Source organism: Macaca mulatta, chromosome 13, assembly GCF_049350105.2.
Source record: "Macaca mulatta isolate MMU2019108-1 chromosome 13, T2T-MMU8v2.0, whole genome shotgun sequence".
Classification (NCBI taxonomy): domain Eukaryota; kingdom Metazoa; phylum Chordata; class Mammalia; order Primates; family Cercopithecidae; genus Macaca; species Macaca mulatta.
In genome coordinates, this window is record NC_133418.1 from 14392008 (window position 1) to 14464096 (window position 72089).

The 72089-nt window shown below is 44.2% G+C and overlaps 1 pseudogene; it reads left to right on the forward strand.

The window, feature by feature from the left end:
• The first annotated feature begins 9783 nt into the window (after positions 1-9783).
• LOC100425003 (protein ILRUN-like) lies at positions 9784-33689 on the forward strand (annotated as a pseudogene).
• The last annotated feature ends 38400 nt before the right edge of the window (positions 33690-72089 follow it).

Genomic DNA, 72089 nt, shown 5'->3' on the forward strand with positions numbered 1-72089 from the left:
ATTTACACCCACATCTTCTCTCTTCTTAAAACTCTGCCTATCAGTTCATGACTCCATCTCTTACAGAGAAAACAGAAGCAAGGAGAGAATAGCCTACTTTTCCATTTACAAGTCTGCCAAAGTATCTATGGCCCTATTCCCTCTTGCCTGCTTAAGGGATCTACTCCTGCAATTACTCCCCTTCTTTCGTGAAAAATGCAGTTTACTTTTCTGCTGAATTATTACCCTAAGCATTGAAATAGGCTGCAGTAGACTGGGCTTGGTAGCTCACGCCTGTAATCCCAGCACTTTGGGAGGCCGAGGTGGGTGGATCATAAGGTCAAAAGATCGAGACCATCCTGGCCAACATGGTGAAACCCCAACATGGTGAAACCCCGTCTCTACTAAAAATACAAAAATTAACTGGGCTTGGTGGCGCGTGCCTGTAGTCCCAGCTACTTGGGAGGCTGAGGCAGGAGAATCTCTTGAACCCAGGAGGTGGAGGTTGCAGTGAGCCGAGATTGTGCCACGGCACTCCAGCCTGGTGACATAGTGAGACTCCATCTCAATAAATAAATAAATAAATAAATAAATAAATGCTGCAATAAGAAGTAGGAAAAAAATCTCCTTCCTAGATGCCATGTCTCCCTCAACTATGGACTATTTCTCTGCTCACCTTCAAAACAATCATGCCAGGCAATATTAGTCTATATTCACGGTCTCATTTCCTTCTGATTCTCCTGTAGCACACTGTGGTCAGGCTGTGAAGCCCCTCTTGTCAAATCCACAGTGGCTCTCAGTTCTCATTTCATTTGATCTCTCAGCAAGCGCTTGACATAGTTTATCAACGGCTTTGTTCTTATCATTCTTTTTCCTTGGCTTCTTGGATGCCATACTCTCCCGGTCTTCCTTTCCTTTCTTTGGCCGCCTTTTCTAAGGGTCTTGCTGGCTCCTCCTCTTCCCCATGACTTCTCCATGGTGCAGTGCCCTGGTTCCCTTCTCTGCACTTTCCTGGTCTCATCCAGTCCTGTGAACACATGGAACACCATTTATGTTCTGATGATGCTCAAGTGTGTATCGCTAGCCCTGACTCTGTGTCCCTGGGTGGTTTCTGAATAATCTTGACCAGATGATGTGATGGAAGCCTTCTAAACCTGCAATGGTTTTGCAGCACATCCAGAATTCAATCAGACTCCTGCCTTTCCTATTCTCTGCTCTAGCTGCACATGTTTCTTTGTTCCCTCCAACAAACCAGGACCCTTCTAGTTCTCCCTACTGAGCATTTTCTTTCCATAGATATTCACTCTCTCACTTTATTTAGATCTTGTCTCTTGTGTCACCTTATTAGAAGGCTTCCCTAACTACCCTGCCTAAAATACTAATCAAATAGAGTTTAGAGAACTCTCTAAACTCCCTTCACAATCTGTCCCCTAACTCTGCCTCAGTTTTCTTCATTGCACATGCACCTCTCATTATATGATGCATCTTATTTGCTTGTTACTTATCTATCTCCTGCTCTAGAAAGCACATGCCACGAGGTCAGTGATTTTGTCTTTTTCATCCTCATCTATTCGTGTACCTAGAATAGTGTCGAGCACATGAGTGAAGGCATGGATGTTCCAGGCATTAGCGATCTTGCCTCTCCCTAAAGAACTGTTGCAATTTTAAATCTGCACATTTGGCAGGAAGCGCTGCCTTGCTTTATGGTGTATGTGTTTGTCTCTATGTTTTCTTTGCCAGGTCAGTGTCAGAAAGCACAAGTCGGGGACTGTGCTTCATGCCCTGTCATGCTCTGCATCAGTAAGTGTTCAGTATGTGGATGTTAATGTAGTTGTGGCTTAGGTTTTCCTTCTGATGTAAGCATTTCTTTTTTTATTTTTTGAGACAGTCTCACTGTGCCACCCAGGCTGGAGTGCAGGGGTGCAATCTCGGCTCACTGCAACCTCCACCTCCTGGGTTCAAGCGATTCTCCTGCCTCAGCCTCCCGAGTAGCTGGGATTACAGGCATGGGCCACCATGCCTGGCTAATTTTTTGTATTTTTAGTAGAGATGGGGTTTCACCGTGTTAGCCAGGATGTGTGTTGTTGACTACGCCTGACCAATTCTTTCTTTTTTTTGAGACGGAGTCTCACTCTGTCTCCCAGGCTGGAGTGCCGTGGTGAGATGTCGGCTCACTGCAATCTCCGCCTCCTGGGTTCATGGGATTCTCCCGCTTCAGTCTCCTGAGTAGCTGGAATTACAGGCACCTGCCACCAAGTCCAGCTAATGTTTTGTATTTTTAGTAGAGATGGAGCTTTGCCATGTTGGCCAGGATGGTCTTGAACTCCTGACCTCAAGTGATCCGCCTGCTTTGGCCTCCCGAAGTGCTGGGATTGCAGGTGTGAGCCACTGTGCCCGGCTGAGTCCTCAATAATTCTTAAGAGTGGAAAGAGGTCCTGAGACTGAGGCATTTGAGAACTGCTGTGGTAGAGGCAGTGAGGGTGGGAATAGGACATGGTTGTGTCTCATCCTCCTGGGGGATGACAATTTAGAGGAGACCTGCTAATTTGGACGACAGTCACTATGGACAGGAATGAACAGACTTGGAGAGTTCTACACTTTCTGACTGGTCCAAGAAACACTAGATGCTGTGAGTCAAATGGGCCAGAGTGCTGTTTCTCTCTTCACATACTTTAGGTTACCAAAACAACATAAATGCACATTTTTGAGTATTTCACTGTAGAATGGAGAGAAGCTTCCATCTGGTATCTCACGTCCTCTTCTCCTGCCTTCCCTGATTATCAAATGTACTTACTTCTTTGTGCTTCATATACAGTGTGACTCAAAACTTCACACGCTGGAGCACCTGGATCGTTTTGGTGCCTTTAGCCCTCTCTCTCTGTTGGAATGTGGGCTTCTGCAGAGCAGGCGCTATGCCCAGCCCCCTGGATCCAGGCAGAGCCACCCTGGCATCCGGTCTGGTGCAGAGGGGGCCTTCAGAGCATGTTTGATGACTGAATGAGTAAATATAGAAAGGTAATGCTATTTAGGGTAAAGATGAGACTGTTTGGTGAGTCTGTTACTTAATCCCTTATGCTGCATACTCTTTCCTCCCACTCAGAGGCAGCTGTTTGAGGAGCACAGATCTCCGTCTTCTACAAGCCGAGAAGCAAATGGGAATCGTTGATGAAGCCCTGGTCTGGGGTTAGAAGGCCAGGCGTCCAGTCCAACCTCGCCTCTAACTAGCTGTGTGCCATCAGCGCTGTAAGTGCCTCCCGATCATTACCTACAGATAGACACTCAGATGGACGTGTGTCTTCCGGATGCAGAAACAGTCACATGGACAAACACCTTGACCCCCGGCTTATTGGAAATGCTCAAGCACCATGGTGATGAATTTGATGTGAGAAAGCCTCTTATTTTTCACACCAGAGGCAGGACAATTTTAAAAGACCATTCACTGTGGTCCTGTATTCTTTAGGTGATATTGAGTAATCATTGAGAAGCAAAACAAGATACTGAGAGGGACTGAGAAACTATAGTATGTCTCACCTTGCCCTCAATCAATGAGATTCATGCATTCATTCCTCAAATATGTATTGCTCACTATGTACCCATGTACTGGGATTGGTGGGGCACTTGGGTGATCATGGGGTGATCAGGTTATGCGGGGTCCTCGCCCTTTCTGGGTCTCAGTTCCCTTGTTTCTAAAATTAAAACTCAGAAAAGATGTTCCTTAAGAGCCTTTCCAGATTGGAACGTCTGTGATTTTCATCAGCCACGGAAACAGTCCCTTGCTTCTTGTTTATGTATGTATTAAAATCTTGGGGCCGGGCGTGGTGGCTCAAGCCTGTAATCCCAGCACTTTGGGAGGCCGATACGGGCGGATCACAAGGTCAGGAGATCGAGACCATCCTGGCTAACACGGTGAAACCCCGTCTCTACTAAAAAATACAAAAACTAGCCGGGCAAGGTGGCGGACGCCTGTAGTCCCAGCTACTCGGGAGGCTGAGGCAGGAGAATGGCGTGACCCCGGGAGGCGGAGCTTGCAGTGAGCTGAGATCCGGCCACTGCACTCCAGTCTGGGCGACACAGGGAGACTCTGTCTCAACAAAAAAAAAAAAAAAAAAAAAAAAAAAAAAAATCTTGGGTAACAGAAGTTAACCATTTTTTGAGATTTAACCACATTTAAGCCCTTCAAAACTTCATGCTTTCCCAGAAGATGAATCATGAGATACTCCAGTGATGGTGGAAAAAGAACAAATGTCTTGGGAAATTGGAAGATCTCTCTGTCTGTGCACAAGTCTCTTTCACTCAGCATTAAACCATCTCTAAATACGAAACATCAAATCTTCTCCCATCCCGGAAACTCATCCGTGTCTCCACATGTGGCTTCCTTTTTGAGGGACTGATTAATTTTTCATGCCTGTAATTCCCTGACTTAGCCCCATGCAAGGACATGACTACTGAAGGCCTGTCATAAATCTAATTTTTTTTTTTTTGAGACGGAGTCTCGCTCTGTCGCCCAGGCTGGAGTGCAGTGGCGCGATCTGCACTCACTGCAAGCTCCGCGCCCCAGGTTCATGCCATTCTCCTGCCTCAGCCTCCCGTGTAGCTGGGACTACAGGTGGCTGCCACCACGCCTGGCTAATTTTTTGTATTTTTAGTAGAGACGGGGTTTCACCATGTTAGCCAGGATGGTCTCGATCTCCTGACCTCGTGATCCACCCATCTCGGTCTCCCTAAGTGCTGGGATTACAGGCGTGAGCCACCGAATTAGATTCGGTGAGCCACCGAATCTAATTAATTACTTTTTTTACAAGTTCTACTATAATATGAGCATCTCTGATGCTATGGATGGGGCTGCTTGCCAGTTCTGATGGTAAAGCACAGGACACTCTGTCCTCTTCAGGGCCCTTTCCTCCCCTTTTTTCTTCCACAGCTTTGCCATGTTCTACCCTTCTTAGCACGGTGATATAATCCAAGGTCACCTATTCCTGAAACAGCATAGAGACTTATGAAGCAGGAAAAGATAGCAAAGGGCTCCTGATTTGATACATCTCAGGAAAGAATCCAGTTTCAAAAAATGAGTTTAGTTTCACCTTAAAAGAAAAAGAAATGTTTAATATAAGGAAAGCTGATTCCCAGGGTTTGACTCAAGTCTGTTAGCTACAGGAACCCAGGCTTCACAGTCTCAGGAGGAAGGAGAGCTCTAGAGATCTGAGCGGCTTCACTCTGTTTTGAAAGGAAGATGCAAACCCCTAAGGCCGGCACATGTCAAGATAAATTTTCTCTGCTTTGAAAAGAGAAACAGTTTCTCTTTTCAGTGAACGTTTGATACTCTTGAGGCCCCAATTCCCTTTGTTCAACGCCAACATTTTCTTGTATTAATCTTATTTTCTCTCTCATATTTAGATTATAAGTCCCTTGTTCTTAGCCCAGGACATAGTACAGAGAAAGCCCTTAAATGGAGAATGGATGTCTGGCTCTGTTCTCTAATACGGGATCCTATGTTATGCTGGCAGGAAATGCCTGTTTTTACAGCGTGCAATTTAGGCATATTTATTCTCCTACTGGTAGTTTCTAGGGATTAACTAGAGACCAAAACCACCTACTCAAGTCAAAGGGCCTGACAGTCATGTCTTGAAACTCTGACACTGCCCAATGTGGGGACCAATAGCCTTTCATGGAAATATTTCCTCTTCACCCACTTATCAAAGATTTATTAATGGCTGACTGTGGGCAAGGAACTCTACGGGGTTCCAGGGATATAATGTTAGGTAAGCCATAGTCCTTCTCAAATGAAGTGGGGATGATAAATTAGAGTTACCTGCTTTAAAAAAAAAAGTATGCTGAATTGTGTTTTTATTTCAGATAAGCTAGGAATAATTTTTTTTTAGTATATTTATAGTATAAGCATGCTCCTTGCAATATGTGGGCCATACTTATACTATAAAATTATTCCTAGTCTGTCTGAAATTCAAATGTAACTGGGTAGCCTATATTTTATTCCTGTGCTACTGTGGCACCCACTGGTGTAGTCCTTGGTCCTATGAACAGAACGTTGTTTGAGTTTGGGAGAGAGAATCTAATTCTGCCTAAGCAAGGCAGGGCAAATTTCTCAGTGGTATTGGAACAGTAGGGATTAGCTCATTTAATCTCTTGCAATTGTTGTCACTATTATGCCTTTTCTTTTTCTTTTTCTTTTTTTTTTCTTGAGATGGAGTCTTGCTCTGTCACCAGGCAGGAGTGCAGTGGTGTGATCTCAGCTCACTGCAACCTCTGCCTCCGGGATTCAAGTGATTCCCCTGCCTCAGCCTCCTGAATAGCTGAGACTACAGGCATGCGCCACCATGCCCAGCTAATTCTTGTCTTTTTAGTAGAGACAGGGTTTCACCATGTTGGTGAGGATGGTCTTGATCTTTTGACCTCGTGATCCACCCACTTCGGCCTCCCAAAGTGCTAGGATTACAGGCATAAGCCACTGCACCTGGCCTATGCCATTTTTAAGCTGGGAAAACTGAGAGCCAGAGGTTAAGTAGCTTGCCTGAGGTCAGTTAGCTAGTAAGTGTCTGTGCTGGCATTTAAACCCAAGCAGACCTAGCTTTTAGCACACATGTAACCACTATGCTATCCTTATATTGCTACTTCTAATTATTTACGTGATTTGCTGTACAAACCATTTTCATATTTCTTGGCTTAAGTCTTTCAAGTGATCCACGCAGGGACTGAGAAACTCAGTAATGAATGCCACTTTGCCTTCAGTCAATGCAATTTATGTATTCATTCAGCACATGTTTATTAAGCACTCTGTTTTATGACTGTATTGTCAGATTTGGTATTATGTTTTCTTTGGTATAAATTGGGACACATAGATTAGGTAAATTGCCTTTAATATCAAATATGTCATCTGGACCAGCCCTGGAACTCCTAGACCACCTCCTGTGTCCATGACAGAACCCAGTTCTGCTTCGTGGGTATCTATGTCTCATTCAATAAAATGAGGAAAAATGGAAATAAATTCATACTATGATATGATGATCTTATCATCCCTGCCAAGTATAGAAATACCATCCTTTGAGGTCTTTAAAAACAAAAATGACCTTGCTATTGGAAGAACGTGTTGTAGTATGTGGACCTCACCCTCGAGTGACCATCAGAGTCCCCCAGGGGCTTGTGGAACACAGACAGCCCGCCCCACCCCCGAGCTTCTGATGCAGCAGGTCTGGGGTGACCCTGAACATTTGCATTTCTAGCTAGTTCCCAGGAGATGCTAATGCTGCTGGTCCAGGGACCACCTGTGGGGAACCTCTGGCACAGCAAAGGGAAGGGTGAAATCAGAAAACCTGGGGTCAGTGTCCAGCTTCCAGCCTTGAACAAGGCCAAGTTATAGAGCCTGATGGAGTCTGTTTCTGCATCCAGTTAGGCTCCTGGAGCCCTTCTGAGAATGAAATGGCATAAGGTAAAAAATACTTATTTTCTTGCTCTTCTCCTTTGGAGATACTACAATTGTGCTTCAGGGACACACACAGCATCGTGGATTGCCTGTCTTGATTGCTTCTGCCGGTCTCAGCTGAGAAAAGACTCCCGACTAATGGATGACGCGGGGAGTGCAGGAATTTTGTTTAGCCTGATGCTCAGCCCAGAGACGCCGGTGGTGAGGTGAGATGCTCCTGGGCCGTAGGATTACACTCTTGTCTTTACTTGGTTTTCCCGGAAGCAGACCCCGAGACAAGCTGCAGTTTGTTTAGGAGGCGATCCCAGAACACGCTGGCAGGAGAGCGGGAAGGGAAGCCAGGAGGGAAGAGAGGCATCAAGAACTCCTCCATCAGGCCGGTTATCACAGTGGGCATGGTGGCCTGTTCCCTCTGGGGGGGCTCTGGTTTCTTTTGGAGGCTTCCCCGGGGATCTTTATCTGTCACTCCTGCTGCCTGAGAAAGCCCTCAGGTGGGAGGTAGTGTAGCTAACGCAGACAGCAGCAGGGCCTGGGGTCCAGAGGGGCCCATGGCAACCGCCTCCATCCGCGGGCCTCTCGCCAAAGCTCTAAGGCACCCACTGTTAGTGGCCATATGCCACGCGCTTCACGTGTGCCAGGCAGAGATGAGCTCAAGAGCCGCTGGTCTCCACTGCGGGTGGCGAGGTGGCTGGAATAGCGCACTTCATTCCTTCCGTGTCGAACTCGGCACCTCTCACATTCTCTGCCTCCCGAGGACTCTGCTTGTTCCTTATCACAACATGCTTGCTCTTGCACCCACGGCGGTGTCCCCAGCGCGCCTTACCACGATCTCGGCAGAGATCTCCTGCGGGGCGTCCGGGCCTCGGGAGGGCATCGCGCATCTTCCGCAGGACCCTCCCGGACTAGCGCAGTGGGCTGGCATCGCTTCCCGAGGTTTGGCCCTAAGTTTTATGGCTTAATGAGGCACGTAAATTGTCTTCATCACGACGGCGATTGCTTTCACTTGGCAGGAGACCTACATCAAACTGCACCTTTGGGATTCCGCTTCCTATGTCGGAGGCAATCACCATTATCTACATTTTACGAAATAAGAAGCACAAGCTCAGAGGGGTTCAGAGTTTAAACATGTGTCTACTGGTTAAATGGTCAGGTTAGGATGACCATCGAGCATTCGAGTTTAAGGATTTATGAAACCACACGGGCAGCGCGGGAGTGTGATCTGTGCGCCGTGGTCCCCACGGAGGCAGTGAGAACGCGCCTGGCCAGCTGCGGGCTCTGGATCCAGCGGTCACGGTTTCGCTGAGAGGGAGCCTCCCAGGGCTGCTCCGGCCCAGGGCAAGGCGTTGCAGGGGTGATGGGACAGCCCTGCTTTTGGGAGGTGCGGCACTCTGCCAAGGGCCACCCCTGGTAGCCCGGCCCAGCCTCCTTGGGAGCATACAGCCGTCTAGGATGCTTCTAGGCATCCTTTCCCTCCGCTCCACTCAGGGTCTGTGGTGTTTCACAGGGAGTCTCTAAATGGCCCTAATGACCTAAAGACCGCACCTCCTGGTCTCCACATCCTTGAGTGGGCCCCTCCTACTTTTTACCCATGTCAATCTGTGCGATTGTGAATAAATTATCTGTGTGAATGGAACATAGAAGCAATGATTCGTGACTTTTGAGATGAGGTTATAAAGGACTACAGCCTCCATGTTGAGCTGTCTGTCTCTGTCACTCTCTCTCTCACCTCTTTCTCTTCTCTTTCTCTTTCTTCCTGTCTGTGTCTCAGATCACTTGCTTCGGGGCAGGCAAGTGGCCTGAAGTGCACTCAAGCCGCTCTGTGGAGATGCTCACACAGTAAGGAACTAAATAAGGCCCTCAGTGCCATTGGGACCAGCCAGCAATCACATGAATGAGTTTGGAAGGGATCCAGGAGCCTCCAAATGGCTGCAGCCCCAGTCTATATAGCTTGACTGCAAACTATAATTACTGTTTTTTTTTTTTTTTTTTTTTTAGCAATTTTATGTTTCTATATGAGTAGAATTGGGTTTTGCGTTGTGATATAATCTGAACATCTTTTTTGTTTAATAGGTGAATGAACTTGATAAGTGTTTAATAGGTGAATTAACTTGATAATTAACTTGATAAGGTGAATTAACTTGATAAGGTATTTGCTTTTGGAGAGGCGAGAGGCAGTGGAGCTGGGGGGGTGGGGGTGGGGAGAGTGAGTGGCAGAGTGAGTTTACCCGGGTGAAACTGTGAGAGGCCCGGGGCCTACCTCAAAGGAGCAGGGTCACGACGCTAGCTAGCAGCCAGCCCCCTCCTAGTTCCCCAGCCTGGTGGCAGCTCGGTTGTGAGGCGGCGGGGAAGCAGGTGTCTGGCTCCCTGCCATGGAGGGCATTGACATGGACCTGGACCCCGGGCTGATGCAGAAGTTCAGTTGCCTGAGCACCACCACCAAGGACGTGCTCATCTCCGAGTTCCAGAGGCTGCTTGGCTTCCAGCTTAACCCTGCCAGTTGCGCCTTCTTCCTGGACAGGACCAACTGGAACCTACAAGCAGCAATTGGTGCCTCTTATGACTTTGAGAGCTCAAACATCAGTGTGCCCTCTATGTCCTTTGTCGAAGATGTCACCACAGAGAAAGGGTAGTCAATACCTCCTGATAGTTTGTAAAAACATTGTGGATCCAGAATTCTGGGGCAGAGGCTGGCCTCCAGGGATTTGTCTTCAATATGTCAGGGGAGACCAAGTTGGACACGTGAACACGGTGATGGTGAGATCGCTAGAGCCCCAAGAGATTACAGATGTTATTGTCCAGATGTGCAGCCCTGGCAGAGCAGGAATGTATCAGGGACAGTGACGGATGTGCACTGCTACAGGACTCTACTATGGAGATGGCATCTGGGGGATTCTCAGTGTGGAGGTGGGTGGACTTTTAGGAGTAATGCAGCAGCTGTCATCTTTTGAAACAAAGTTCAACCCACAGCCACATCACAAGGTAGACGGAAACTTCAACCCTTTTGCCTCTTTCCAAAAGAACCAACAATCAGATGAAAACAACTTATAAGACCCTGGGGGTTCCGAGTTCCACTCGATCTGCAAAAACACAGGGACTCCTGCTCCTGGCCAAACTGAGCAAGGTCAGAGCGGACTGTCACAGAACTCTGTAAATCTGTCTCCCAGCGGTCATGCAAACAGCTTATCAGTAGTTACTTACAGTGAGGGCCTCCATGGGCCTTACCCCTTTGGCCAGTCTTTTTTTTTTTTTTTTTTTTTTGAGATGGAGTCTCACTCTGTTGCCCAGGCTGGAGTGTAGTGGCGTGATCTCAGCTCACTGCAACCTTCGCCTCCCGGGTTCAAGCAATTCTCCTGCCTCAGCCTCCCTATAAGTAGTTGGGACTTACAGGCACGCACCATCACGCCCAGCTAATTTTTGTATTTTTAGTCGAGATGTAGCTTCACCATGTTGGCCAGGATGGTCTTGATCTCCTGACCTGGTGATCCACCTGCCTCAGCCTCCCAAAGTGCTGGGATTACAGGCATGAGCCACCGCACCCAGCCCTCTTTGGCCAGTCTTAAATTCGTGTCAGCAAGAAGAAAAATTAACAAAAGACAGAAGTCACGGGTCAGGCCCGTGACTCTGACCCCCTCATCCTGGGAGAAGAGGAAGAAGCAGAACAGACTAGTTTTGAGGAAACAGTATGTATGTAAAAAAAAAAAAAAAAAAAAAAAAAGAGAGAGAGAGATATTTGCTTTTAGTTCTGTCCTTTCATTTGTTGGCTTTTCTACCTTGATAGTTATTCTTTAGGTTGTTCGCTATATTGTTGGTTTTGTCTGTTCTTTTGTGTGTGTGCGTAGTTTTGATTTTCAGTAATGCCTGTGTTTGTGTTGTGGTGTCTAGCCTTATATTTATACCATTATGTAATAACTTTAATCCTCTTTTTCTTTAATGATACCTTATTCCCACCTAAAATATGCAATATAATTACTGTTTTCCCTTCTATCTCTCCTCTACTACCAAATATTAACCAATAGTATCTTTCTTAGTATTTATTTTTGTACTGTTAAATATGCTTAGACTTTTATTACATGATTTGTTGGTTTTAAATAAAATCCTCTGACTCTCAGCTATTGCTTATAAATCCCACAATACATTTCTTTCTCTTCTGTATCGGTGCACATCCACACCCACTTTCCCCCCCCCTTTTCACCCAAGTTTTTGTCATCATGTATAGTATTTACATACTATTTTCTCACTTCAAATTCTGAAGCCTAGAGGTTTCAGCCTTAGTACTAAAGTTAAATATATTTGATATTGATCGCCAGTCCTTTTGCCCACATCTCCCCCATCAGCTCTTGCCTGACTACTGTTCAGTCTTCTGGAAGTGTCTTCAAAAAGGCTCACGGGAATATTGTTTGAGCTTTTTCATGTTTAAAGCAATTCATCTGTAGCTTTTATTTTTGAGAGCAGCTTATATGGGTCGTGGGTCACACTTTCTTCCTCTGAGTATCTTATAGATGTTGTTTTACTATCGTTTAGCATTAAATCTCTTTGTGACCAGACAAATGTATTCCTTTATGGGTCATTTGTGTGTGTGTGTATGTGCGTGTGCCTTTTACTATGACATGCTTCAGTGTTGACCCTTCTGGATTAATATTTTCCTAGCAAACCATGAGCCTCACATAGATGTCAGTTTTCTTTAATTTCAGGAACCTTTCTTGAATTATATATTTACATTGTGTGTGTGTTTCTTTGTGTGTTTTTTAAAGTAATTTCAACTTTTATTTTAGATTCAGGGCATGCTTTGTTACATGGGTATATTGTGTGATGCTGAGACTTGGGGTATAATCAATCTCATCATCATCTAGATAGTGAGTACCCAATAGTATTTTTGTTTTGTTTTGTTTTGTTTTTTTGAGACAAAGTCTTCTCCCCCAGGCTGGAGTGCAATGGCGCGATCTTGATTCACTGCAACCTCTGCCTCCTGGGTTCAAGCGATTCTCCTGCCTCAGCATCCCAAGTAGCTGGGATTACAGGTGTGCGCCATCATGCCCAGCTAATTTTGTATTTTTAGTAGAGATGTTGGCCAGGTTGGTCTCGAACTCCTGACCTCAAGTGATCCACCCATGTTGACCTCCCAAAGTGCTGGGATTACAGGCATGAGCCACTGTGGTGGCCAGTACCCAGTAACTTTCCTTCCTCCTGCCCCCATCTAGTAGTCCCCAGTGTGTATTGTTCCCATGAATATAACTATGCGTTCCCAATGCTTAGCTCCTAGTTATAAGTGAGAACATGTGGTCTTCAGTTCACTTAGGATAATGGCCTCCAGCTGCATCCATGTTACTGCAAAGTATATGATTTTATTCCCTTTTATGGTTGTGTAGCAGTCCATGGTGTATACGTACCACATTTTCTTTATCTCATCTACTGTTGATGGGAACCTAGGTTGATTCCATGGCATTGATATTGTGAATAGTGCTGTGATGAACATACAAGTGCATGTGTCTTTTTGGTAGAACAGTTTATTTTCCTTTGCATATATACTCTGTAATAGGATTGCTGGGTCTAATGGCAGTTCCAAGTTCTTTGAGAAATCTCCAGACACTGCTTTCTACAGTGGCTGCACTAATTTACATTCCCATCAACAGGGTATATGTGTTCCCTTTTCTCCACAGCCTTGCTTGTCAGCATCAACTGTTTTTTGACTTTTTTAATAATAGCATTCTGAGTGGTGTGACATGTTATCTCAATGTGGTTTTGATTTGCATTTCTCTGATAATATAGTGATATTGATTATTTTCTCATATATTTGTTGACTACTTGTATGTCTTCTTTTAAGAAGTGTCTGTTTATATGTTTAATTCACTTTTTAACAGGATTATTTTTCTGCGTGTTGAATTGTTTACGTTCCTTATAGATTTGGATATTAGACCTTTGTCAGATAGTTTGTGAACATTTTTCTCTCATTCTATAGGTTGTCTGTTTACTCTGTTGATAGTTTCTTTTCCTGTGCAGAAGCTCTTTAGTTTAATTAGGTCCCACTGGTCAATTTTTGTTTTTGTTACAATTGTTTTCGAGGACTTAGTGGTAAATTCTTTCCCAAGGCTGATGTCCAGAATGGTGCTTCCTAGGTTTTCTTCTAGGATTCTTATAGTTTAAATAATATATTTATGTCTTTAATCCATCTTTAATTTTTGTATATGGTGAAAGGTACAGGTACAGCTTCATTCTTCTGCATGTGGCTAGCCAGCTATCCCAGCACCATTTATTGAATAGGGAGCCCTTTCCCCACTGCTTGTTTTGTCAATTTTGTCAGAGATCAGATGTGCAGCTTTACTTCCGGGTTGTCTTTTCTGTTCCATTGGTCTATGTCTTTTTGTATCAGTACCATGGTGTTCTGGTTATATAGTTTGAAGTCAGGTAATGTGATGTCTCCAGTTTTGTTCTTTTTGCTTAGGATTGCTTTGGCTACTTGGGCTATTTTTGGTTTCATATGGATAGCATAGTTTTCTCTAGTTCTGTGGAAATGATGCTGGTTGTTTGATAGGAATAGCATTGAATCTGTAGATTGCTTTAGGTAGTATGGCCATTTTAACAGTATCAGTTCTTCCAATCTGTGAGTATGAATGTTTTTCCATTTCTGCGATCTCTTTCAGCAGTGCTTTGTAGTTCTTCTTGTTGAGATATGCTTCAATGTTGACCACTCTGGACTCATTTTTTCCTAGTGAACAATGAGCCTTATACAGATGCCAGTCCTCTTGAAGTTCAGGAACATTTCTTGATTTCAATATTTAACTTTTTTGGTGGTTTATCGTTTTAGTTTTCTTCTTCGGGAAAAATATAAATTTCTTTAGTCATCTTCATGTGTCTTCCAGTTATTTTTCTATGTAATTCGTTTTATTTTTTGACATATTCATTTCATTATATTCTCTGTTCTCGTTTGTAACTATATATATACATTTCTAATGTTTTTTCTTAGAATGTCTGATCTCCTTATGTGTCATCTAATTTTGTGTTTAAATTTGTAATGAGTCTTTTCTTTTACTTCTTTGTGGATATCTTCCCTGAAATTTTGCATTTCTGTTTCTGGTTTTTCTTACTAAAGTTAATTGCTTTGATGCATTTTAAAAATATTTATTCTTTTTTTTATTTTTTGAGATAGAGTCTCGCTCTGTCACCTAGGCTGGAGTGCAGTGGTGTGATCTTGGCTCATTGCAACCTCTGCCTCTCGGGTTCAAGCGGTTCTCCAGTCTCAGCCTCCTGAGTAGCTGGGACTACAGGCATGCGCCACCAGGCTCGGCTAGTTTTTGTATTTTTAGTAGAGACCAGGTTTCACCATCATGGCCAGGTTGGTCATGAACTCCTAACCTCAGGTGATCTGCCCACCTTGGCCTCCCAAAGTGCTGGGATTACAGGCATGAGCCACCATGCTAAGCCTAAAATATTTATTCTTATAATATCTTTATATCAGTGTTATGTAGTTCTTTTGAAAAATTTTATTTTTCCACATATCCATAAAACTGTTGAACTAATTGGCTTTTTATGAGCCAGCTATTTGCAGAGGATCTGTGTGTGTGTGTGTGTGTGTGTGTGTGTGTGGTGTGTGTGTGTAGACGAGTGTTGAGAACTGGAGGAAAAGAAGGGGAAGACCAGGTTGGTTTCCTAAGCTTCACAACTCAAAGGCTCTCTCAGTTCTCCCACCAAAAAGGAAGACCGCTTCAGCAACTATCGATCGGGCATATGATTCTTTCCTCTGCTTCTATGAATCAAACATAGTCTAGCAATGTTTCTTCTACTGGCTGTACTTGCTCCAGTATCCTCAACCATTGCTACAAAGGATGGATACAGTCTTTTCCTGCTAGAGTGAGCCACTTACATCTATAGCATAGCATAGATTTTTAATGGTTCATTCTGAGTCGTGCCTTTGCAGGGTTCATTATCACCTGCTCATTATTTTTCTGTCTTCTTCCACATGACATCTATTTTTGACATTTCTTCCAGATATTTTAGCGTCTGGAAATTATTTCTATTTTTCATTTTTCTTTTGCTTTTGTTTAACTTCCAAGCAGAGAGGAAAAGTATGCAGACGTAAGTAGCTTTGTAGTGGAAGTGCTCACTGACATCTCTTGACTGGTCTTCTTTGTAATTAACAACATAGGTTAGCAAGATGACTGAGTGAGATGAGACTAAGGTACAATTTCTGTTCTACGTTTAATTTCTTTTCTTTTCTTTTCTCTTTTTTTTTTTTTTTTGAGAAAGAGTCTGGCTGTGTTGCCCAGGCTGGAGTGCAGTGGTACAATCTCAGCTTACTGCAACCTCTGCCTCCCGGGTTCAAGCAATTCTCCTGCCTCAGCCTGCTGAGTAGCTGGGACTACAGGCGCATACCACCATGCCTGGCTAATTTTTTGTGTTTTTAGTAGACAGGGTTTCACTGCGTTAGCCAGGATGGTCTCGATCTCTTGACTTCGTGATCCGCCTGCCTTGGCCTCCCAAAGTGCTGGGATTACAGGCGTGAGCCACCACACCTGGCCCTGCGTGTTTAATTTTTTGTGACTAGCTGGTTGGTCAGTGAGACCACTTAGGTAGCAAAAACAAGTAAACTAGTCTGACAAAATTGTTCTAATATGCACAATCTAAAAGTATTTCCACAAAAACAAGTACTTTTATTTACTAATTCAGTTGAACAGCAGCAACAACAATAATAATAAAACACCAGGGCCAATTGACAAAATTACAATCTGGGGATTTCTTTTGAATTTACAACCATAGCCATTCTTCTACATTTTGTCATAATTTCCTATATTCATGAAAGATGACAAAAACCGATTTTAATGCAGTTTATTAATGTCATGAAATATTATTTTAGAGAAATATTAAATCACATCTAGTGCGACTGCTATGGTTGGATGTGTCCCCTTCAAAACTCAAAGGTTGAAACTTACTGGCCAATGTGATAGTATTTAGAGGTGAGGCCTTCAAGAGGTGATTAGGCCATAACGGCTTTTCCTTTGTGAAAAGAATTAAGGTCCTTATAAAAGAGACTTCATGTAACATTCAGCTCTCTTGCCTTCTTGCCTTCAGCCTCCAGAACTTTGAGAAAATAAATTTCTGTTCTTTTCGTTTTTTGATGTTATGACTTTGGATTTCTATTCTTTATGAATTACCCAGTCAGTAGTGTTCTTTTTTTATTTTTTTAAACAGAGACAGAGTCTTACTCTGTTGCCTAGGCTGGAATGCAGCAACGTGATCATAGCTCACTAGAGCCTCAAACTCCTGGTTTCAAGCAATCCTCCCACCTCAGCCTCTCATGGAGCTGGGACTACAGACATACGCCACTGCACCCAGCTAATCTTGTAAGTTGTTGTTGTTGTTTAGTAGAGGTGGAGTCTCACTAAGCTGCCCAGGCTGGTCTCAAACTCCTGGGCTCAAGTGATTCCCTTGCCTTGGCCTCCCAGAGGGTGAGGATTGCAGGCATGAACACTTAGCCTAGGTCTGTGATATTCTGTTATAGCAGCACAAACAGACTAAGACAGAAGCTCCCTAAACATACTTCTATTAAGGCTGTTTTGGCTAATCTTTTGCCATTTTTTTTAAAGTAGTGCAACTTGGCTAAAAACATTGTCAAAGTGCTTTGAGGGTATTAGATTCAAATTCTGTTTGTATGGTTTTATTGTGTTTGGGCCCTAGGAATAAAGCTTACTCAGTAGAAGGATGTTTTCCAGTACAAAGAGTTGAAGTTTGGGCTCCATGGTAGCATGGCAATAGAAAGTTATGGCATTAAATACGGTCCTAGGAGTTGATTTTCGGTTTTCGGCCAAACCCAAAGATCCAGATTATAACTTATGTCTTCATCACTTCTTTGGAAGCTCGTGAGCCCCTCCCACAAATATTTCCACAGTAAATGGAAATCTGTCCTCCGTAATAGCATAATTGTGGTCAGATTTTATGGTATTTGGAAGAGTATTTTTAAAAAATTCTTTGCAAACTAAAAGAGACAGACCTTTGAGTAAATTTTTATGTCTTCTTAGAAGTAGGTATCATCATTCTTGGTCCAGGAATGTAGATATTGTCAACTCTCTGGAGCCCAGATTCTTCATTTTTCAAATGGCAAAGACTAGATGAATTGCTTTTTGATGCCTCTCAAGTTGTTAGCTGAAAGGTGGCTGTAGAGCTATCTCAGAACGCAACAGTTTTGAGGACTAACTTCTGAAAGTCATTGGGTAGGATGACTACCTAAGCCCCATTTGCTTGTGCTTTTTCTTTTGAACACTTACTCAGGGATGAGCAATATTGTGGCTAAACTAGAGGTTATTGGGCAGATATTATTATCTACTCTCAGATAACCCAACTGCTTATGATTACATGATTTTAATTTTATTAATTTAGGTAGTTAAAAAAGATTAAAGTTGTTTCTACTTAAACTATAATTACTCCCACAAGGGATTATGCCTTAAGCTTCTGTTACTGAAGGCTTTTATTATCATTTAGTACTTTAGACTGAAATTATTGGCATTCAATTTTACAAGACTATTGTGGTTCAGAGATTGTGTCTTATAAATATAGGGAGTGCAGTGGGGAGGAATAGGGAGTTGAAAGTCCCTTTTATTTAGTTTTTTTCTTTGAGACAGAGTCTCACTCTGTCGCCCAGGCTGGAGTGCAGTGGCACAATCTCCGCTCACTGCAACCTCCGCCTCCCGGGTTCAAATGATTTTCCTGCCTCAGCCTCCTGAGTAGCTGGGATTATAAGTGCCTGCCACCACGCCTGGCTAATTTTTGTATTTTTAGTAGAAACAGGGTTTTGCCATATTGGCCAGGATGGTCTCGAACTCTTGACCTCATGATCCGCCTGCCTTGGCCTCCCAAAGTGCTGGGATTACAGGCATGAGCCACTGTGCCTGGCCTATAAATATTCCTTACCAAGTTAAGAAAGTTTGTTTTTATTACTAGTTTGCTGATGATTTTTATAAATGATATGTAACATTTGTATAGCCGATATTCTGTTACATGCATAAAATATGTAATGATCCAGTCAGGATATTGGGGTGTTCATCACCCTGAGTATCTATCATTTCTATGTGCTGGGAGCATTTCTAGTCTTCTCTTCTAGCTATTTTGAAATATACAATACATTGTTGTTAATCATAGTCATCCTACTCTGCTATTAAACATTAGAATTTATTCCTTCCAACTGTATGTTTGTATGCATTAACCAATCTCTCTCTATTCCCCTCCACCCCCCTCCACTACCCACACACCCTCCCCAGCCTCTGGTATCTATCGTTCTACTCTTTACCTTCATGAGAGCAATTGTTTTAGCTCCTACATATGAATAAGGACATGCAGCATTTGTCTTTATGTGCCTGGCTTATTTCACTTAACATAATGACCTCTAGTTCCATTCATGTTACTGCAAATGACATGATTTTGTTCTTTTTATGGCTGAATAGTATTCCATTGTGTATATGTACCACATCTTCTTTATCCATTCATCCACTAATGGACATCTCAGTTGATTCTACATCTTTGCTATTATGAATAGTGCTGCAGTAAACATGGGAGTGCAGATATCCCTTTTATATGCTGATTTCCTTTCCTGTGGATAAATACCCAGCAGTGGGATTGCTGAATCATACAATAGTTCTCCTTTTAGTTTTTTGAGAAATTTCTATACTGTTTTTCATAGTGGCTGTACTAATTTACATTCTCACCAACAGTATTTGAGTTCCCTTTTCTTTGCATTCTTGCTAGCATCTATACATTTTGTGTCTTTTTAATAATAACCATCCTAATTGGGGTGAGATGCTATCTCGTTTTAGTTTCCATTTGCATTTCCCTGATGATTAGTGATGCTGAACATTTTATCATAAACTTTCATAAACTCATTGCTGGCCATTTGTGTGCTTTCTTTTGAGAAATGTCTATTTATGTCTTTTGCACCCTTTTTAATGGGATTTTCTCTCCCCGCTGTTGAGTTGAGTTCCTTGTATATTCTGGATATTAGTCCCTTGTTGGATGAAAGGTTTGCAAATATTTTCTCCCATTCAACTGGCTGTTTCTTCACTCTGTTGATTGTTTCCTTTGTTGTGCGGAAGCTTTTTAGTTTAATGAACTCCCATCATTCTACTGTCATTTTTGTTGCCTGTGCTTTTGAGGTCCTAGCCATAACATCTTTGCCTAGTCTCAAGTCCTGTAGTGTTTCCCCTATGTTTTCTTCTAATCATTTTATAGTTTCGAGTCTTACATTTAAGTCTTTAATCCATTTTGAGTTGATTTTTGTATGTGGTGAGAGAAAGGGGTCCAGTTTCATTCTTCTGCATATGAATATCCAATTTTTACAGCACTGTTTATTGAAGAGAGTGTCCTTTCCCTGAGGTATGTTTGTGGTGCTTTTAAAAAAAGTAAATGTTTGTTTTTACCAAGTGTTTTTGATGCACTACTGATATGGTCATATATTTTTCTTCTTTATTCTATTAATGTGGTAAGATACATTGTTTTATTTGCAAACATCAAACCAACCTTGCATTTCATGAAAACTCCAACTGGTTGTGATTTTTAAAATGATCGCTAGGCTATATTTTCTCATATTTTCTTTGAGGTTTTTGCATCACTGTTCATGAAAAAGCTTGATTGGTAATTTTCATTTCATTTGATGTCCACAGATTTTAATATTCAGGTTTTACACTCATTTAATGAGTGGAATATAGTCTCTCTTTTTATATTTTCTGGGAAATTTATATAATATTTTTGTTATTTCTTTCATAAGCATTTATAGGAATTCACAGGTAGAGCCATCTAGGCCTAGGATTCCTTTGTTAGCAGGGTTTAAATTCCATATTTGATTATCTGTCTTTTTGTGTCCCTGATTATTTTATATAAATGCCAGGTGAGTATGTATGCTACGTATAATTGCTGTGTGAAGGAGTTACCTATACAAAGTGACTCTCAAACGTGGTAAGACCCAAGAAACCAAAGAACTAAGCAGACAAATCTAGTTTGTCAATGGAGGGCAATTTATTAGGAAACTTACGGATGGAAGCGTGGTCTCGAGCGGCTGTAAGACAGGTAGATTTCCATACCATTACTTCCCAAACTCAGGGCTTACATACCATAGGGCAAGGGGTATGTGCTCTATAGAGACAACTGAAGGCAACCCTCCAGAACAGGCAAGGATGCCGTGTGCGTTGTGGCCTACAATCTGGGTGACCACATCAAGGGTTTTTGGATCTAAAGGCAGGATTTATGTTGAGTACCTGTTCTCACACTAAGAACAGTAAATAAAGTAGGAACCAGGAGGCATTCACGGGACTGGGGCTAATCAGAAGTCAACATGGCAGATTAGCATCCAAGATGGAGTCACTTCTGTCTCCACAATAGCTGTAGTTAATTTGAATCTCTGTATGATGTTATCTTCCTCAAAAGAGGGCTTACTTTTGTTTCTCACAGAAGGGTGGGTCCTTTAATCAGAGAGTGAGACGACTTGAACCTGGGCCTCATTCTTTGGGAGGATAGTCTATTTCTGGCACCCCTATCTCTAGGGTTTACCCCTTCCAAGGTCCAAACTGGAAGCCCGGGTGTCTATTAGGGTTCCTTGTTTTTGCTGAAAGAAAACATCCTTCTTTATTTTTCCCACCAGTTCCTTGGGATTGTGTCAAGTTACACTTAGTTTCTCAGCGGGTTTTCTCTGTCCTGACTGTGTGCTTCTCTGTCTGTGTTGTCTGAGTGGCAAACGTCTCCAGGAGAAAAAGTCAGATCACATGTTGGACTGACTTTCCTGGGTTTCCCATCTCTCTGGGATCTTCACAGAGATATTTACTTTATTATTTCCAGCTTTTCTAGTTATTAACAATGAGGAGGTTGGCCTGAAACAATTCCACCAAAGTCAGAAGTAAACATTACACATTATCCTTGAATGAAAGCATAAATGAAAGGCGGCTTTTAAAAAGTAAGTACTGCTGTTATTAATACTTATCAGTGCAAGTCCAACAGTCTCAGGGAAAGACAATTTAAGAAAATTTGAGTATTGAAGTTTTAATTTGCACTTTGGGTAATGCATATTCTAAACTGAGAAAAGTAATATCCATTAGTAGAATGCATTTATCCAAAAATAGAGACCCCTCGTTCTTTCTAGCACGATAAGCAGTGATTGCTGAACTTTGAACTGGGTAATAACAAGGTGATACTAAGCACTGTACTTCCTATTTACCCTTTACTCTTGTGCACTTTTATTTCTCAAAATGTGCCATGGAACAGTTGGAGCACAAGTAGAAACAAATCTAAAAATACTCTTGTGAAAAATGACTCATACACCATCTGGTTGCTGTGTTTTTGTTGACAGGAACCTGATGACATGTATTGTGGCTTTATTTTCTAAATAATGAAGTGCTTTTTTTTTTTTTCAATATAAAAATAACACCACCAGACAGCAACTTTAAAGTGTGGACTTTAGGCTGTTTTTAGCGGTACTGATAGATTTACCTTTACCCACTTGCCCTCACCTTTCCCATCTGATAGAGTCCTGCCCATACCTTGCATTTATGGGATGAGTCCTCAGGTTATATGTCAAGTCTACTCCCTTAACTAGAAGTCTTAGACTCCTAAACATAGCGTTTTCTCTACTGAGCTAATAAGCCCAGCTCGTGTAAAACCAGGTGCTTAAATGTCATTAGTGAAGACTGAAATCGTATTAAGATAAATTACTTATGATGGGTGATGCAAAGATTCAATTCAAAGTGGTATAAGCTATCAACATACAGGAGCCTGAGTTACTTTTTGTGCGCTTATAGTTTCCTTCACAGAATGAACTTCTGTGAAAGGGGGGAAAATAAACTTAATTTATATTCTGGGGAATTAAACACATTGATCTTTAACTAGTATAAGCCCAACAATTGTTTAAAGGGAGACAAATCATGCTGTATGTAGCTCTTATTCAACTGTCGTAAACAAACTAATGATCAGTGGTGATTTCTAAAAGTAAATGTGAACCGGGCGTGGTGGCTCATGCCTGTAATCCCAGCACTTTGGGAGGCCAAGGCGGGTGGATCACCAGAGGTAAGGAGTTCCAGATCAGCCTGGCCAACATGGCAAAACCCCGTCTCTACTAAAAATAAAAAAATCAGCCGGGCGTGGTGGCGGGCATCTGTAGTCCCAGCTACTCAGAAGGCTGAGGCACGAAAATCGCTTGAACCTGGGAGGCGGAGGTTGCAGTGAGCTGAGATTGTGCCACTGTTCTCCAGCCTGGGTGACAGAGCAAGACTCCATCTCAAAAAAAAGAGAAGCAAATGTACATTAAATATAATGCTGTTTAAATTTTGAGCCCTTCTGAATTATGTAAAGTGTTTGTTTAATAAAAGTGAAGTACCCTTTAAAACTGTGCTGTCCGATACAGTGGCCAATTGTCATCTGAGTGACTTTGAGCACTTATAATGCAGAGAATGTGCACTGAGGTGGGCTCTAGATGTAAACCTCATACCTCAAACAAGAATATAAAATATCTCATTAACTTATCTTAACTGTACGTTAAGGTGATGTTGCTTGTACATTAAATTAAATGTAAAATGTTACTAAATTTAATTCTACCTGTATTTCTTTTTACTTTTTAATGTGGTGACTAGACAATTTTTAGTTCCATATGTGGTTTACATTATATTTCTATTGGTCAGAGCTGCTTGAGAAGCTTAAAAATATTGAACAACGTTTAGGAATGTAAATCTCTCCACATCCAGTATTATTATGAAAAGTGAAATATTTCTAAACACAGATGCTACCTTCCTGCAGAGGGGCTGCAGACACCCTAACTCTAGCCCACAGAGAATTACTGTGGCACTTCACCTTCAGAACTGTCAGATGATGAATCTGTTGTTTTAAGCTACGGCGCTTGCAAAAATTTGACAGCAGCCAGAGGAACCTCATACAAACACAGAGGAGGAAACCGAGACTGTAAGAATTTAAGAAACTTAACCGAATCACAGGTGTTTGAGGAGCGCCTGTGGCTCAGACCTAGGGCTTCTAATTCCCAGTGTAGTTATATTGATCTCACACCACTGACGCAGTGAAAGTAATAAACCGAGAGGCCTCTGTAAACTGAGGTCACAGCTGTCCCCTCCTCTCAATGCACTGAGGAAAGCCTCCTCAGAGAAAAAGCAATCAAATATCAGATCAGTAAATGGCTTTTGAAATTTAAGATGTGATGGTCTCCTTTAAAAGTATTCTTGTAATAAGATACTTAGGAAACGTGTCTTTAGTCAGTGGGTGGGAGGAGAGTGAAGTTTGAAACAGACTGTAAAAAAGATGAATTTTAATATTAATGATTTATGCACTCATGACTATGAGCTCAGAAATGCAGGTTATTTGGGGAGATATCCTTGAAGAATTGGCGCAAAGATTGCTGGAAACCATTGCGGGCATCATCATGCGGAATTCGTGCCACATTCTTTTAACTCTTCATGAGACGGAGGAGAATGCCTGGTTCTCAGCACTCACAGGGTTTATAGCTCGATCAATTACAGTGTTGCAGGAATGGGGCCACCGTGGAGGAATCGCAGAGTACTGTATGGTTCTAGGTCACAAACTCACTCCCACATTCTGGGAACCTACTTGCCAATAGCAAGCTGGTAGTCAAAAGCCAGATTGAGGGCAGCTTTTCTTTTCCCCAGCTCTCTCCTTTTCCCATCCTTATGGGTCCTGCTCTTCCCTCCTGCCCCGGGCCCTCTCCTGATATCACTGGAAGTTTCTGCTGGCCTTTGTGACAGGGTCAACCTACCCAGGACTCTGCAGGTCCTAGTCGCCCCCCACCTTCTCTTCTGTCTCATTCGTCAGCTCAGTAAGGCGCTTCCCAGGTGACCAGTCCCTCAGGTCAGACTCGGGGCCCTCGCCTCTGCCCTGTCGCCTTGCCACTGGCCTTGTCCCTTCCAGGCTCTTCTCCAGGGATCCTGTGAGGGGCCCTCGTCGGCGTGCCAGTCCAGCCCTGCGATCTGACACTCTTTCTTTGGTCCATGCTCCCCTCCCGCCCTGCCTCTCTCGTCCTGCTTTCCTGCTTGGAAGATTTATTTGCAGCTGCTGGATTGCTTCTTGCTTCAGGGCCCTTGCTCACACCTGTACCTTTTGCTAAGAATGACTTTCCTTCAAGTATAGGACCTGGCAAGGAACTTCCCACTGATCTTTAAGACTCATCGCAAGCTTTATGTTTCCTAGAAAGCTGGCCCTGACCTACACCCCTCCCACTGGGGGAACTGAGGCCCCTGCCGCTGGGTGCTGGCGCAGCCTCTGCAGACACCTACTGATGCCTGTGGCCTGGGCCGATGCTGGCCACGCCGCCTCCACTCTGCTGGGTGCCCACCTCTGCATAGAGTCTCTGCTACACCTCATGGCTAGAACATGTGTCTCCTTATACCCGGATCGTGTCTCAGCCTCATGCCTCTGGGGACTGACACACCTGTCACGTGGGCGCTACTCAGTGGAAGATAAGCAAAATCATCCCAGACACATGTCAAGAGATTTGTCACTAAAAGAACAGATTGTGTAGGCACGAATGTTTGGAATATTTGTCTCATCATTACATTTCTCTAGAAATACAAGAGCACGTGAATAGCATACATTTTTTGTTTTACAGAGAACTATTGCTTTCTTTAAAATGGCAAAACAGGGTTCGGGGTGGTAGCTCACGCCTGCAATCCCAGCACTTTGGGAGGCTGAGGCGGGTGGATCATGAGGTCAGGAGATCGAGACCATCCTGGCTAACATGGTGAAACCCCGTCTCTACTAAAAATACAAATACTAATAATAATAATAATAATAATAATAATTAGCCGGGCGTGGTGGCAGGTGCCTGTAGACCCAGCTACTCGGGAGGCTGAGGCAGGAGAATGGTGTGAACCCAGGAGTGAGTCAAGATCACGCCACTACACTCCAGCCTGGGTGACAGAGCGAGACTCCGTCTCAAAAAAAAAGAAAAGAAACAAAAATGGCAAAACAGGCTGGGCGCAGTGGCTCACTCCTTTAATTCCAGGACTTTGGGAGGCTGAGGTGGGCGAATCGCCTGAGGTCAGGGGTTCAAGACCAGCCTGACCAACATTGTGACACCCCGTCTATACTAAAAATTTAAAAATTAGCTGGGTGTGGTGGCTCACGTCTGTAGTTCCAGCTACTCGGGAGGCTAAAGCACGAGAATCGCTTGAACCCAGGAGGCGGAGGTTGCAGTGAGCTGAGATCTTGCCACTGCACTCCAGCCTAGGCAACAGAGTGAGACTTGATTTCAAATAATAATAATAATAATAATATAAGATAAAATAAAATGGCAAAAACAGAGTTGAAGAGAAAATGACAAAAACTGGATTACTGATCATATTACATGAAGTCATTCAGCAGGGAAATATTTCAGGGAGGCATTTTTCTTTTTCTTTTTAACTTCTAAAAAGCTTATTATGGAAAAGTGCAAAGATACAGCAAAGAAGAGAGAAGAGTGTAATGAAGCCCTGTGTAACCACCACCTTGTTGCAAGAATTGCCAATAGCTTGCTGATTTTAATTCATTTATCTCCACACCTTTTCTTTCCTGGAGTATTTTTTAAAAATCTAAAGACAACCAAATCCTAGACAGTATATCATTTCACCTGTCACTATTTCAAGATATATTCATATTAAATATAGACTTTTTTCTTAACATAATTACCTTTATCACTGCCCCCAAGTCAACAATAATTCCTTGGTGTCGTGTAGTACTTGGTCCGTGTTCAACTTCTCTTGATTGTGTCAAATATATCTGTTTAGAGTTGGTTTGTTTCACTTGGTATAAAAATAAGCCTAGACATTGCAGTTGGTTGATTTTTCTCTAAAAGTATTTTTTAAAATATTCATTTTAAAATAATTTCAGACTTACAGAAAAGTTGCAAGGATGGCACAAAGAATACTTGGATCCCTTTCACCTAGATTCATGAATTATTAAACATTTTGCTACATTTGCTTTACGATTCTCTGTTTGTCCTATTTTTCTGAATCTTCCGAGAGTAAGTTGTCCCTTAATGTCTAAATACTTTTGTATATTTCCAAAGAATAACTAACTATAGAATAGATACAATCCCAAATTTTAACACCATACAATGACATAATTTAATCCATAGCTCATATTCAAATTCTGTAAAATGTCCCAAGAATGTCCTTTTAGTGATTGTTTTTCCCAGTCCAAGATCCAACCCAGAGTTATGCATTGCATTTGCCGTCCTTTCGCTTTAATCTTCTTGGATCTGGAATAGTCTTTGTGCTTTTTGACCTTGACATTGTTTTCAAGTACAGGCCAGTTACATGGTAGAATATCCTGCAATTTGGGTTTTTAGGATATATTTGCATAATTAGATTTATGTCATATGTTTTTGGCAAGAACACTTCAGAAGCGATGTGTGATCCTCTCAGAGTATCTTATCAGAAGGTACTTGATGCTAGTGTGTCCTATAGTATCAGTAACGCGAGATCTGATTGCTTGGTGAACATGGCATCTGCCGGTGTTTTCCACCTCAAAGTTTTTATTTTTCACTTTAGAATTCATAAGTAATTTCTGGGGTGATACTATGAGACAGTGCCAATATCTGTTTCCTCATTAAACTTTCATCTACTAGTTGTAGCTTGCATGGATGATTTTCTAACTGCATTATGCCTTCTATATTTATTAGTTGGCTATCTGTTGTAAAGGCAAACTTACCCTTCTCCATTGTCTCTTTCTGCCTATGTGCACCTTTCGCTTCATGTTTTGTTCGGTGGATTATGACCCACTGTGCTTACCACTCATTCGCCGTGATCTGGCCAGTGAGATTCTCCTGTGTCTCATGCCATGCCCCATCATCCCTTGAACACTCATATTTTCTGGCACAAGGATATATTCCAGGATCATCTGTGCTTTCTGTGCTCCATCCCTGCATTTGGCCATTTCTCCAAGGAATCTTGGTGAAAGACCAAATTTTAACCACCACTTTTGCATCTAACATTTTTGTGCATCTAACATTTTTGAACTAATATTATTTTAAAGTTAAGCAAGAGATTCCACTTCACAACTAAACAAAACAATTTGAGCTGAGTTAAAAAATAAGCTGGAAAAAGAAAACCCTTCAGATTAACAGTATTTGTTAATTGATACTATAAGATGTAAACAGTTTTTAAAACTCTGGATATAGGCTTCATACCATTTACAATATAAATAATCGAGGGTGTCCTTGGAAGCCTTTGAATTCCTGCTTCATTTTCTGAAATGAATGGGCACTTAGTTGTCTGACAAAATTATTTACCAGCATCACTGAAAGGAACTGTTGTCCCCCGTGGACTCTCTCACTGCAAGGCAGCAGGACTGCCCCTTAAATTGAGCAAGGAAGCTCAAAAATCTTTTAGATCTCTACCTCTTGTTCTTTGCAGGCTCTCTCCCATGTATCCCTCAATAGAAGATGGAGTTCTGTTGTTTAGATTATACCATAGCCGTGCCTCTCTAATTTAAGTGTTCATAAGAGTCACTTGGAGTGCTCATGAAAACCACAGACTCCTGGCTCCCCTCCATAAACATGCAAAGCTGGGGCGGGGCCTAGGAATCTGCATTTTAACAGACTCCGTCTGGAGTCACTCAGGGAGAATGACTATCCTAGTGTCAGTTAGCTTGCTATGAATGATGGAGGACCTTTAGCCATGGAGCACATGAAATAGTAATATGCAGTTAGAAAATCTACATGTGGCTACTTGGAATTAGCTCATTATATCTGTTTCAGCAGCCACATCTGAATAGTCTAAAGATAACAGGGCTTTTCATGTGAAAAAAGCTAGAGATTGTCTACAACTTAATTTTAAAAGTGTGTGAAATGCTGTGGTTTGAGAGTAGAGTGAAAACATTTATCACAATGACTCTGAGATCAGAATGCAGAATGAACTGTAGTGACATCAATGTTCTCAAACGAAAAGTTTGGCAAGTATCAAAGGGAGATGAAGAGACGGCTCCAGAACTCTGTTCAGCAAACTGAAAAAGGTAAGCTCTTCTCACTGCATTGCTTGTTTCAACTTCTGGTCTCTGTCTGAGATCTGAGATGAAGGGCACATTGGATAGGATTCTAAGGATTTGAGTTTCTTTTTTTTTTTTGGTGGAAAAATAATATGTGGTATAAAACATAGTGGAGGAAAGTGAGTCATTAAAATTGAGATGTTTAAGAACTACTAGATTATACAGGAGTATTAATCATAAAATTCTTCCTCTAGCATCCCGCAATCTACCTTTGGAAAGTCCTGGTGTCCCCTGTCCTACAACCACAGTTCAAGAGTTAATGTGGTTGTGGTGAGTTGCTAATATGCTCACCGGAATGTTCCTGGCTTTCTGGCACATGGTAGGATTGTACTTTCCTGTCCTCTTGGTGTTAGTGGTGGCCACGTGACTCGCTTTGGCAAGTGCTAAAGTATGAGCGGAATTGGCAGGTGCCAATTGCAGGCGGAGCTTTAAGAATCAGTGCATAATTTATCATGCTCACTTCCTCTGCTGTAGTAAATGGAAATGGTCCAGATGGTAGTAACTGATCTATTAGTCAGACCTGGTGCAAGAGGAAGATGTGGAGTGGAGGTCCCAGCCAACTCACACTGACTGAAAAGTGGGCCACATTGTTTTACATCACAGATTTTGGGGTTGTTTTCTACTGCACTTGACCTAGCACATCCTGAATGATTCAGTAGTTAATGGCAACGGTTCATAACCTTTCCATCATGAGGACCTCTTTTTATTTCAATATCCATCGACTTAGAAATTATGTGTTGTGTGAAAGCTACTCTGAATGCAATAGTATTATAACCTTTTTGTATGTTTGAAAATCCATGAGTGGTAGAAATCAGTGATACACAATTCTTGGTGGACATATAGACTTGGGAGCTCTTTGCAATGACTTCTTGGTTTTTCAGTGATCAGGTAAAATAAGCTTCACTTTGGGAGACAAAAGTCAGAGAGTTTTAGAAAACAGAACTCTGCCATTATATACTATATGATTTGGGGTTGGGTAATTTCCTTCCCTTATGGACTTCAATTGTCTCATACACAAAGCAGTGATATGCCAGCCCTCTGCTGCCTTTTATAGGGTGATTAAATGATAATGTGACAATAAGAAATTGTTTTAAGGGAATACAAAAGATATTTTAAAGTGCATAGTATTACTTACTGTATCAAGTCTGTGTGTCCTCAAATGTCCTTTAAGCCTTGTCTTTAAAAAACGCAGGAAGCAGATGGTTTAATGGCAATGTTATAGACTATCTATTTGAGGACAATTGATTCAGGTTCATCTGTCCTTTCAAAATATTACCTCATAAATATAAAATAAATATCCAAACTTTTGAAATATAGGTGGCTAATCAAAGACTAAAAGTCATTTCAAAAAATTAAGGAAGACACGACAAAGTACAGGATGTGCTTCCAGAATTAAAGCAAAATAATCAAAACATAAACATAAGTGAATTCACTTATATGGGTGTGTATATGTATCTATACACATATAAACATCAAATCCACTTTCTCTTTTTTTCAGAGCATTGTTACTGAAATACCAGGGGTTCTGTGTAGGTCCTGCCGCTTGCTGCACAGGAAGCCAATCACTAAGACATGTTTTGCCAGGGAAGAAGGCTTTAATTGGGTGCTGCAGCTGAGGAGATTGGAGATCATTCTCCAATCCACCTCCTCAACCCACTAAAATTAGGGATCTGTATAATGAGTAAGAAATGTAACCACTGTGTGGAAAAATAGGAATTAGGGAGGGGCAAGAAAGAGGAGTTGGTCAACAGGAAAGAGGTGGTCTTATAGGCAATCATGAGGGGTGAAGGGTCTGGCATCCCATTGTCCAGATGCAGTGACTGGTAAGTTTCAGTGTCTTGATAGTATGTGGGAATCCTGATGGTTGGTTTCCTGAGAGAGGAAAGCTCAGCTAAGACAAATGTAACTTTCTCAAGTTTTAAGACTGGGAAGGTCCGTTTCTATGTTTATTCAAAATAAATCATAAACATCAGTTGACATCAGTTCTATTGGACAATCGGGCCAGTTTCAGTATTTTCATATACATATATATATACGTGTGTGTGTGTGTGTGTGTATCATTCACACACACAAACACACACACAGGGTTGACCCTCTGTATCTGCAGATTCTGCATCCATAGATTTAGCCAACTGCAAATCAAAAATATTTTTAAAAAACAATTAAAAAACCAATAAAAAAATTAAAAAACCAATACAGTCTAACAACTGTTTATACAGAATTTACATTATATTATTAGATATCATAAGTAATCTAGAGATACTTAAAGTATCATAGGATGTGCAGAGTATCAAAGGATATGCATAGATTATATGCAAATACTATGCCATTTTACATCAGGGACTTGAACATCTGTGGATTTTGTTATCCATGGGGGTTCCTGGAGCCAATCCCCCATGAATAGTGAGGAAGGGCTATCTATATTTTTTGATATATGTAACAGATATATGTATATTTTCTGATACATATGTATTTCTGATATTTGTACTTTCTGGTATATATATTTTATATGTGTGTGTATACACACAAATATCAAATTCATTTTCTCTTTTCATTGCTCAGAAAAGAAGAGAAAGTGAATTTTGATAGCAGTTGATTAAATAAATTTTAAAGGCAAAATTTAGGATTTGAGCTTTACATTTTTACAATGGAAATTGTAAGCTGGAAATGTTAACACATTAACAGAATGTAAAAAATTAAACTATAGGTAGAAATGATCTAGGAAAAGCCGAGTTTCTCTAGAGCACACATTTGGAATTTTAAGTTTTGGGACTTTCAGTCCTTGGCTCCCTGAGGCTGCAGCAGAGCACGGCCGAGACGCTGTGCAGAGCTCAGGTTGCTGGGGAAGGCCTCGCCCCTCCTGACCACATTCCGCATCCTTCTTCCTCCAAGAAGCTTATGTCCTGTGTCCTAAGTCTTAGGGAGACTCTGTCTCTAACAAAAAAAAAAAAAAAAAAAAAAAGTGTTAAATGTGTCAGCCTTGACTTTGTCAAAATCAGAATTTTTTTGTTGTTGTTGTTGTTTGTTGTTTTGTTTTTTTGATAGAGTCTTGCTCTGTCTCCCAGGCTGGAGTGCAGTGGCACGATCTCGGCTCACTGCAACATCCGCCTCCTGGGTTCAAGCAATTCTCTGCCTCAGCCTCCCGAGTAGCTGGGATTACAGGTGCCTGCCTCCATGCCCAACTGGTTTTTGTATTTTTAGTAGAGACGGGGTTTCACCATCTTGGCCAGGCTGGTCTTGAACTCCTGACCTCATGATCCACCTGCCTCAGCCTCCCAAAGTACCGGGATTACAGATGTGAGCCACTACTCCTGGCCAGAGTGTCCATTTTTGAAGTATTTGTACCATATCCTGTCCTACATGTCTTGGACTCACCCTGGTCAGAGGGAACAGGAGATTTCCTTTTGATCACGACTCAGCTTTATGCAGGTTTGGAGACAGGGTTAGGTCAAACAATGCCCCTTCTAATGATTCAATCGAACTGGCTTTTTTTTTTAATGAGGGAAAATTTTCATAACATAAATTTACCATTTTAACCACTTAAAATGTACAATTCAGTGACTTTTAGTACATTCACAATGCTGTGCAGCTGTCACCACTGTCTAATTCCAGAAAATGTCCAGTCATTTAATTTGTGGTGTTGGGAGGGTGGGGACGGGGCGGATGTCCTAGCTCAAACCTAAAGTGGTCTACTCCTCTGCTCTAGTAGGACAGAACTACCAGAAATCTACCTGCACGGAGGGCAGAACTTGGCTAAGAAAAGCAAGAAGGGTGAGGAAAAGTGTTGGGGAGGAAGTTGGTCCCAGGAGCGTGGCTAGGTGGGGGGTGTGGGGGGCTGCTGCAGCCTGAGTACCCCAGCAGGGCACCTGCTGCCCTGGCAATCTCCCACCTGGCCCTGGGAATTCATATCTGAGTCCTTCCTCTTCAGACATGGAGAGAGGAAAGGTGGAGAAGAAGGGGAAGAAGAGGAGGGCGCCAAGTAAAAACTGAGAGATCACTTTCACTGGGCACCTGGGGCAAAGGCAGGACTCTGGAGTCCACTTGGGAGCGGACACAAAGCAGGAGGCATCATCCTCCATCCTTGGGGTTGGCGCTTCAAGGTTGCCAGCCCTGAGCAGAAATGGCTGCATTGCCCCTGGTGCCGGGGCCTGAAGTGAGAGCAGAGAAACTAAGCCCGATGCCTGGTGACACCTGAGCAGCCTTGTCGACAGGTGCACCGCAACTTTAGTCTCCCTGGGAGGGAGACCCCGCTCCAGACTGTGAGCTTCTGTGCACCAGGTCCCACCTCCTACTCGTTTTTGTTAGTGAGCAGAATGACCCATAGTAAGAACCAACATAGGTGAGAGGAACCAATGCTTGAAGGCATGAGGGACTCAGCAGTGTTTCAGAGGTGAAGCGGTGAGCTAGCATTTCCCTTTTCCCCTTTCCATATGGGGAGGCCTCCTCCCAGGGATGTGCATGTTGGGAGGGGTGGGGGAGAGAAGAGGGGAGAAGGGAAGGAGATAGCAGCAGCACGGATCACCCAGGGACTCCATGACATGCAGAGCAAGGCGGCGTTGCTGTGGGTGTAGACGGACATGGTAAGCGGCAGAATTCCTTTAATATTTCCTGCACAGAAATGCAGGGAGGGCCTACGTGCCCACATGCCACAGGGCTTGGGTCACTGGCAGGGCCCTACTTGCATGAGCTCATGATGTGGCCATGAATGTGTGGGTGTATCAGTACTGACTTCATGTGAAAGAAAAGGTTATTTGCTTGAATTTAATTATCGCTTTGCTTGAGTCTGTAGATTATTCATTAAAAACAGCCTCAGGAAAACAGGACTTTCAACAGAGCTAAAAGAAAAAACACTGATCAAGAACTCTGGGAACTCCTGAGCGGCCTGAGAAGAATAGCTTGAGGGTTCCTGCTGAAGGCCACACGAGACTGACCAAGAAACTAATGACTAAGACGTGCCTGAGACTGTGTACATTACACAAAAATGCTTTGATCATCATTTGCACTCCCCTAATTTCCCATAGAAACCCCTAATCTGGAGATACAATTCGGAGAGGTCATTTTTGAACATGAGTTCACTGTAAATAAATAAAGCTAACTTTCTCAAATAAAGCTAACTTTCTCAAATTATTTCTCACTGTAAATAAATAAAGCTAACTTTCCTTTTCACCAAAAACCTGTCTTGTGAATTTCAGCTTTCAAGCCACATGTGGCCCAGACCCGAGTTCGGTTCCATGGCCCCCGCACCCGCCACTGGCTCTCACCGCTGTGACTGGGGAGGCCTCATGGTGTCATGTCTGGGCACTTAACTGAGCATGCAGATGCCCTACCTTCTGACCCCTGCTCCGCCCCTCCCAGTTTTGTAAATTAGGCAAATGACTTAACCTCTCTGTATCTCAGTTTTCTTATTAAAATAGGGGCCTGTAAGAGTTGATGTGAAAATTACACAAGTTAATAGATGTAAAGTGTTTAGATGCAGGCACGCTATGGGCTGAATATTTGTGTTCCTGCAAAATTCCTCTTGAAATCCTCACGCCCAGTGTGATGTTAGAGGCAGGGTCTGGGGAGGGGATTAGACCCTGAGGATGAAGCTCTCATGAGTGGGATCAATGTCCCATAAAAGAGACATGATGAGAACTGGCTCTCACTCTTTTGGACATGTGAGGACACAATAAGGAGACGGCCACCTGCAAACCTGGAAGCTGGCCCTCACCAGACATCAAGCCTGCCGGCGCTCTGGTCTTGGACCTCCTTCCAGAACTGGCAGAAATAATTTCTGTTGTTTAAGTGACCCAGCCTGAGATAGTAGCCCAGACTGACTAAGATACCTACACACGGGACTAGCTATTATTACTGATATGGACAGGAGATGGGGAAAGACTGGGTAGAAGAAGGCGGTTTCCCAGCAAAGGCCCCACCCTCAAGCCTGACCCTCAGCCCTATATGAGGACAGGCATTCCTGTTTTCATGCCCAAAACGTTGCCTTTTGGCCCACCACGCCCCCCAGTCCTGCCCCCATATAAACCCGAGATCTTAGCAGGCACACACGTAAGTGGCTGAACGTCAAGACTAGCAGACCAGAGATTGTCTGGATGCCGAGGGGAGTTCAGCCAGGGGTGGTGGAGAAGAGTCCAGCCACTGGATGGCCCGACTCCAGGGGAAGACCACCTTCCCGCTTCATCCTCCCATCTGGCCCCCATCCACCTTGCTGAGAGCCACCTCCACCACTCAATAAAATCTTGCACTCATGGCCGGGCGCGGTGGCTCAAGCCTGTAATCCCAGCACTTTGGGAGGCCGAGGTGGGCAGATCACGAGGTCAGGAGATCGAGACCATCCTGGCTAACACGGTGAAACCCCGTCTCTACTAAGAAATACAAAAAATTAGCCAGGCATGGTGGTGGGTGCCTGTAGTCCCAGCTACTCGGGAGGCTGAGGCAAGAGAATGGCATGAACCCAGGAGGCGGAGCTTGGAGCTTGCAGTGAGCCGAGATCGTGCCACTGCACTCCAACCTGGGCAACAGAGCAAGACTCTGTCTCAATAAATAAATAAATAAATAAATAAATAAATAAATAAATAAAAATCTTGCACTCATTCTTTGAGTCCGCGTGTAATCTGATTATTTCAGGACACTAGGCAAGAGTTCTAGATACAGAAGGGTATCACACTGGTCCTCTGCCCTTGTGATAAGGCAGGGGGTCCGTTGAGCTGATTAACATGCAAGCTGTCTGCAGATGGCAAATCTGAAAGAGCTTTGGAACATACACCCACTTGGGCTTTGGGAATCACAGACACCACCCTTAGATTTTGCTGTTGTAGGGATGGAGCCCAAAAGTGTTCACCTCAACCTCTGCACCTGTTCATCTGCATGCTCTCCCTAGGGGTTTGAGCTGTGGGTGACCAAGCAGGTGAGCCACACCCCTGTCGCACGCCCTTCAAGGGGAATCAGGGAGCTCTCCCTTTTCATTATCACTACTGTTACCCACTGTGGCTACCTTTCCACATGGATCTGCCATCAAAGGGGGCAAGACAGGGTCAGACAGAACCTATGAGGCTCAGGGATCTTGATGAAGGAATCAGGGAAGGAAAAAGAAGAGGTTCAGTGCCTGCTCTTATTTCTCGAGCTAGACTTTCAGGGCACTTCAGTTCACAGAAAGGATTGAGAGATAGGGATCTTGGGGATTGTGTCAGGAAGCAGAGGGCTCAGAGTCGGACTCTTGTTTCAACAGGAGGAAGGAGTGAATGGTCCAGGGAAGGGATGGCCATCCTCCCCTCTTGATGGAAGATGCAGAACCTCCCAGCCTTGGTCCTCCAGGTCCTCTGGGAATGGGGAAGGTGTGGCCAGGAGCTAATCTGCTGCCCTATGGGAGAAGGATGGAGGATGGCAGGTTCCATTAGTAGGCAGAGAAAGGCTACAGTGGCTGCAGAAGGAAATGAGGGGTGGGAGTGCTCCTGGGATGTTGGACAACACAGGGGGCAGTGGGAGCCAAAGCTGCACAATTTCCCTGGTCAGAGGAGGCTTTGCAGCTCAGACTGCTTGTGGGGATTTGATGTAAATAACTTACTAACCTAGGTCCTTAAGTCCCTCTGAGGCAGGCTCTGGGGCAGGGCTGATGTCACAGATAGAAGATGAGCAGCGGATTGTGCAGATTTGGACCTGCAGTAGGGCACCAGAGCTGGTACCTTTCCCTCTCTTGCGGCAGAGGCAGACGAGAGCTTTGTGTTTCTTTCAGCTGTTCCTAATCAACTCTCCAGGCTATCACTCGTAAAGCATTCCCACGATTAAAGAAACCTATGAGATCTTTTTAAAGAATCCAGACTATTTCATAATACCGTGTATATGTTAAATGCATTTTGCCCACTATGTATCATAAATGTAGGACGCAGCTTCCCTCAGCTGCAATTACAGCAAAATAGGAATGATAATTTACTGTGTGAGTCTGAACGCCCACGCAAAGCTTTGATCAACTGGAAAGGTGCTACTTAAATACACACCGAGAGAAGAGAAACAGCATTCTTACATATTTGATAAATTATTCAAGAAGCCAGTGCTCATTAACTCCTTACTCTGGTGATTTCCGGTTTCACATTCATGGGCTTGAAGAGCCATTTCTGACTGAAAGCTTAATCCTGGGAACATGCAAAAATATTTTTATGCTTTCCTATGATCTTTGAGAGAATGAGCTCAAATGCCACCCTCGTCTAGGCACCTGTGTTAGTCAGGATTCTCTAAAAAGACATAACTCATAAGATGGGGGAGTTTATTAAGAAGAACTGACTCACACAATCGCGAGGTGAAGTCCCACAGTAGGCTGAGGAGCAAGGAAGTCAGTCCAAGTCCCAAAACCTCAAAAGCAGGGAAGCCGACAGTGCAGCCTTCAGTCTGTGACCGAAGACGTGGGAGCCCCTGGCAAACCACTACTGTACATCCAAAAGCCCAAAGGCTGAAGAACTTGGGAGTCTGATGTTCCAGGGCAGGAAGCAACCAGCATGGGAGAAAGACGAAGGCTGGGAAACTCAGCAAGTCCGCTTCTGCCACCTTCTTCTGCCTGCTTTATCCTAGCCTCACTGGCAGTTGATTAGGTGGTGCCCACCCACATGGAGGGTGGGTCTGCCTCTCCCAGTCCACTGACTCAAATGTTAATCTCCTTTAGTGACACCCTCACAGACACACCCCGGAACGATACTTTGCACGCTTCAATCCAATCAAGTTGACAGTTAACAGTTAATATTAACCATCACAGCACCTCTGCTTTATCCCACCACCACCCAAGATGGGACAGAGGAGCATTACTTTTCTGGGATGGAGGCTGTCCTTGTGTAGCTGGGTTTGTGACTGCCCAGCTGACACTGGACAGATATAAGTATAGCCTATTTCCTGGTACCCACTCTTGAGGAGCTTATTGCTCTTTGTCATAGACCGCCCGGTTTGTGCTCCCCACGACATTCATGTTGAAACCTTAACCCCCACGTGATGGTGTTTGGAGGTGGGGTCCTTGAGAGGTAGTTAAGTTTGGATGAGGTCAGCAGGGTGGAGGCCCCGTGATGGGATTAGTGCCCTTACAGGAAGAGGAAGAGACCAGGTTCTGTCTACTCTAAGCCATGTGAATATACGGAGAGAAGGTGCCATCTATGAAATAGAAAGTGGCCCCCATCAGACACCAACTGTGCCGACACTTTGATCGTGGACTTCCCAGCCTCAAGAACTGTGAGAAATAAACGTTACGCCCTCCAGCCTATGGTGTTTTTGTTATAGTGGCCCCAACAGACTAAGACCTCTCAGGAATCTTTCTCCACTCCCACATCTGGAGGGAAGGTCAACAGGATCAAGAGATCTGAGCCTCTTCCGAACACATCTCCTTCCAGAATTGGAGATCTTCACACACTTTAGACTCCTTTTTTTTTCTTTCTTTCTTTCTTTTTTTTTTTTTTTTTCTGAGACAGAGTCTCTTTCTCTGTTGCCCAGGCTGGAGTGCAATGGCTTGATCTCAGCTCAAGGCAGCCTCCACTTCTAGGTGATTCTCTTGCCTCAGCCTCCCGAGTGTGTGGGATTACAAGCACCCGCCACCATGCTCAGTTAATTTTTTTTTTTTTGTATTTTTAGTAGAAAAGGGGTTTCACAATGTTGGTCAGGCTGGTCCCGAACTCCTGACCTCAGGTAATCTACCTGCCTTGGCCTCCCAAAGTACTGGGATTACAGGCGTGAGCCACTGCACCCAGCCTGGACTCCTTTTTTGAAGGTTTGAGCATATGAGTGACAGGAGCCCCTGCTGCCCCACCCCACTGCTAGCATTCTCACTTCTGTCTGTGCATTTCTTTCCCAGCAGCACCAGGGGGACATCCCCAGGGGCTTTGCTGAGTTCACCAACCAAAGGTGCTTACAAATCCTGAAGCGAAGGAGCACCTTTCCTTCACCCTGAGGGTGAGTAGGAAGGCCCACGTGGCCTCTGGGTTTCAGAGGACATGACATACCCGGGCCCAAGCTGACCCGATATCTTCTTTCCCGACGTACCCCTGGTTTCTGAAAATATTGAGTCCCAATTTGATAACAGCACTGGCAGGTTTTATAGCAGTATGTGTCCTGGTGAGGGTTCTTTATGTAGTATTTATCCCTCAAGCACTTATAGTGAATGATGCTGTCAACTAAATAGAAAGATGAGAAGTATAAATATTGTCTTCCGGAACGGCTGTGTATGGCAGTGGTGTTTCTCTGACGCCATTATTGCCCGGCCTGCTAGCACTTACTTACGAAACCCAGAGCTCTTTTGTAAGCCTTTGCTTTGTTTGGGGGTTGGGGCACTTATTTTTTGGAGTATTTGCATACCACAGCCATAAGCCTAAATATATAACTTGTGTACATATTTTAAATAACATGAAATTTAAAAAACAGTTGATTGGAACCTAAACATTTCAATTCTGAATGATGTTTCATTGCCAGGCCTTTTCAAAATTTATTATTCAGAATTTATTAATATGCATTATTCATATTTTATACTATTATATGAAATAGTATATTTATATATATTACATATAATGTACTTATATAAGATATAATATATAATAATATTTCTTATATGAAAATTAATATATTTTATACATTTCATATATGAAAATTCATATATGAAAACAGATTTCATTATATTATTAATTCATTAATATTTATTATTAATTTTAATATTCATTTTTATTATTCAAATTTTATTATTATTTAATTTCCTAGCTTCCTTCCCTTTTTTTGGCTCATTCCTTTGCTCCTCCCACCCCCGGCTTGCTTCGGTGATCCTGGGCTCCTGCTTTTCCTGGAGAATAGTCTTGTTTTTCCACATTTTATCCGTTTGGTCATGCTGACTCCCCCAGCCTGGGCATTTTTGACACTCTCTCTACACGGGGACCCCATTTCAAGTTACAGACTAAAGGTTTTAGATTTCTTCCATATCCCGAACTATCTTGGATTTCTCGCTTCTTTGTGCTTAGGCCCTGCTGACATTTTTGTTTCTTTAACAGTATGCTGTCCGTGCCATTTCCATGCTAAGACGTCTCCGCTGACTGTCGGTTGCCTGTGGTATCTCACTGTCTCAGGTCACCAGATGGGAAATTAACACCAACATGAAAATCCAAGTCTTAATTTCGCAGCACTGAGCCCCCAACTCCTCACAGAGAGCCCCATCAGCCTCCCTTCCCCAGTTATCTGGGGTTGCCCAGGGGAGGTTCACAGGTAGCCAGGCACTCAAAAATGCCTCTTCCTATATTCTTTAATAACAGCACGGCTTGTTTATAGCTCTTTTAAGGAGCTTGCAACACTATATCAACACTGAGCCTTCTAAATTCCTGGACCATAGGGATGAGATTTTCTTCATCCTGCTATTTCATACCTAGCCTAGCATGGTGTCTTATATGCAGTGGGTAGGTAGTAAACAGTTATATTTGAGCTTTCAGATGATAGGAGGACTCCTTGACTTGGGCTTCTTTAGAAAATGAAAATAATATCTTCTACTCTGTCAGAGAAAAGAAAAGAGGATTAATTACGGCAGCTTTGATGGGAGGACATTATTTAGGAGTTACAAAGCAATCAGTCAGTTGAGAATTGAACAGTAGGTACAGCATCAGCTGTAAAGAAATTGCTGCAAATACTGAAAGAGAAGGAGCAATAGCACACCAATATTAATCCTCATTTAGGAGTCCAGTTTTTCATTAGATGAAAACGTAGGTTCTGAGCCTTGAAGGATGAACTTTCTTTACTTAATCAACTCATATTGGTTTCAGCATGTTGATTTGTTAGAGGAATACCAAGAAGTATAAATTATAACACCAACCATTCTCTGTAAAGTGAACCAACATTATTTTCTAGAAAAAATTAGAAGCTAAAATTGATTAATTCATCTCTTCCTGTCCTCATCCATCTATCCATCCATTCATCCATGTATCCATTCACCATCCATTCATTCCTTCATTCATTGCTCCCCTATCCTTTGTCCCTGTCTCCTTTTCTCTCTACTTATCCCTCAGTCCATCATCCACCCATTCCTTCATATCTCCATTCGTTGCTCTATTCATTTTCCTTCCTACATTTTCTCTCTCACACTATCCATCCTTCCATCTTTGTAACCATTTATCCCTCCACTCATTGCTCCATCCTCCCTTCAGCCCTCTAACCATCCCCTCAACTCCTCCATCCCTCCATCCCTCCACTCATTGATCCATCATTCATCTATCGGTTCCTCCATCTATCCCTCCATTCATTGCTCCATCTTCTTCCCTTCATCCTTTCAACCATTCCATCAATCCCTCCATCCATTCATTCCTCTATTCACTGCTCCAACATCCATCCATCCATCCATCCATCCATCCATCCATCCATCTTCTGTAGGCCTCATCAAGATGTTTACAAATTAGATGATATTTTTAATAGTACTCTTATAACAGTAAGATTACTAAAGCTTTAGTCCTTGTGACCTGATTGCTGGATTCCTCCTCAAAGGTTGTCCCTGGCATTTCTGAATAGCCACCAGCACGGTGCTCAGATTTATTTATCTCTCTGGCCATTTATTCATCTCTTGGGGGGCAGTGGGTGATCACTGTGTGATGACTGCCTGGCTGTCTGTGCCTGCTGACCACTACTGCTATCAGTGAAACTGTCTCCAGGGAAGAAACACATCGTTTGACTTCTAAGTCTCAAACATTGGTCAGTTATTTTCTTAATTCTCCATAACATTACTGAGCCAGGCCCTGTATTGAGGATTCGGAGTAATATAAGGGAGGCGCCTTACAGAGAATAACTTTCTGGTGAACATGGCCTGATGGAGAGCATCCCTGACTAGTGTCCAGCCTGATGCCTAAGGCAGAGTGAGCCCAACAACCCTGTGATGAAGACCGTGCTCTGAACTCACATCCCAACGCTGAGACCCAAACACACGCAGGCCCAGGGAGCAGAAGCACTTCCCCCTCCCACCTTAGTGTAATGCAGGGTTGTCCAATCTTTTGGCTTCCCTGGGCTACATTGGAAGAATAATTGTCTTGGACCACACATAAAATACACTAACAGTAACAATAGCTGATGAGCTAAAAAGAAAAAATTGCAAAAGAAACTCACACTGTTTTAAGGAAGTTTATGAATTTGTGTTGAGCCACATTCAAAGCCCTCCCAGGCCACATGGAGCCCGTGGGCCGCAGGTTGGACAAGCTTGGTCTAAGGCATATTTTGTGTACCATTCTGTTCCGATTGATAGCAGGCTTATCAGCAAGTTAGCCAGCGGGGACATCCACTACCTCAGGAAAGCCCTGCCTACACCCGCTGGGATGTGGTTTCATCCTATGGCCCTAGTTAGACAACTGAATCACCCCAGAACGGTGTAGACCAACTTCAGTGTGGGCTTAGAACATTTTACCTCCAAACACTCTCTCTCATGACACAGTTTATCCTGGTCTAAATTGTAGCTCATCTTTCATTTTATACTCCTATATTGGTTTTTAAACATTTATATACTCAGTGATTATTTAAAGTTTTCTGAGACCCAATAAATAAAATCTGTTTTCCTTAGCCATTTGAAAACATGAGGAAACAAAGGAATCCTCAGATGGAGACTGAAAAATGACAGAAGGTGCTGCGAACCACAGATTCCTCAGTGCCTGCCTGCCCCACAGTCCTAAGGCCATCTCAGGCCTCCCTACCTGAGACCTTTCTAGAATCACTGAGGCTTGGGGACCAGAGACACTGGGGGCAGGTGGTTCTCGGAAGGCCAAGTGGGATTAGGCTGCACATGGCCTGGCTGTCTTTCAAGCCTCCTGAAGTGGCCTCATTGTCTGCGATAACACCCGAGATTTGTTGCCTCATGCCAAGAAAATTAAGGACATGGACACACACAAGGAGTGACTTTAAGAGTGGAGGTTTAGACCGGGCATGGTAACTCACACCTATAATCTCAGCACTTTGGGAGGCGGAGGTGGGTGGACCACTAGAGGTCCAACATGGTGAAACCCCGTCTCTACTAAAAATACAAAAAATTAGCCGGGTGTGGTGTTGCACACCTGTAATCCCAGCTACTCGGGAGTCTAAGACAGGAGAATCGCTGGAACCTGGAGGATGGAGGTTGCAGAGAGCCGAGATTGTGCCACTGCACTCCAGCCTGGGTGAGAGCGTGAGACTGTCTCAAAACAAAACAAAGCAAAAAAGAGCAGAGGCTTAAATAGGCAAAAGAAAGAGAAAGGAGTTAAGAATGGAGGCTTAATAGGCAAAAGAGAGAGAAAGGAGAACAGCTCTCTCTCTCTAAGAAAAAATTGCAAAAAAACCCTCATAATGTTTTAAGGAGGGGAGAGAGAGAGAGAGAGACAGACAGACAGACGTGCAAATGGAAAGAGACAGATGCCAGATGGGAACCGGATTTTATAGGCAGGCTTGAGGAGGTGGTGTCAGATTGACATCGGGCCCACAGATTGCTTGGACCAGGTGTGACATTTACGCAGTGTGTGGGGAAGCTGGCCACCACGCTCTAATCGTATTACGCAATGGGACCTTCCACTTGGCCGGCGCCATGCTTTCTGCTGCCTACTGCACAAGTGACTGGCAAAGAGAAGGGAAGATGAAGCCACCATTTTGATCACGCCTAGTCTCAGGTAGCCTTTTCCTAATGGCACGACTGCTGGCATTCACCTGTGAAAGCTTCCAGCGTGTCTATGTTTGCAGCTCAATTTTACAGGCTGCTCTTTGTTAGAAAAGAAAACGATTTGGGGGCTGCTTTTCATTAAAAGGAAAACCTTGCCGAGGACTTCCTTACCCTCACTATCTGCCTACAGAATTTCTTCTTTACTCGTATATCACTCCAGTCAGATAAATCCCACAACAGAAGTGACTGAGAGCATGGAGGGACACCTGACACTTTACCCATGTGACTAGGGTGAGCAGCGTCCTGGTTTGTCTAGGAAAGAGGTGGTTTTACTTCTGAAACTGGGGCAGTCCCAGGCGAATCCGGAGAATTTGGTCACCCTGGTTATGGAACGCCCTCCCCATGATGGGAATGACCAGAAACGGGGAAAGATAATTCTAGTCCTAGTTTTCCGTATATTTTAATTCTCTGACCCTGCAGTTCTCAAACTTCAGCTGCATCGGCGTCCCCTGGGGGGCCTGTGAAAACACTGGTGTCTGGGCCGACCATGGAGTGTCTGGGTGGGGACTGCGGGGTCTGCACTTCTAACAGTTTCCCAGGGACAGTGCAGTTGCTGGCCTGGCGCATGCTCGGCTGAGGACCGCTGCTCTGATGCGTGGAGAAGAAACATGAAGTCCGCGGCTGCCCACATTCAGGGAAGATCTGTGAAAGCTCTTCAGGCAGTGCCACTCGTCTTCATGAAGCTGATCCCTGGATCTCGCTCGCTTGTTTCTCCTCCTTGACCTGCTAATGATCAATGTAGATTGCAGCCCTCAGAAGCTCTCAAAAGGTCGGTGCCATTACGTAATTAAATGTATGGCTCTCCTCTACACAGGGCTAAAAAGTCACTCCTGATTTTATTTCCTCTCCCAAAATATGACATCAGAATTTCTGGAATGAGATTAAGTAATATCAGTGATACTCTAATAACAGACGGTTAAAGATGGTCCAATAATAAAATTCCTCAAACATAGAGATGTCCACAATTTAAATTTTTGTGAAGAGTAAGTCACCAATTAAATTGCCTGGCAAATTAAACTTAGTCCAAGATCAAATTACTTTGCCCTTGTGAGTTAAAACTCCAAAGGTGCTGGAGTGAAAACGCATCATTCTCAATTTCTTGCTCTGTTCAGTCTTTGCCAAGGGGTTCTGGGTGCTGGTAAAGTCAGATTTGGGGTCCTTTAGCAGCCTCACTGCTTCTCAGGGCTTTCCACAAGGCCCTAAGCTGAATTAGTTTAACCTCAAGTCTCTGATGTCTTCACTTTTGAAAGTGTCAAAGAGCCGCTGGGACTTACATACTTCACAGGCCTTACTTGACATTTTTAGAAAATGAACGAATTTCCATCCCTAAGCAGTTAATTCAGGTAGAATTATGTACCTAGGTTTGCAAAGACCATAGCAGAGACTGAACAATATCTGAGTGAGGCAGGCACCTTGCTCCCTGCGCCACTGAATCCCAGGCACTCCTTCTGTCAGGGGCTCAGAAAATGTGCTCCAGGGTTGGCTTCCTGGGCACAAACTGTGCACTGCACCCAGGAACTTAGAGACCCCCACTTGACTTAAAGTTCTGCTGTTGCTCTCAACACTTGTAGTGATTTTAAAGGGTCTAAATTTTATTTTGCAATGAACCACATAAATTATGTAGTCTCTTTTGCCATGGTCTTTGAACTCAAACCTAACTGTCAAGGGAGCTCTCAAGGTGAGCTCAAATATGGCAGTCTGCTGATCCTACCAGGCAGAAAAATTCCCTGAACACAGAGCAAACCCTGCGTTCTCTGAGAAAGAGAGTAACACTTGAGACACTGCTCCCATCTCGCAAAGATGAGAAAGCTGCTCCCGAATGATCCTCGATCACCTGGCTTTACGTGTGGTCAACGTTCGTTACTATTCTGTTCATTTCCCCTTTGAGCCCCAAGTTTCTGTAGAAGTAGACAAAGCCCAACCAAATGAGAAAAGCAAAGGCTATTTATCCAGACCTTGCTGTAGCAGGGGGGTCAACTACTGTCACTTGTGTTTTGGCGGAGACTCAAAGGCAGGTAAAGGAGTAGAAAGCTTCATGGTAGAAAGAAGGGAAGGTTCAGATGTGCCCTGACTGGAGGCTGTCGGCCTGGGGGAGCTGCAGATGGCTCACTAGAAATAGGGCCTCCTGTGTGATGCACTGGCAGGCATGCTTGACTTTCTAAGGTCGGTCCTACACTGAAAGTTGGTGTTACAAGAACATCAGGAGTTTGGTCTAGGTCCTGTTGCTCACTGCACAGAAAACCAATCCCTGAGACAATGAATATTGCTAGGAAAGAAAGCTTTTTATTCAGGTGACATCAACTAGGAGAACAGGAGGTAAGTCTCAAATCCTTCTCCTGCCTGAGAAAATTTGGGATATTTATATAGCTCAGGAAGAGATGAAGCTGCGAGGGGGAGGGGGAAGGAATGAGGAATGTGTAAGAAGGCAGTCAAGATGAATTGCTTTCTCATTGGGTCAGCTGTCTCATTGTCTGGATACGGTGATCTGGTGTGTTTCAGTCCGTTGAACTCCATCAGATTAGGTAAATGTAACTTTCAAGTGTTAAGCCTTGGAGAGTAAATTTCTTTTTTTTTTTTTTTTTTTTTGAGACGGAGTCTCGCTCTGTCGCCCAGACTGGAGTGCAGTGGCGCGATCTCGGCTCACTGCAAGCTCCGCCTCCCGGGTTCACGCCATTCTCCTGCCTCAGCCTCCGGAGTAGCTGGGACTACAGGCGCCTGCCACCACGCCCGGCTAATTTCTTTTTGTATTTTTTTAGTAGAGACGGGGTTTCACCGTGTTAGCCAGGATGGTCTCGATCTCCTGACCTCGTGATCTGCCCGCCTCGGCCTCCCAAAGTGCTGGGATTACAGGCTTGAGCCACCGTGCCCGGCCGAGGAGAGTAAATTTCTATGCTTATTCAAAAAGTGCTGTAAGTATCAGTTCTCTGGGACAATTGGGCAGGTTTCATAGGGACAAAAAAAGAGGAAATTTGTCAGTCACTAATCAAGTGTTGGCCATGTGGGGCTGATTGTTACAGGGCTTATGGTTTAGCTTCCTGGATTGTTGCTGAGGATAGTGGCTTCACTTTCCACCAGCCTGACATAATAGCAGGCTGGCTTGCTGGGCTGGTTATTGTAGAGAAGGGGCTGGTTTCCTGGGCAGCTTGTGGGTCAGAGTTCTACTTTCTTTTTTTTTTTTTTTTTTTTTTTTTTTTTTTTTTTTTTTTTGAGACGGAGTCTCGCTCTGTCACCCAGGCTGGAGTGCAGTGGCCGGATCTCAGCTCACTGCAAGCTCCGCCTCCCGGTTTACGCCATTCTCCGGCCTCAGCCTCCCGAGTAGCTGGGACTACAGGCGCCCACCACCTCGCCCGGCTAGTTTTTTGTATTTCTTAATAGAGACGGGGTTTCACCGTGTTAACCAGGATGGTCTCGATCTCCTGACCTCGTGATCCGCCCGTCTCGGCCTCCCAAAGTGCTGGGATTACAGGCTTGAGCCACCGCGCCCGGCCCAGAGTTCTACTTTCATACATGGTCAGGCCATTGTCCCTTTCTATATTCATGCTCTTGTTACCGATGCCCGAGGGCTAGGTTGAGGCTGAGCTTTATTTCCTGACATTGTTTTCTGCGGGCTTGGTGGCTCCTCGCACAGCCCAGGCCTGGAAAGCCTAAGGCAGGCCTCTCCTTCTGTTGAAGCGTGTTCAGCTGGAGAACTGCCCTCAGCCAATTCCTGAAGCGGTGCTTTCCAAACCTTAATGTAACTAGGCATCACCTGAGGTTTCAGGAGGTGGGCGGGGCCTGAGACTCTGCACTTCTAACAAGCCCTGGTGGTCCAGTGCTGCTGCTCCGAGGACCACAGTTGGAGTAGTGAGAGCCCAAATGCACATTGTGGGTCTTAAACTAAAGTTGCTGCTGCTGCTTCAGAAGTATATTCTCTTAGTGATCTCAAGAGCACTTCATCATCCCTTGCGTCTCCAGGCTCCGAGTGGCATTTCTGTCTGCTGTGCATTGTTATTTTTATTTTTGCCAGTGCAAACTGTACCTCTGGTGTGCAGTTGCCCACCAGGCTCACATGGAAATCCCCTGGAAAAATGGGTGCCTCTGCCCCTACCCCAGGCAGAGGTTCCATCATGTCTGAGGTCCGTGTCCCTCCCATACACAGCCAGGACTCAGAGCACCCACTCCAGCATTTCTCTTCATCCACTCTCCTCAGCCAGCCTCCAGCAGTCTGTAAGAGTTAAACTGCTCTTTAGAAGTCTTGCCTTCCTTCTACGTACATGGGTCATGCACAGGGCTGGAGACACCTACTGGAACCAAAGGCCCTTCCTTCTGAGGTTTTTCTTTGCCCTCTGGCCCAGGTCTTTCTCTTCGTTTCCTAATACACTCCTCAGATTTTGCTCAGTGGAGTGTCCCACAGTGGGAGCTATGCAATCAATGGGTCCAGGGCTTGCCAAAGCATTCACAGATCTTGTCCACGCTCACCCAGTTGGAGAATCTTCTCTCCAATCAATACCTGATCTAGGCCAGAACTCATTGTCCTGTTGGGTCCCGTTTAATAAACTTCACTCTTGTTCACCTTCCCTATGGGCCCAGATTCCACGCAGGTCTCGGGCATGTTTGTTCGGGGCAAAAGCAGTACCGGCGCCTTATCTGTCATAACTGGGTCTTCTGAAGCATCATACAGCAGTTATTTTTCTTTTTATTATGGAAAAGCACACATGACATGAAATTGATCATTTTCAGCATTTTAAAGTGAACAGTTCATGGCATTTAGTGCAGTGATAGACTGTGCAGTCATTGCCACTATAGGTAGTGATCTGGCACATTTTCATCACCCCCAAAGGAAACCCTGGACTCATTAAACAGTTCACTTCCCATCCCCTCCTCTCCCCTGTCCCGGCAACCACTAATTTGCTTTCTGACTCTATGAATTTACCTATTCTGGATATTTTATATAAATAATATATAATATGGCCTTTTGTGACTGACTTCTTTCATTTAGCATAATGTTTTCAAAGTTTATCCACATTATAGCTTGTATCGGTACTCAATAAACAGCACCTCCTTTTTCCATCCCAGTGTGGAAACAACAGGGAGATAAGATGTAAGAGTCTGCAGTGAAGTGCAATGAAGGACAGAGAATTTTTCAATTGATTTGTCTGTACAAAGCCAAAGATATAAAATACCTTTTTTTTTTTTTAAATTACTTGGCCCGGCACGGTGGTTTACACCTGTAATCCCAGCACTTTGGGAGGCCAAGGCAGGCGGATTGCCTGGGCTCAGGAGTTTGAGACCAGCCTGGGCAACATGGTGAAACACTGTCTCTACTAAAATACAAAAAGTTAGCCAGGTGTGGCGTCATGCATCTGTAGTCCCAGCTATTCAGGAGGCTGAGGCAGGAACGCGGGAGGCGGTGGTTGCAGTGAGTGGAGACTGCAGCACTGCACTCCTGCCTGGGAGCGAGAGTGAGACTCCATCTCAAAAAAAAAAAAAATTACTTTATTGAATACAACTCCCCTACCTAAAGTATACAATTCAGTAGTTTAAAGTATATTCCCAGACTGGTGAAACCATCACAGAATTAACCTTTCAACGTTGGTACTTCACCTCCCAAAATGAAATCCCATACTTGTTAGCATTCATGGCCATTTAGCCCTGACATCCCTGCCACCCCCACCCCCTCTTCTGAAACTCCTAATCACAGTCTTCATACATTTGCCTGTTGTAGACATTTCATATAAATGTAGTCATACAGTATTCGGACTTCAGTGACCAGCTTCTTTCACTTAGCATAATGTTTTCAAGTTGTATCCATGTTGTAGCACCTGTCAGTATTTCATTCATTTTTTTTTTTTTTGAGACAGAGTCTCGCTCTGCCGCCCAGGCTGGAGTTCAGTGGCTGGATCTCAGCTCACTGCAAGCTCCGCCTCCTGGGTTTATGCCATTCTCCTGCCTCAGCCTCCCAAGTAGCTGGGACTACAGGCGCCCGCCACCTCACCTGGCTAGTTTTTTGTATTTTTTAGTAGAGACGGGGTTTCACCGTGTTAGCCAGGATGGTCTCGATCTCCTGACCTCGTGATCCACCTGTCTTGGCCTCCCAAAGTGCTGGGATTACAGGCTTGAGCCACCGCGCCCGGCCTCATTCTTTTTTATTGTCAACTAGTATACCACTGTATGAATATATTATCCTTTTTTTTTTTTTTTTTTTTGAGGCAGAGTTTCGCTCTTGTTGCCCAGGCTGGAGTGCAGTGGCACGATCTCAGCTCACTGCAACCTCCGCCTCCCGGTTCAAGCAATTCTCCTGCCTCAGCCTCCTCAGTAGCTGGGATTACAAGCATGTGCCACCATACCCGGTTAATTTTTAGTAGAGACGGGGTTTCACCATGTTGGCCAGGCAGGTCTCAAACTCCTGACCTCAGGTCATCCGCCTGCCTCGGCCTCCCAAAATGCTGGGATTACAGGTGTAAGCCATGGCACCCTGCTGAATATATCATTCTTTATTTATCTGTTCATTAATTGATGGACATTTGGGTTATGTCTACATTTGAGGTGTTATAAATAATGCTACTATGAACATTCTAGTGTACATTTGTGTGTGAACAATTGGTTTTCATTGCTCTTGGATATATACCTAGAAAAGGAAGTGCTGGGTGAAATAATAACACTATATTCAACTTTTTGAGGAACTGCTGGACTATTCTCTAAAGTTGCACCATTTTACATTCCCATCAGGAATGTAAGAAGGTTCCAATTTTTGCACATCCTTGCTAAAACGTGTTACTTTCTTCTTAAAAAAAATTATTACCACCCTAGAGTTGTGAAGTGGTATCTCATTGTGGTCTTGATTTGCATTTGCATTTGCCAATGGCTAAAGATACTGATAGCAACAGAAGCAGCCAAAAGCCTAGGCGGACAGGGGCAGGTCACTGGTGAAACCCCACCTTCAAGCCAAAAACAGCCTGAAGGCTGAAAGACCAGACTGCTGGTCCCAGGTTCCTGCAACTCAGACTCAGACTTCTGTTCCTGTTTCCCATTCTTTCCAAATTGATTTTTTTCTGAAGAATGCCTTTTAAGCAATCGAATGTTGCCTTTTCCAATGCTACCTACAGTCTGCACCTCCCCTATTCTGAGCCAATAAAAAGCCTGGTATCAGCTGGGTGCAGTGGCTCACTCCTTTAATCCCAGCACTTCGAGAGGCCAAGGCAGGTAGATCACGAGGTCAGGAGTTCAAGACCAACCTGGCCAAGATGGTGAAACCCTGTCTCTACTAAAAATACAAAAAAAATTAGCTGGGCATGGTGGCGGGCACCTGTAATCCCAGCTACTTGGGAGGCTGAGACAGAGAATTGCTTGAACCCAGGAGGTGGAGATTGCAGTGAGCTGATATTGTGCCACTGCACTCCAGCATGGGCCACAGAGCAAGACTCTGTCTCAAAAACAAAGCAAAACAAAACAAACAGACAAAAAAAACAGCCTGGGACCCAGCCTCACAGGGAGGAGAGAACCACCCAACTGTAAAGGTGGGGGACCACCCTCTGCACCCCCTCTCTGCTGAAAGCTCTTTCATGGCTTAGTACCATTATTTTCCGCCCTTCTTACCCTTCAATGTCCAGCATATCCTCATTCTTTTTGGGTGAGGTACAAGAGCTCAAGGACTGCTAAACGTGGGTACAAGCTATAATTCAGGTGAGTGGGGCCATGCCAGCGTGGCCGGGCATCATCATCTGGGGGTCCTTGGCTTGCAAAGTGACTGAGAAGAAAAATCCTACATCAATATTAAACATATTTTAATGTGCTTATTTGCCTTGTGTATATTGGCTTTGGAGAAATATCTCCTCAGATGCTTTGCCCATTTAAAAATTGTGTTATGTGTGTTTTTATTGTCTTTATTGAGTTGTAAGAGTAGTTTAGAGTTATTGCGATTTCAGTATCATATTGAAGAAGATTGCCTAAACCAAGATAATGAAGATCTATGTATTCCTCTAAGAGTTTATTTTGTTGTTGTTGTCGTCGTTTTTTATTTCCTCATTTTTTAAAAGATGTAACTCATACAGTTAGTTCTGTATCTACTTGGAGTTAATTTTTGTTTATGTTTTAAGGAAGAGTTGCAGCTGCATTCTTTTGTATGTGGTTACTCAGTTGTTCCAGCACCACTTATTGAAAAGAAATGTATATCCTTTTGCAAGGAGCAAGAGAGATCATGAGATGAACTCGAAAGAGAATCTGGCAGTCTGTTCAATGGAAATATGAGTAGAGATTTCAGAATAACTCATACAATGAAAAAGAGAATAGCTTATGAATAATTAAAGTCTCTATATGTTATTTTCTTTAACTGTTGGTGAATATTTACTTTGTATCAATAAACTGTGTGGCAGACACTGTGGATTGTTTAGCTCAACCCATTCCAGTTCCCTTCAGATGTTCAGCATCTTGGAAGGCATTGGAAATAGACTTTCCAATTTCATTTAGATTCTACCAATAAAGTGCATTTGTGTGAGACTTTGGTTTGGAAATGAACCAGATGGGAGGAGATTCAGGGTAGGTTGTGGCAGAGACAGTACGATCCCGGAACCTGCAGCTGTCGGTGTAATTTCCTGTTTTCCCGAAGAGCTTCCTGATATAGCAACTTTCTGATCCTGGCAAGGGTAAAGCGATTTGGGAGCTGGCACATGTGGAAGCCGCTCCTGAGCTCTGCAGCTTCTTGAGGGTGGCACAGGCAGCAGCTCCCTTGCAAATCTGGGTTTTGCAATGTGTTTCAGAGAGTGCTGGAAGTTTGCTCTCCAATGATTCTACATGTAATTTACAGATGTCTTTCTGCTTAAATTAGCTAAAGGAGACTCTGTTATCTGCGATTAAGTAAACTGATAAATCGAGTAAATGGAGTAAATAAGGTAATAAATGGAGTAAAGGTCATGGAAGTGGCCGCAGGAAAGACTCCAAAGGAAAACAGAATCCAGGACTGACTCTCCAGCCTGTACGGGTTTTAAAGCAGAGAGGGACCAATTTCCTTTAGAAGATGGAGGATTCATTGTCCTTGGTTGTCCTTGGTATCCCCTTAAAGTGCATTTCTCATCTCTAACTGATAAGATAGGACCCATTCTCAGACCCATCTCAGGTACCATATGCCCAGAAACGGTAAGTTTCCTCCAGTGTGCAGCCACCTGTGACAGAGGATGTCTTTGATGTCCGAATGCCTTCTCTCTCACTCTCCAAGTTAATCCACCACCTGCCCTGGAAATTCTACTTCCTTCATGCTTCTTACATCCATCCATTTTCCTTTACATCCATTACAATACTTTTGTCCAAGTCACTACTGTTTTCACCTAGGCTACTAATATGGCCTTCTGGCTGACACTGGATACCAAGTGTCACCTTGGTATCCACCCTCAGTCTAAGAAGGCTGCTCCTGTCTTGCTGGAAGACCGTGTAGTAGTGACCTGAAGTAGTGACGTCAGTGATGTTGATTCTTCCACCATAACAGAAATGGAGACCATACCGGCATGCCTCAGGGGTAAGTTACAGCATCACATCTGGGAATAGAAGCTTCACCTGCTAAACAATTTCTACGTCTCCAAGACTTAAACTACTAAGGATAACCAATGCTCCATCAATTTAAGTCTGCAAGACTTAAATTACCACCACAACCACATGGAATGAAGAGCCTATTGAAAGTGTGGGTGGGATGAGAAATAAGAGGAATTTTGTTTGTGCTGTGTTTTTTTTAAAAATTTTTATTTATTTTTATTTTTTTGAGACGGAGTCTCGCTCTATCGTCCAGGCTGGAGTGCGGTGGCGCCATCTCGGCTCACTGCAAATTCTGCCTCCCGAGTTCATGCCATTCTCCTGCCTCAGCCTCCCAAGTAGTTGGGACTACAGGCGCCCGCCACCATGCCCGGCTAATTTTTTGTATTTTTTAGTAGAGACGGGGTTTCACCATGTTAGCCAGGATGGTCTCGATCTCCTGACCTCGTGATCCACCCGCCTCGGCTTCCCAAAGTGCTGGGATTACAGGCGTCAGCCACCACGCCCGTCCTGTTTGTGCTGTTTTTCCACCTGGGCTAAGGAACTTTAATAATTAAACTAACCCAGCAATTCCACATCTTGATTTAAGATAGGTAGTTTCTATCGCTGTCTGTGTTAGTTTGGATTTTCCCCAGAAGCAAATTCTAATTTAAGTCGTTTACTTGAAAGGAAATGCAAGGTATAGGGGTGAGAAAGTAAACCAACAAAGGGACAGTGGCCAATGAAGTGTACATTTCAAGTGCGTTATCCCTCTAGGCAACTGCAGCACAATCTCACTGGAGAACTCCAGATGGCAGTCCTCCATCCAGAACGTGCCTCACAGCTTTCTCACCCCAGAGTGAGGACACTCTTGTCAGGCATGGATACAGGCTGCTCCCAGGGGTGGCACTAATTAATTGGTACTTTCAGCTTTTCTGTGTACAGGCAGAATGGGTGGCACTGTCCACAAAAGGCATCAGACACAAAGCCCGAGGGGACACTCTTAGCTATCGAGTTGGCATGCACAAAATGGCAGGTGTTGAGGGGAACTGTGTGGTGCACCAGTGGAATCTGATACATTAAAAAAACGATTTTCTCGTAGTTTGTAACTGCAGATCAGGCCCAGGTACAGCTTAAAATTGCACACAGAGCCTGCTTCTGTAGGCTCCTGATAGTTGAATTCACAGCCTTGCTACATTTCTTAGATGAAAATCAGGGCACTGACTATGAAAGAGTATAATCTAGATAATTTGATGGGTCATATTTGATAAGATTCAAATGAGTCATATTATCCTGAATCCCCCAATCCCATTGAGCCCTCCTTGCCTGGAGAAGTAGACCCACCTTCAGTCTAAGGAGGCTGGTCCTGTCTTGCTAGAAGACCATATAGTAGCGACCCGAAGTAGTGACGTCAGGGATGTTGATTCTTCCACCATAACAGAAATGGAGATCATGCTGGCATGCCTCAGGGGTTAGTTACAGCATCACATTTGGGAGTAGAAGGCTCACCTGCTAAACGATTTGTAAGACTGTAACATGTACTGTAGTATAAACCTGGAGGCATATGTGTGGGATAGATACCAAGGGTGCCAAACATGATTTTTGATCTTATTGAACTTATCCATATAGGTCATCTTATCAAGGATTCTGCATTTAATGAGCTATCAAGTGCACCTGGGAACTGTTTTGCTTGCTTGACTGCCAACTGAAAGCTGGTCACAGCAACACGTGGAGAAATTATATTGCTGGGGGGAGCACTAGCATCTTGAAAAAGAGCTCTAGTGCTTGTCCTCTGTAGACCAGAGAAGAGGATGAGAGTTGCTGTCATTGAAATGGGCCCCCTGATTACAATGGGGTGACGGGATTCCAGGGGAGCTGAGGTCACTGACAGCAAGGTGAGACAGGCTGGGGTAATTAGCAGGCTTTGAGCCACAGGGATCTTTGGTGATGAAACATCCGTACAGTCCATGAAGGTTATACTTGAAACATCAGACACTGAAACGGGCAGGTGCCTCTATTTTTGTTGCACTTATTTTCTGTCCTCTATCACACGTGTCCTCAAGTTCTATCCAAGGTGTCCTGGAACCTATTATTTCTTGCTCTCAGGGTCCTAGCCAGGATGCTGTTCCTGCAGGGGGCCAGGATGATGTCCTGCAGGCTGAGCCCCAAGGGCCGTGTGAGCCTCTGAAGCCTGGTTAGGGCGTGGGGTGGGAGATATATGGGATTCACTATTAGATTGCCCCAGCTACTTTCCCTCTGATGGTCACGGCTGCACCCCTGGCTCTTCTCTTCAGTGCTATCCTGAAGCCCCACCCATGGGCATTCCAGTCCGGTGAGAACAACCAGCACAGATCCTTTAAAGTGTCCTGCACTCTCCTTCCCGATCTCTTCCTCGGGGCCTGCATGAAGGGAACCTGTCTGGGGAGCAGAGAGTGTGTGTGTGGATAGAACAAGCCAGCTACATGCAGTCCACCATTCCAGTCTCCCCAGGACTTTGATTTCCCTCATTTTCATTATAGCAAGGAATGCATGGTCTTTTGAAGTCATTTGCTGCAGGCCGGTTTTCAGCCCAGGTCTGCATTGGCCATCCCAGCAAACTGATAGATCTCCAGCCAGCTGTGCATACTGTACACCCAACTGCCTTCTTGGTAAATGCAACCAGAACACAGATTCAGCCCAGTCTAACATTGTGTTTCAGCACAGTTAGCTGAGCCCTCTCAAAATCCACTTCCACAAGTATTTCCTGGAGCCTGTATGTGTAAAAAGCACATTTCTGTATCTCCTTTGAATCTTGAGTAGAAACCCCTTAGGTCTGGTTGTTGGAGGGGAGGATTCAATGGCCATGACCTTGATAGGCTTTGGAGGTCTGGTTTCTGATTTATTGGAAGCCAATTGTCCAGTTCTGTCAACTTCAAGGTATTCTGTGTATACTTTTTTTTTTCTTTTAAAGCAAGCTAGAATCCTAGCAAATACAGATATTGGTGTTACTGAAAAGGAGTCCGGATCCAGACCCCAAGAGAGGGTTTTTGGATCTTGCTGAAGAACGAATTTGGGGCGAGTGCACACAGTAAAGTGAAAGCAAGCTTATTAAGAAAGTAATGGAATAAAAGAATGACTGCTCCATAGGCAGAGCAGCACCAAGGCCTCTGGTTGCCCATTTTTATGATTATTTCTTGATTATATGCTAAACAAGGGGTGGATTGTTCATGAGTTTTCTGCAAAAGGAGTATGCAATTCCTCGAACTAAGAGCTCCTCCCATTTTTAGACTATCTAGGGTAACTTCCTGATGTTGCCATGGCATCTGTAAACTATCATGGCACCCATGGTAGTGCAGCAGTGAGGTCGACCAGAGGTTACTCTCATCGCCATCTTGGTTTTGGTGGGCTTTGGCCGGCTTCTTTACTGCGATCTGTTTTACCAGCAAGGTCTTTATGACCTGTGTCTTGTGCCGACCTCCTATCTCATGTGTGACTTTGAACGTCTAACCTCCTGGGAATGCAGCCCAGCAGGTCTCAGCCTTATTTTACCCAGCCCCTATTCAAGATGGAGTTGCTCTGGTTCAAACACCTCTGACATTGGCACCAGAGAATAAGCTGCTGACCATGGACTTTCAGAGAGAAAAGGAGTGGCAATACTTGGAACTGGCAATTGGCCCAAGATGAGAAAAATGATGGGAGGGTCTTAATTGTTCTTCAAGATGTGAAGCGGGTCCATGTTGGGGGTCAAGGCAACACAGCTAGTTAAATGTGCACCTGTGGTCCCAGGGGACAGGATGGCCACAGAGGGTAGAACCCGGGGGAGCCAGGGCTTCTGATTGCAGAAGAATAGGGCTCAGGTCATCTGGGCAGCACTTGCTCTGACATCATGGAGAGACTCAAATTCCAAACGTCTTTAAAGGAACAGGACAAAACTCAGAGCCCTTTTGCAGCCCCTGGCTAGGGAGCAGAGTAGGATTAAAAACTAAGTAAAGGGATTGATTCTGAATATTAAAAGCAGTTGAGTTCACAGTTGTGAACTCACGTGTTGTGAACACACACTCTCTTATGTAAATGTTGGTGATGACTAGGAAAGAGTTGAACTGTGAACTCCTACGCCTCAGAGACCCCATGCTACACAGGTTCTCTTGCCTGAGGATCATGTCTCCTGGACCAGAGGAGCTGTAGCTGTTTATCCTGTCCATCTCCTCCTTACTGCATAGTTAAAACAAGGATCTGAGCTCAGCTTACCCTGGGGAAGCAAGGAACAGGGGAGGGTGGAAGAATGAGCAGATAAAATGCTAAAATAGTACAGAGAAGAGAAGAGTTAAAGCTGGAAAGGAAATGGAGACCTTTTATTTGTCTGAAATCTGATTGACTTAGCCCCGGAAAGTCCTGTCCTTGCTTGAATGGGAGAGTTCCAGGGCAAACAGCTTACCTGAGCCACGGTGGGAGGGAGAAGGGATGTTCCCCCAAGGAAGTGCTTCTCCTCAGGGAACCAGCACTAGGAAGTTTGCCACAGGCGGACATTGGGCACCTGACCCTGATATGGCCAATTCCCAGGCTTCTTGGGATCCATCATTAAGACTAAGGAATTACAGCTAATCTTCACTGAGCACTTATTACGTGGCAAGCTTCCTGCTGGGAGTCCTACCTGAATTTTCACATTGGAACTTCATAAAAACTCGGGTGTAGGTACAGTTACAAATCCCAGTCTGCAGAGCAGGAGCCACTGTGGGTGGAGTGAGGCCTGGGCAGTGGGACTCCACAGCACCCCGACCTCACAAGAGCTACGTTAGCTAAGATGACCAGACTCATGCTCCCCAGCCTTCACTCGAGCAGATAGGAGAGACATGCAGTCATCGGTTAGAAGGGAGCAAATGGATATGCAGACAGAAGCCAGGAGAGGCGAGCAGAGAGAGGGAGAGAGAAGTTGTTGGTCCGTAGAACAACTTAAGGTCCTGAGGAAGAACTGAGTTCTAGTCCACTTACAGCCTTAAAATAAATTAGCCCTCTGAAAGAAAAAGATCCGACGTCAACAACAACAGCATCAACAACAAATTACTTCTAACTGAAGGTGACTCCATAGTACTTTGTTCATTGTAACAGAAAAAGCAAACAAATGGGGTAATAATGCATTAGGCTGTTGTCAATGTTCACAACCTCAGAAGGACTTGGTCTGATTTCTGAACTGGTGAATTTGACAGAAGCGGGATGGCAAGGCCAGGGGAACTCTGGGTTTCCAGGGGCCAGCGCTAGCACTTTTGATGACTTAGGAAACACCAGCTCAGAAGGCCACTCAGAGGTGCCGCTGTCCTCCAGGCTGATGGTCACAGGGTTCTAGTTTTTCAACACTATAAAAGCTCCCTGGGGATGTAGGAGCTACAGTTCAAAACACTGGAAGATAATATATATTTTTAAAATTAAGAAACATTTTTGAGACCTAATGTTTGTTCATTTGAGACAGTCTTGCTCTTTTGCCCAGACTGGAGTGCACTTGTGAGATCTTGGCTCACTGCAACCTCCACCTTCTGGGTTCAAGCGATTCTCTTGCCTCAGCCTCCCAAGTAGCTGGGATTACAGGCATGTGCCACCTCGCCTGGCTAGTTTTCATATTTTTAGTACAGATGCAGTTTCACCATGTTGGCCAGGCTGGTCTCGAATTCCTGACCCCAAGTGATCCACCTTCCTTGGCCTCCCAAAGTGCTGGGATTACAGGCGTGAGCCACCACGCCTGGCCAAGACCTAATTCTTTGCATATAATGTCCCAATGGTACCTTTTGGAAAAATCCATGGCTTCTTCCCTCTCTTCCTCTCCACGTGTGTTACTCACAGTCCCAGATGTTTCTCTAGGGACAGTCGTTTGGGGGCGTGTGTCAGACACTGCAACAAGAGCACACTGAAGACCTAAATTTCCAGGCCGCGGACACTCATTTCCAGGCCAATGCCGCATAGACCAAGGTTGTTTGCTGAGGTCCAGGGCTGCCATCAACTGAGAGAAAACGTCAGTATTAAAAATATAGAATTAAGGCTGAACAGAAATAGTCTACTATGCAAAGAAAGTCCTTGTGTAGGAAATTGAAGGTGTTTGCCCATGTGATGGATGAGGCTCCTACCAGCTTTTACATACTTTAAAATTAAAACAGTAAGGCAAGTTTATAAAATAGAGAAAACATCACCCATAATTCCATCACTGTAAGACAATTTTAAAAATCCTTGCGCATTCCTTTGTGCATGTATACCCATGCTTGGGTATACATTTTACGCAGTTGCATAAGGCTCTTCTACTTTTCTCTGCTCAACAGGGGAGCCGGACATTTTCCCATGTTATTATTCGCTAGTTGTCATTACGTGAATCCCAGCTCTCACATTCTAAAGCCTGTAAGAGACTTTATTCACCAGATTCCAGGTAATGGTTTATATATTAGTCCATTCTTGCACTGCTATAAATACCTGAGGCTGGGCAATTTATTAAAAAAAAAAAAAAGAGCGTTAATTGGCTCACAGTTCTGCAGGCTGTACAGGAAGCATAGAGGCTTCCGCTCCACTCCTGGGGAGGCCTGAGGAAGTTTTCAATGATAGTGAAAGGCACGCAGGGGAAGCAGGCATGTCTTACATGGCCAGAGTAGCAAGAGAGAGAAGAGGCAGGTGCCACACACTTTTTTTTTGAGATGGAGTTTCACTCTTGTTGCCCAGGCTGGAGTGCACACCACAACCTTGGCTCACCACAACCTCTGCCGGGAGGTTGAGACAGACTCTTGCACTTTTGCTCAGGCTGCAGTGCAGTGGCACGATCTCGGCTCACTGCAACCTCCTCCTCCTGGATTCTACCAATTCTCCTGCCTCAGCTTCCCCAGTAGCTGAGATTACAGGCACGTGCCGCCATGCCTGGCTAATTTTGTATTTTCATTAGAGACAGAGTTTCTCCATGTTGGTCAGGCTGGTCTCGAACTCCCAACCTCAGGTGATCCACCCACTTCGGCCTCCCAAAGTGCTGGGATTACAGGCATGAGCCATCGCACCTGGCCACCACAAGCTTTTAAACAACCAGATCTCCTGAGAACTCAACCATGAGAACAGCACCAAAGGGGGAAATCCACCCCATGATCCAATCACCTCCCACCAGGCCCTGCCTTCAACAATGGGGATTACAATTCGACATGACATTTGAGCAGGGACACAGATCGAAAGCATTTCAGCTTAGATATAGTTTGATGGGAGGTTTTCTTAAAACTTACTCCAAATGGACTTTAGATTCTTACTGTGACATGACTTTGCTGTATCGAGTATATTCAACTTTGCTGTAGAGAACAAGGAACAGATGAAAAGGGTGAAACTGACAAGGATATTAAGCACAGAGAGTAGGTGAACTGCTGACTCATGAGGTACAGGTGCATCTCAAAGGGCGTGTTAGGGTAAGGAAGTGAGTGAGAAGCGGCTTGCGAAGTAAGGGCAGGTTCATCAATGTGTTTAATGGCGAGTGAGTTACAGGTGCGATGCGTTGAAGACAGAAGGCTTACATGGAATATATGATGGTCCAAATAGTGTTATTGATCATGCCCTCGCTGGACTGACAGCTCTGTTGCCCCTGCCTCAGCCCAGAGCATGCCAATCAAACTGTGGCTGGACAGCAGGCTAACTGGCGACCTGCAGCTATAACCAGTGCAGTATGTCTCTGAGAAGAACAAGCTGCTGTGTTTCTCCAATAGGACACATCTGTGCTGTTGGCTTTAGGTGCCCTTTGTCTGTAGGGCTGACCCAACTCCAAATCTGGTCGTTGTCACCCCATCAGCAGGGAAAACCGACGTGGGAGAGGAAGACAGGGCATGTGAAAATGGTGCTAACCAGGCCTCATGCTCTGGGCTTCCCCCCAAATGCTGCCCTGCTATTAACCTGCCCCCATCTCTCACCCCTCACTTCCCTATGTGTGTTTTAAACACGTTTAATAATCCATGGGCTCATCCCAAGGTCATCAGATGATGCCATACCCTGGAGACAACTTTCATTTCCCTAAACTTGCACTTCCCTGGTTGTCCTAGTGAGGCTCTGCAGTTTCAGAGTTTACGTTTCCTCGTAGAACCACAAGCTTGAACTTCCACCGAGGAGGCAGAAAATTATGGTTCAATGCCACTAAGACGCAACATTTTAAAAACAGCTTATCTTACTTAATTTTAAGTACAGTATGCACAGAAATCCCCAAATGAGGTTAAGAGATGTGTGTGGCACGCTTACACAGATTTCTCATTTGAATCCACATGTGCTTAAAATCTCTCTTTACTTGATTTAGAGCTTGGTTCTAGAGGTGCCCTTCGGCTCTCTAAATACCAGACTTTAGCTCCTTGTGGAATGCCCAAGGAAGCGACGAGGAATGAAAAGAAGAGCATGGCTGTTCTCACTGAAGTGGCACTGGATTTCTAAGAGCCCTTGCAGAGGATTTCTGTTGTTGCCACCTCTAATTAGTACTGCTGGGATTAAACTTAATAAGTTCTGAAGATAAAGTTAGCACGGAGGAAAAACAAGCACATTGACAAAGCACATTCAGAATCAGCAGTGGGACAGCCATCATGCCTACCTGTTGCTAAGCTAGCTTCAGGCACCTTGCTTTGGAAATTAGCGGGGTAATGAATGTAAAAGAAATGAGAAGTCTCTGTGAAGCTCTTTTTCTGATGTGCACTGAGAGCTGGTGGATGCATGGCCCCAGAGGAGTCTCAAATGCTCAGTGATTGCAGAGGCCTGCAGACCTTCAGTGCTCAAAGTGTTTGCACACATCTGGGTGTGCCCAGCCAGAGCTGCTGGTCTAGGGAAGCGTAAATCATCACCTTGACCACCAAAGACCTTGCAAGCTTCCTCATGGTGGCACAAAACCATCCAATACAATACAATCCCCAAATAACACTTGCCAGTGATTTGAAAAACGGGAAAATATGGTATAGGCAGGGTGGTCAGCTCGGGCTGAGGAAGGTTTAGGCTGTGAAGTGGAATTTTGAGATGGAGCCTTCAGCCTAGGTAGGCTACGTATACATGAAGAATATTCATCTTGTTGCTTTTTGCTTGAAACAGTACACAAATGGCCTGCTTTTCTCTTTACTTGTTCTGGACATTGATCAGAAGTCGCTTTCTTGGCTTGTTTCATAAGATCTTAGGACTTGAGCATCTACTATTAGCAGCGATTAAAATTTCCCCATGTTGTAATAAGGGTGATTGAGAATCTGTGTGGTGCTTGAGATCTCATAAAGTGCATTTACCTTGAAAAATTCACCTTTGCACTGTCTAGAACTGAGCAGTGTCCTGAGTAGGAATTCTCGTCTGTAACACCCTTCCCCACTTCCTACCCCCTATATGTTCACATGCATGTCACTATCTCTAGTAATAACTGGCTTCCATGTGTCCAGGCACTCCTGGGTCTTGGCCACATATTTTCAAAGGTCTGGCTCTTGGCATCTGTGCTGAGCTTGGATCCCTCCCTCTTCATTTCATGCAGTCCACCCGCCCACCCTCCCACCCTTCCACACCCCCTCAAGGCTTCCCCTGGGGGCCTTCTTTACCCTTCCTCATCAGGCCAGGCACTGCCATCTGAAACAATCTCATACGCAGTGTGTCCCCCTCCCAGAGCTTGTGCACTGTGTGACTCTATCTGTGTGACTGCACGTGTGCGATCAGTAGCTCATGAACTGGTGACACATGAGGATTTCAGAGCCGGGTTCTTGCAGCAGGTGTGTGCCGGCAGAGCTTCTGGCTCTACCCGGTCACACCGCAAGTGAGCACGTGTTCACTTCCGCAGCTTGGCCTCACTCATTTCAGGGCCAGGGCAGTGCCTGAGCCATGGAGTTGCTGTCTTGATGAATGAGGCACATGAAGCACTTAGCAGAGCGCCTGGTGACCCCACAGCACTCGGGGCCCGTGCGTGGGTCTTACCTGTGTGCTGAGACCCCCTGTGTCTCTTCACCACTGTGTCTCCAGCAGGTATCACAATATCTGGCACAGGGCAAGCTCCTTATGAATTTGTGACATAAATGGATGAATAAGTGAGTTCAAGGGGAAAACAATATATTGGTCCGAAAAGGCAAACATATTTATATTTCTAAAATGTAGAGAACTACTTTATGGAACTGAAGAAAAGATGTTCCTTGTTTCCACGCCAGCACGTGGAAAGTTGAAGTACTTTGGACACAATACCATGTGTGCAGTGTGCTCATCTTTTACTCTGAAGACAAACAAGGGGCCTTAGTGTGGAATTAGGGGGCCACACGGAGCTGCAGCTTCTGGGCATCATTGCTCTTTGCTGCTTAATTCCAGCTTACAGGATGTTTCCCACAAACACCAAAAACACTTTTAAGATGGACCATATCATATTTATCATTGCATCCCCAGTGTTTGGCTCAATGCATCAAACTTCAAAATATGTGTTTGCTTGAATTCCAATTTCTTGATGGATACATGGCTTGGAAACCAAGCCTCCTTTGGCTGATAAAATAAGAACAGAATCGGACACTTAAAAAATTATTTAAACTTTGCCAAGTGGAAAAAAAAGTATTCTTCTACTGCTGAGCATTTTGGCTAACTTAATCACTGTTCCCGTCACTGAATCTCCCTTTTTTCTCATGGGACTTCCTAATGGTTAAATCTATTTCAAAGTAAGCGTAAGTGATTTTTGGTTTATTGTTTTTCTTGTTTACATTGAGAATTAATTTTGAGTGGAAATTATATACTTCATGTTATGTGGATGAAGATAGGGTGGATGTTATATTCCAATAATTTTACGGTTTGAAAGAAATTCAATTTTGTTATGTGGAATACTTTCCTAATAATCAAAGAGGAAAATGACAGCTTCAATGATCAAAGAAACAATCATGCAGAGAATTGTTCATGTAGACTTCTCAAATTTAAAAAACAAATGCAAGTATTACTGTTTCTTAATTATGTAGTCTCAAGACGAGTGTTGGAATAATTATAATTCTGTTATTAGGAAACTCAGCCTTTGTGAGAAATTCATATTTTCATTATTTTATTTAAAAAGCTTTCAACATTGAAAAATGTTAATTAGCCCTAGGAGACCAGCCCACCAATGGTGCATTAATGTCAATCTCAAAACAGATACAAATAGGACCAACAGTGAAGTCAACTGGCAGTACCACTCACTCATTTAGCAAGTCTGCTTGTTGTTCTGGGTGAGCCAAGCAGGCAAGCCCCCTGCTTTCAGGACTTTCACAGTCTCAAGGGGGGGAAAAATAAATCAAGCAAATAATCATCCAAATACTCTTTTTTTTTTTTTTTTTGAGACGGAGTCTTGTTCTGTCGCCCAGGCTAGAGTGCCGTGACGCGATCTCGGCTCACTGCAACCTCTGCCTCCTGGGTTCAAGCGATTCTCCTGCCTCAGCTTCCTGAGTAGCTGGGATTACAGGTGCCTACCACCACGCCAGGCTAATTTTTCTATTTTTTAGTAGAGAGGGGGTTTCACCATCTTGTCCAGGCTGGTATCGAACTACTGACCTCGTGAACTACCTGCCTTGGCCTCCCAAAGTACAGGCGCGAGTCACCGTGCCCAGCCCCAAATACTCTTATAACTACCTTTTGCAGTAAGTATTCAAAGTGACAACTAGAGGGTGTCTTGAAGGCATATCAGGGGAGCTTCATTCGGTTGGGGGAGCGAAGGCAGCTTTTTTGGGGAAAATGACATTTAAGAAACTCAGTGGTCCACAGGAGCCCAGCAGGAGGAGAGGGAAGGAAGAGTGCTGCAGGGAGCTGGATGTGCAAGGGCCCTGTGGTGGGCAGGTTTGGTGGACTGGGGCAGAGGAAGGCAGGCAGGTCTGGTTTGAGGGTAGGCCACAGTGGCATGCTGGCTGTGTGACAAGGTCTACAGCATGCCCATTTGTATCTGTTTATCACCAGGACCTGCCACTGACTCTAGATCCCTCTCTGTCATTCACGCTCAAAATCGGTCAGTTTCTTCTCTCTTGTGGGTGGTTACTTTCCCATGGAAGTAGGGTCACTCACTCCTGAATGTGAGGTCAATCGTCCTCTTTCCCCAAAACCAGATTATTTCCTTTTGGTTAGGGCAGTGGTGTTCAACCAAGGGGCAGTTTTGCACCCCAGGGCACGTTAGACAATGTTGGGGCACATTATTGCCTGTCAGAACGTGGGACGGGGATGCCAGTGGCATCTAGTGGGTGTGTTGCTAAACATTGTACAATGAACAGGACACCTCCCACAACCAGCAATCGCCTCGCCCAAAATGTCAAAGGTATGAGGTTGAGAAACCATTTTAGAATGCATTTTTCAAACTGTAAGATGCGATCTGTTGGTGGATTATGAAATCTCTCTCTATTAATAAAATAGAGACCAGACAAGGTCGGAGTGCATTACATATTGTATGTATGTTTGCACTGTATGACTGTCCACCAAAAATGCATGTATATTTCTGTATATTGAGTGGATTGTAAAAGGTATTCTTTATTGCAGGTTGCAATTTAAAAAGCTGGGAAGTCACTGGAATAGAGAACCTACCAACATATTTCATCCCTTCTATCCTTCCAATTCCACCACGAATCTGCCCTATCTTGGCAAAGCTGTGTCCAGAACCCAGGCACGGCTTCAACTACAGCCTCTGCCAGCCATCCCACTGCAGTGGTGGGAGTGCGAGCTAGAGGTCAAGACTGTTCCCTCTGCTCTCACCACCCTGCCCCATGGCTCAGCCTTCACTCTACCTCCAGCCAACTTTTCCTCTTCCAACTCTCCATAAACTTTGTCTTGACTGTTCCCCGTCTGATACACCACTCGCCACTTTCACTGGTCAATTCTTACTCAACCTTTGAAGACAAACCTTCAGCCTCCCCTCCTCAGTAGAGCCTCTTGGACTTTGGCCCTCGTAGAGTTCATGGCCTCTGTCTCTGTTGTCGGCACAGCATTTTGTACATCCCTCTGATATAACAGTCATTATCTGGGCTTCACGGCTGGTCAGCTGTGAGCTCTCTGTGGGCAGTTACTAGATCTGACTTCTCTTGCCATCTTTGGAAACTGAAAGAGTGCCTTATACACATATGAGGTGCTCAAAAGGCATTTGCCTAATACAGTCATGAATAGAGATTGTTACTTAAAGTCCTTATATTACTAATTATTTTGTAAACTGAAATATATTTTTGTGAGGAAAAACTCTCAAAATATATGCTGGATTTTCATTAATGTGCATTTTCTTCCACTTCCAAGTTAATTCTTTTTTTTTCCTGATTATTTAACAAATACATGCCTATTAAAGACAACTTTGGGTAGACCAGAAGGATGTAAAGAAATCCTTCCCCATGAATAATATATATTATATGTAGAATGTATAAAATAGGTTATATAGTTAAATATATAGGTATATATTATATATGAAATATATATAAATATAAAAGTACATACATTTTACATTGTATATGTACGTATATGTGTGTGTGTGTGTACACATGCGCGCATTATCCAGCCCCGGCTTATCACACCTGAGCTGAGCAGCGCCCCTAAAATTTCGGTACTTTGCTCAGGGTCAGGCTAGACTCTGCTGCCCCCGTGTGTTCCAGTGCAGAACTGCATAAAGAAAGAGGAGCGCCAGGTCCGGGAGGTCCGCGTTAATATCCTTTGTTTTTGAGCCCAAGGAACAAGTATTTAGTCATGATTGCCACTCGCTATAGGCTCTGTTAATAGTATAAAGAAAGTTGGAAGTTCTCTCCTGAGAAGAAGTAACTTCAATGCGGAAGGACCCGGACTTCTCATGTTTCTCTTTGTACCCTGATCGCCGGGAATTGCCTTACCTGCAGCTACAAAGAGTTAAGTCCTGCAAGTGAGGCTTAGGTGTTTTCAAATAAAATACGAGGCTGGCAGCGTGGTTCAAGCTTGTAATCCCAGTACTTTGGGAGGCTGAGGCCTCCTGGGAAGATCGTTTGAACCCAGGAGTTCGAGACCAGCCTGGGCAATATAATAAGGACCCCTCTTTACAAAAAAATAAAAACAAAATTAGCCGGACATGGTGGCACACACCTGTGGTCCCAGCTACTTGGGAGACTGAGGCTTGGAGGATTGCTTGAACCGGAAATTTGAGGCTGCAGTGAGCCATGACTGCACCACTGCTCTCCAGCCTGAGTAACAGGGCGAGACTCTGTCTCAAAATAAATAAATTAATTAAACAAAATAAAGAATATGAAAGTAAAAAGAAACAGAATATCCAAAGCCTGTCAATCCATATTGTAAATATCAGGATCGTCTGAATTCCAGTAGCCCTGGGCCATGGGGAACCCAGTGAAATTACTCCTATTGACTGGAGCTAGGGCTGTCTTAGCTGGACAGCTTGTATTTCAAGCTTTCTATGAGTTTCACAGTTTCCATGAACTTGGATGGATTTCTTTGGATTTGTTGTGCTTATACACTGAAAGTTTTGCGATATACATTGCCCATTTTTCCATCTCATTCGATTGTTCTTCTCTACTCAAGAAAGTCCTGTTTTTCTTCAAGACCCGGATCTTGTGAAGTGTTCTCGCGTTTCCCCATGAACGCCTAGCGCCGGGCTGGGACTGCCTGATCACTGTAGTCAGGATCACGTGGGTGGCCTGTGTACAGCCTTATCGTCAATAATTGCATGACTTGGTGGAGTATGGTTGAACAGGTGCTCAGAGTGCATTTGTGTCTGGCGATGCTATCCTGAAGCTGCATGGGAGTTGTAAAAAAGTTACCACTAAGTTTTTAGTTATTTGAATAGGCTTTTGAATAGATTTGGAATGTGGGAAGCAGTTGCAGAAATAAACGTCTTAATGATTAAATGTAGCTTGCTGTTTTTAGCCCAGTTTCACAGATCACAACTCTGACCATACTAGTGGGTAGTTTATGTGTCTTCTCATTCCGGGAGAGCCGTTCAACTCACTCCTGAGGCTTAGGCCCAGGTTGGAAGGGGATGGATTCCCAGCTGGGCTGTTGGGGTCTGGCCTTCTCTCAGCTTCCTCTGGAGGACAGGTGCAGCCCTTCCAGGCTGCCTTTCCAGACACTGAGTCCAATCGAATCTACTTTCTTACCCATGACCCCAAGCAAGCCACTTCAGCTTCTGACATCTCCACCACCTCATCTGTGAAATAAGGGACTGGGCTGGATGGTCTTTGAGGCCTCCTCCAGTTCAGAGATTCTGGATCCTGCTTTGGAGAAGAGGGAGCCTGGTGTGAACTGCGAGAAGGCGGAGGGTGGGAGTGGGCTGTTTCTGTCGGCTCTCTGAATGGCAGTAAATATCAGGGAGGGGACTTTCAGGAGTCATCTCACCTCCTGGAGGTTTTTTGGGTGTTGACCTGTTGAAGGCATTCTCCAGAGTGGACCTCCGTAGGTCTGGAGGCTTGACCTTTGGGGGATGCTTGTAGAAAGTTGGTCCCTCGGTAAACTTACAGTGCTTCCAAATACAGGCGCTGAGCCAGCGACCCCCAGCACTCAGAGGAGGAACATGCCCGAGTGTCTGCAGGTGAGACGTCAAGAGCGCCTCATACCTGGTGCCATCTTCACTGTGCATGACTGGTGTCGCCCCCTGTGGGAAACACAGGGGATGCGGGAAGCCATGCTGTAGTCAGAGGGTTTGCTATGCTATCCTCTGCAGGACATAACCATCTCTGTAGTAGGCTCCTGCCAAAAGCCGGTGGGACACTGACAGCAAGTACTAGCAACAAAGTGTTTAATCCATATTCCGGGCATGCCACTGTCTCCTTTCACTGATATGACTCACATGGCTATAGCATCACATAGTGAGGAAAGCAGACCCTGGCAGTCTGGAAAGGGGTAGAATTGACCACTGTGATCATTAAAGGTCACCCTTTAAATAAGAATTGGAAGACCTCTCCATCTGCACACTATTCACAGACTCCACACACTTGACCTCACTATTTGTTGTACAGGAGATTGAGAACCATCAGTAGATGGGTGCAGGCCACACCGTAAAGGGTAAGATAGCTTTCCAGTGGGCATCAGTGCAAGTGGTTACAATTCTAGGTCTCTCTTTGTTGATCAAGAGGATCCCAGCACTTTGAGAGGCCGAAGATCGCTGAAGCCCAGGAGTTCAAGACCAGCCTAGGCAATATAGTGAAACCTCATCCCTACAAAAAATTTAAATATTAGCCAGGTATGGTGGTATGCATCTGTAGTCCCATGGTCCCAGCTACTCAGGAGGCTGAGGCAGGAGGATCATTTGAGCCTGGGAATTTGAGGTCGCACAGTGAGCAATTATTGGACCACTGCACTCCAGCCTGGGTGACAGAGCAAGACCCTGTCTCAAAAAAAAAAAAAAAAAAAAAAGAGAGAGAGAGAGAATTCTATATTATTGTCTATTTTTTCCTTAAAACACACTCTGTTTCTGCAACAATGTAGTTTTCTCCTGCTGTTCTGTCTCCTTGGATGAGTCCTCTTTCAGCAATCACATAGATGGTCAACAAACAACAGCTGTAGCAATAATTACTATTATTTATGCTCTACTGCCACTACTCTAACTGAGGTCACTAACATGCTAACATGCTTTACCGTAATTATGGGCACAGCCTCCTAACAGATTTCCGGTCCTCCAGTCGGTCAGTCACCCATCCCAGTCCCGTCTTCACATGGCATTCCAAGCGATCATTTATAAAGGCAACTTCTGAACATGCCTCTTGTCTGCTTAAACGACTTTAATGCCTCCTGTTTCCCATCCCAATAAGTCCTAAACCCTTTTGGATGGCACACACTGATTTTCATGGACTTTTTGAAAAGCTAAATAGGGGAGCTGAAAAAGATGAATTACTTTATCTTTACAGTAAGAAAGACCCATGAAGGAATTCCAGGGGCAGCTGTTGGAGTGGGTGGCAGAGTCAAAAAAGTTGTGGCCATTTTTTGAGTATCAGCTGTTTCCGGTACTTTAATATAGGGTATTTCATTTATTTTCTTCCAAAAATCCTGAGGCCTATCACATGCTATATTATTATCTTAATCTTACAGATGGGGAAACGTAAGCCCAGAAAGGATGACGTGAACCCAGCAAAGTCACACAGGCAGTAGGTGGCACAGCTGGGATGTAAACCCAGACCGAGTGCTTACCGGGCGCCTTCCGCCTTCACCGCCAGCCTTAGGACTGTCAGTGGGCAGTGAGTAAGCTGGAATTTTAATAACTTTGGAGACAAATTTAGCTTCCTAAACAGAAGTGTTTTCTCAGATAAGGAAGGAAATGATGTTCTCTTACCACATTTAGTATAATTCATCTTAAACAGAGAAGTTATAACAACAGTGACAAAGCCGGAATGTGTATCTTTATTTTCCAGGTGATGCAAGATAAACAGAAAGATTGCTGGCTTCCGGTTTCTAGATCGTAAAATGAGGACTGGAGCCCATCAACCCCAATAGCATTTTCAGCCTTGAAATTCTGAGACTCTCGGACTGTTGGCTGCAAAACAAATCTCTTAAGTTTCTAAGGCAAACGCTTACAAAATCAGGAGAACTCACTTATAGTTTTCACTTACATGTTTTAAAATTTAAATACATATGTGTGTGGCTACATAAATATACCCACCTATTGTGGGAGAAGTTATTCAGAATACCAAAGATTTTATTTTCTTTAAATATAACAATGCTATTTTTTGCTGTGGTTGGTGTTTTGGTCATCTGTTGCTGCATAAAAATCATTCCCAAACATAGCAACTTTCAACAGCAGTAATATATATTTCACTCATGAATCGGCAGTTTGAGGAGGGTTCATCAGGGAAGCGTCGTCTCGGCTCTACTCAGCCTCCCAGGCAGTCTGATGGCTCAAGCTAGAGACACGGAAAGCTCACTCACTTACGTCACGGATGCAGGCTGCCGCTGGGACCTTTGCCGGGGCTGCTTGCTCCGACCTGTGGCCTCTTCATGTGGCCTGAGGTTCTCATGATATGGGGGATCGTCTGAGGACGATCGATCGTCCAGAGACAGAGAGAGAGAAGGAGGGAGACAGAGCATGCACCAGGTGGAAACCCTACCACTTTCTGTGACCCAATCTCTAAACTCCTGTGGTGTCACTTCTGCACCTCTTCATTAAGGCAGCCAAAGACGGCCACCCAGGACACGGGAAGGGAAGTTGACTCCATCTTGTGATAATGAGTGGCAATCCTCTGGGACATCACTGAGATCAGAAATAATACTGGGACCACTTTTGAAAAATGCAATTTGCTACAGCATGACTCACTCTTGTCTTCCAGCACCATGGTCGACTAGCTCCCTGGAATGTCATTCCTTTGAGGAAAAAGACCTTGTCTGCCTTTTCTTTGATGCACACAGTGCCTGGTGTGTAGTAGGTTTTACTATCTGTATTTGCGGAATGAATGAAGACTCTGAACATTCAACGATAAGAAAACAACAAGCCAACAAAAAATAGGGAGATTTCAGCAGACACTTAACCAAAGAAGAAAAAGAGATGAGAGACAAGCACGTGAAAAGATTCGAAACATCATTAGTCACTGGGGAAATGCAATTTTATTTTAGCTTTTATTTTAGGTTTGGGGTACATGCGAAGGTTTGCTACGTAAACATGTGTCATGGGGTTTTGTTGTGCATATTATTTCATCACCCAGGTATTAAGCCCAGTACCAGTAGTTATCTTTTTTGCTCCTCTCCCTCATCCCACCCTCCCCCTCAAGTAGACCCTAGTACCTGTTGTTTCCTTACTTGTGCTCTTAAGTTCTTATCATTTAGCTCTCACTTATAAGTGAGAGCATGTGGTATTTGGTTTTCTGTTCCTGCATTAGTTTACTAAGGATAATGACCTCCAGCTCCATCCATGTTCCTGCAAAAGACATGATCTCATTCTTTTTCAATGACTGGATAGTATTCAACGGAATATATGCACCACATTTCCTTTATCTAATCTGTTATTGATGGGCATTTAGGTTGACTCCACGTTTTTGCTATTGTGAATAGTGCTGCAGTGAACATTTGCATGCATATGTCTTTGTGGTGGAATGATTTATATTCCTCTGGGTGTGTCCTCAGTCATGGAATTGCTGGGTTTACTGCCAGTTCTGCTTTCAGCTCTTTGAGAAGTTAATACCACCCCGTACCTATTAGAATGACTAAAGTTCAACAATTGTCCCACCAAATGTTGCAAGGTTGGGGAGCAACTGGCATTCCCTCATTTGCTGGTGGGAATGTAACTGGTAAAGCCACTTTGGAAAAGTTTGGCTGTTTCTTAAAATTTTAAACATACACTTACGTGATTCCACCCGAGGAATTTAACCAGAGACGAAAACATACATCCATGACAAAACTTGTACATGAATGTTCATAGCAACTCTCCTCGTAATAGCCAGAATCAGGCAACACCCCAAATGTCCATCAGCACGTTCATGGCTAAACATTCTGGTATATTCACACCATGGAATATTACCGAGCAATAAAAGAAATGGGCTGGGCTGGGTGGGGTGGCTCACACCTGTAATCCCAGCACTTTGGGAGGCCGAGGCAGGTGGATCACAAGGTCAGGAGATCGAGACCACCCTGGCTAACATGGTGAAACTCCGTCTCTACTAAAAATACAAAATATTAGCCAGGCATGGTGGCGGGGGCCTG